The sequence below is a fragment of the Glycine max genome, chromosome 15 (genome assembly GCF_000004515.6).
Source record: "Glycine max cultivar Williams 82 chromosome 15, Glycine_max_v4.0, whole genome shotgun sequence".
Taxonomy (NCBI): Eukaryota; Viridiplantae; Streptophyta; class Magnoliopsida; order Fabales; family Fabaceae; genus Glycine; species Glycine max.
Genome location: NC_038251.2, coordinates 19,546,136 through 19,618,224, shown reverse-complemented (window position 1 = coordinate 19,618,224; position 72,089 = coordinate 19,546,136). Strand labels below are relative to the sequence as shown.

At 33.9% G+C, this 72,089-nt stretch overlaps 2 protein-coding genes across 9 annotated transcripts; both read right to left on the bottom strand.

Annotated features, from left to right (window-relative positions):
• Positions 1-798: 798 nt before the first annotated feature.
• Positions 799-7,386, bottom strand: LOC100784818 (uncharacterized). Of its 6 annotated transcripts, XM_014768121.3 has the most exons (9): positions 6,934-7,386; positions 6,143-6,247; positions 5,247-5,441; positions 3,232-4,660; positions 2,443-3,129; positions 2,269-2,352; positions 2,106-2,181; positions 1,671-1,993; positions 799-1,277 (listed from the first exon to the last, which is right to left on the bottom strand). In XM_014768121.3, exons 4-9 carry the CDS (start codon positions 4,549-4,551, stop codon positions 1,065-1,067), a joined length of 2,703 nt encoding a protein of 900 aa, XP_014623607.1. In that variant the 5' UTR covers positions 4,552-4,660; positions 5,247-5,441; positions 6,143-6,247; positions 6,934-7,386; the 3' UTR covers positions 799-1,064. The 6 variants fall into 6 exon arrangements, with proteins under 6 accessions (XP_014623607.1, XP_014623608.1, XP_006597914.1 ...); XM_014768122.3 differs by lacking the exon at positions 5,247-5,441; XM_006597851.4 differs by lacking the exon at positions 6,143-6,247.
• A 54,961-nt stretch (positions 7,387-62,347) lies between these two features.
• LOC100780524 (CBL-interacting serine/threonine-protein kinase 1) lies at positions 62,348-71,860 on the bottom strand. Of its 3 annotated transcripts, XM_041009737.1 has the most exons (13): positions 71,080-71,852; positions 69,728-70,252; positions 69,127-69,189; positions 65,231-65,302; positions 65,028-65,135; positions 64,832-64,912; positions 64,185-64,364; positions 63,880-64,089; positions 63,662-63,769; positions 63,392-63,508; positions 63,013-63,075; positions 62,823-62,897; positions 62,348-62,745 (listed from the first exon to the last, which is right to left on the bottom strand). In XM_041009737.1, exons 2-13 carry the CDS (start codon positions 69,914-69,916, stop codon positions 62,698-62,700), a joined length of 1,314 nt encoding a protein of 437 aa, XP_040865671.1. In that variant the 5' UTR covers positions 69,917-70,252; positions 71,080-71,852; the 3' UTR covers positions 62,348-62,697. The 3 variants fall into 3 exon arrangements, with proteins under 3 accessions (XP_040865671.1, XP_003547546.1, XP_014623839.1); XM_003547498.5 differs by having other exon boundaries at positions 69,728-71,855; XM_014768353.3 differs by lacking the exon at positions 64,832-64,912 and having other exon boundaries at positions 69,728-71,860.
• Positions 71,861-72,089: the final 229 nt, after the last annotated feature.

The following is a 72,089-nucleotide window of genomic DNA, read 5'->3' as shown; positions in this document are numbered from 1 at the left end:
TTGGCACTAACGTGCTTCTCCTCCATTCCTCCGGCATGCGTTTTGACCTCATAATTTCGTTAAAGAGTTCGGTGAGCCACTCAAGACCTCTATCTCCAAGAGTTTTCCACACTTCAATAGGTATGTTGTCTGGCCCCACCGCCTTACCATTACTCATTCTTTTCAACGCTTCCTTTACTTCCTGTTTCTGAATCCGACGATAGTACTTATAGTTCCGGTCCTCTTCTCTTGTGTCTAGACTGCTAGAGTCATATCCATATCCATCATTAAATAAGTTGTGGAAATACGCCTTCCACCTTTCCTTGATATCTTTTTCATGCACTAAGACTTTGCCTTCTTCATCCTTAACACACTTTACTTGATCCAAATCTCTAGTCTTCCTCTCTCTACCCTTAGCAAGCCTATATATAGATCTTTCTCCGTCCCTGGTTCCTAGAGCTTGGTATAGTCCGTCAAAAGCTTGGGCTCTTGCCTCACTCACCGCCTTTTTGGTTTCATTTCTAGCTATCTTATACTTATCCCAAGTTTCAGAATTTCTACACCTAGACCACTCCTTGAAACACTCCTTTTTTACTCTAACTTTGCTCTGAACATTTTCATTCCACCACACGAGATTCTAATTAAATAAAAAACATAAACAAACATTCGCTAAATAGGTTAGTCAGCTAAAGACCTTGTCCAATGAATATGTATCTTTGGATGACAAAATTTAGCATGGGATATTCATTTGAGATAGTAGCTTCTTTTTTTTTCCTCCAATGGCAAATATATTATAAATCTAATGACATATATGTTGTATTTCTTACATTTTATAGTATCAATTTTCCTTACAATAACATCAATGGGTATGACTACGTGCCAGCTCTTACTGAGGATCTTATATAACAGTAATAACTTCTTGAACTGGTTAGAACGATCTAAAATTATTACGATCCAAAATGATATAAATATGATTGTACGCACTAAGATAGACATCTTGATTTTTCGCTGGAAAATTACAAGTACGGGCTCACAACCAGGCGACCAAATAATTACTGTTCCGAAATGAGAACCATGTAAGTCAATTACTCGCTCAAATCATCATCAAAATAATTCAGATCAGACTCATCATCAGTGTCAGCATCAATGTTAGCATGATCTACATCTGGTGATCCTACTGCTACATCAGCCATAGTCACCAGCTCAAGGGATCCCTTTAGATGCCTTGCAGCTCCATCTTCATAATCAATTGAATCGTTTTCATATTCATCATCTAGTTCAACTCCAAATAGGAAATTCTACAAAACAAAAGCAAAACAAATATTCCATCAGTATAGCCACATCCTCCATGCATATTGCTTAAGAGCATATTTCACAACTGTATGATGGTGAAGCATCTCGAGCACTACAATAGCTAACCATACAATATTTAACATGAAAATGAAAGTCACGTGTTTTTTATAACATCAAATTTCAACTTATCATTCAAATAAGCAATCCATCAGACCTAACTGGGTTAGGCTTTTCAGCCCTTCGAAATTGGAAGGTGACAACAACTAGTACATTAAAGAATAAAAATAAGATAACTTTAAGAAAGTCAAGTCAACCATGAATTATTTATAATAAATCCAATTCACAGCAATTAATGCTTTGATTCATACAAGTTCAAAAACACAGAAAGCACTGATTACCTTATCAACATCAAAGTTTTGCACATTAGTATCTACTATCCAATCATCGAGTAAATGCTCTTGCAGAACACTGTCAACAGAGGACAACTTCGAGTCCCTGGACCTTTTTCTTAATTGGCATTCTCTAAGTCGCAAGTTGTAGTGGACATATATAATGTCATTCAATTTCTTCTGAGATAGACGATTTTGTCTTTTGCAACGTATCTGATCATATATACTCCAATCATGCTCACATGCAAAGGACGAGCATGTTTGACTTAATATGCGTACACTTATTCTTTGCAACTCTAAGCAACTTATTCCGTGCTGTTGCCACCAAGCAGCTAAAGAGATAACAAAAAGAAAGGAAATTAATTAACTCCTACTGAAGTATAAATGTGCCTCCAAAAAAGTTAATTGTCATAAGAACATTTTAACAGCAACATAGCAGTTTACCAGGTTCTAGACCTGTTCTTGTGCTAATTGCCAATTCAGTTCCAAAGTCGTCTTGTGCAGCATTATAATGAGCAATCTGGAGATGACATCACTTTAAAGCAGATAAAATAAATATCTAATAATGTTGGTGCCAGATAGCTAGCAGTTATTAAGGACACATTACCTGCATTGATGCGGATATCCGTCTCATATTATCAGGCTCCAGCCGGACAATGCATTCATTGAGTCCTCGTACTACCTCAGAATGCTTTAGTCATCAAACAATCACTTCAGGAGAGAACTTGAATAAAATTTGAAAATAAGCAACCACTAGGAAATATTGAATATTCTCACATACCGCCACAAAATCCTGACGATATCGGTATGATGGATTTAAGAAGTATGCAGCCAAGTAAAGAGGGTGACAGAACAGAGAATTCCAATGACTGTCTATGACCTTCCAGAATGGTTCATATTTACGTGCATCGTCACCATGAACAGATTTGATTGCAAGTTTTGCCCTGTACATATCGTTATATAGATATGGCATTGACAAGCTCTCACCACTATAAAGCTTTTGAAGTACTTGCATTATGGGATCTATTGACTTCCTAACATGCTGAATCTTCTTCCAAAATGTGACATTCAAAACTATTTTTTCCACCTCTTTCCCCTCATTTGAGCTGGAAAATCTGGATGAAATCCATTTGTTGGAAAGAAACATTCTTCTGAGAGCAACTCGATGATCCAGCAAGCTCAGTAGTGTAGCAAAGCTAGAGGCAAACTGGGTGGCAGCTGGTTTTAGAAGCTCCTGGCCCCGGGTAAATTCACTTTTCATAAGATTTAACAACCATATTTGATTGTATATTAGTTTGGTAATTTTCTGGCCCTTTTCCATGCACTCTTCCACACATCTTATTTTCATAAAATCTTCAAGCATACAATTAATACAATAAGTGGCACTAGGGGTCCAGAATAAATTCCTTCTCTTCTCTTCAAGCATTTTTCCAGCAGCCTTATAATTGGGAGTATTTTCAGTGATTACCTACATCAAACGGGAGGAATAGGAGAAACAATTATTAGTAACAGCTTCAAGGTGATATTTAGGATGAATGAGGATGCCACAACATTAGAATGAACATTTTACCTGCACTACATTTTCCTCACCTACTTCTTCCACTATTTTGTCCAGAAGCTTGAATAAATTTGGTGCATCTTCCACTACATTAGTGGCATCAACCGAAGAAACAAAGTATACACCATGAGGACAAGAAACAAGAAAGTTAATAATTGTCCTACCCTGTGTATCTATCCAACTATCTGCCATTATAGAGCAACCAGTGATTGCCCAGGAAGCCTTATATTCAACAAGGTAATTTTTAATAGAATTGATTTCCTCCTGCAAAAAGCGACCAGACATAAGTTGGCTTGCTGGGCACACCAGTCCTTGTCCATATTGACCAACCACTTCCAGCATTTTATGAAAATATAGGGAGTCTGCAGCCTGTATAGGAATCCCTGCATGGTAAAAGAACTTGCAAATTGAAGAAATAACTTCCTTGCGTAATTTCTTAGTGGGCCCTGTCTTAACTTTTACTTGTTTGTAAGCTTGAGGAGTCTGATTCTTGGGTAGTTTCAGGTAAACATTATCCAATCTTGATCTTCTCAATACTGGTTCAGGACCAGTACTATGTGACACTCCCTTGTAGGTCTTCATTATATCTTTAGAGAATCTCTTATCAACATCCATCAAAGTTTCCTTGTTCATATGATGCAAATCTTCTACTAGCTCACACTCATCATCATCATTATCGGACTTTGCATAGAAAGGCATCAATTCCTTAATCTCAGGCCTCCTAAGTCTCCTCCCAGTACGATGCCATTTCATGTTCTCTTTTATTTTCAGATAAACATCTTCTGGAGCACTTTTACAAGGTGCTACCTCTCCAGGAATTCTAGCCAAATGTTGTTTAAACCGATTAATACCTCCACTGACAATTTTCTCACAGTAATTGCATTTGACTTTCTTCTTTCTCTCGTCCTGAGCAACACCATGCTCCCACCCTGGGTCAACATATCCTAAGGAGCGAAGAGGAGTCAAATTTACAGATACATTTCGATCATCCATCAATTGCTTCCCTTTGCTTCTACACCCAACTTGCTCTTCTTCATCTTCATCATCATTAGAGTGAAAATTCATATATGCTTGTGTGTCAACTTGTTTTTGTTTCTTATGGGAACGGCAGCCTTCAAGATTTTCTTTCATTTTCAGGTAGACTTCATCAGGAGCCTTTTCACAGTATGTTACTTCACCAGAAACTCGGGCTAAATGCTGCTTTAATCTGTATATCCCACCACTAACTATTTTCCCACAGTAATTGCATCTAACCTTCTTTTTCCGCTCATCTTGAGCAATGCCATGATCCCAACCAGGATCAACAAATCCAGTGGAGCGTATTGGAGCCATTACATCCAAAGCAGAGCCATTATAATTCCACTCATATATGCATTGATGCTGAATACAAGGCACATAAAACTTCAAAACTACAACATGTCAAGTAATCTGAGAGACTTCCCTGTTTCAGCAATAATAATGTATAAGTAACAGTGTAAGGTACCCTGATCTTGAGGCTTTAAAGCAATATCGTATAAAAATAAAAAATAAAAGCATAAATATGATGGGCAGGGAAGATTAAAAATCAAATATCAAATAAAAATGAGGGCAAAAGTGGAAACCAATGTAGGTCCTAAATCATTTAGAAAATTTAACTTGAAATTTTTAGATAATATTATATATGGGAGATGTTTTAAAACAGGCCATACCATAAAAAATAGAAAGGGAAAATCTACATAATAATCATGACGACTTGCTATGTAAAGATGGCTATTCCACCATCCAAACACCTCCCCCCCTTCCAAACACACCATCACTGCCCCATATAGTCTGGTGGTTCGTTTCTCATGGTCTTTGTTGTTGCTTCTTAACCACATGTGTGAGGTACAAGCATCTTCAAAGATGCCATCCAACAGGGATTACTGACATTTAACAGATAGAGGGTTGTGTAAAGTCCAACACCTCAAGATGACTTATCTCCTTACGTCTCGATATACTATGGGGCTAAATCAAATTAATCTTTCCAAAACATGATTTAGTTGGATTACCTATAAGATTAAACTGAATCAAAACTTCGTGAGTAAATGTTGAATTAAGAGAAAGCCAGAAAGTTATACTGAGACTAAGAAATAAGACATGCAGCTTGATGTCTTCCCTTCTCATACTAAGAAGATTTGGAACTTCTGTCTACACTCCATGTCAGAAGAACTCTGCTACATGCTAACTACCTTCTCACAAAGAACCTACAAAATGTTGAAGGTATGGGTTGAGAAGAGTGAACCATGGGACTCTTATCAAGTGTAATGACTAGAAGTAACTGAATATAGATGAGAAAAAGTATCTGATGCAATAGATATCAGATACTCATACAGCAACCATTTTGAAGTATTGGTGCTTCCTAATTTACTACATGCTAGTCAGAAATTATTATCCATGGTTGTCAAGTAACAGATGATGTTTGAATATTGGAGCAAAGATAGCATGCCAACATGCATCCATATAAGCAAGGAGAAAAAAAACACAGAAAAAACGATAAAGCCAAGGTGATAAGGGTAATTCAAAAGAAACATCAATAACTTTTTCTGCATTGAATAAAATCAACAATGAGCTACACTTTCAAATAAGCATGGAGGCAGTCTTTCAACGAAAGCCAAGGGGCAAATATTGGATACCATGAACACCATCAACTTCATCAGTTACAATACATCCTACACAATCATAAAACACATTGTAGAAACTAGAAACAGATGAACATTGTACAGCATTCAAGAGGATATTAAGAATCAGCAACAAATATACAATTAGACAATAAATCAATAATCTTTAAAAGAGCGCTAGACTGAAATGTTCTGCAGATGCAGAGATGGGACTAGCATTGAGGGATATTTCACTGCATCAACATTATATGAACAATCCAAAGCCTCCATTTGGGCTTACCGCTTACCAGAACCTAGGAAATTCAATCTTTATGCACCTATGAGCTCTAGAAAACACCCGATACAAAGGCCATTCCAGCTTGAAGAGATTCTACAGTCTTCTTTCTCTGTCTCTAATTTTATTCTCCAATTAAAAAAAAAAAAAAACAAGACTCATTTTGAAATTGCATGCAATATTAAACAAATAAAAGAACTAACTCACTGCAACCTAACATAGTACATGATTCACTTCCTAATTCCTGTTCGAGTGTTTGACTGTTTGTTAACATGTGTAAATTTTTAAAAATAATTAAATGACCAACAATGTATGAGAATTTAGTTAGCTTGGCTTACAACAGTTGCAGGCAAAACCCATTTGAATGAATAACTGTGTTTACCACAAAAGGCACATTGGGGCACATTTACCAACACTCAAAGATATCACCTCCCCCTTATATATCCCCATTTATGATACACTACACTGCCACATTCACTCTCTTTTATTCATTTACAAAGCATAATTTAACAATAGTCCTTCTTGCAATGCTATCTCTTTAACCACATTCTCATCCTTCAAATTCAAACCAAAACACAATCACTAAGCTAATTTAAAAGATTTCGCATAACTTCCAAGCAGAAAGAGAGAAAACTTAATCTGAAGAAATATAGCAAACACTTGAGCACTTAGGGTTTCCATAAAACTCAAAACCACAATTTCCTTTTACCTTTTTTTGAAAAATCGGCGATGCCACGAAACCCTAGGTGGAAGACAAAGGTGAAAGAGCTGAATCGAATAAAGAAGATAAAGAAATAAATAAACCTTAACGAAAGGAAGAGGACCAAGATCGAAGTTGAACCACCGGCGGAGAAATCCCTAGCCGGCGGCGGAATCGTTGGGCGTTCGGCGGCAAAGGAAAATCGCTTCGGAATCGCGAGTCGCTAGTGAATGGCTGGGTGAGACTCTCAACTCGACCCGGCCGCGTTATGCCGATTTTTTATTTTTTACTTTTTATTTTTTGCTTTAGTTGTAAATTCTCATGCATATTATTTTCTTTACAGTATACTATGAATAATAATTACTAGTATAATAATTGGAAATAAAAGAATCAAATATGTTTTATTGTAATTGTGTATTTTATTTTTTATTTTTTCTGTCGTGGATGAGAATGTTACGAGTTGGCTAACATTTTATGGAATCGTGGAATTTAGTGAGTTGACTCAGCGAGTCTTTACACTCGGGAAAAGAAAATTAAAAATTCACTCTTTTTCCTTTTGTCCCTCTTCGGACTTCGGAGCAAGATTGGATAAGTGCATATGTTTTATTTATTTATTACCGAATTTGATTTAATTAGTTGATAAAAAATATAAATTAGTAACATATAAAATTGGCATAAACCGCAACAAACGAGAACGCTTTGAGATGACTTTTTTTTAACCTGACTGGGGTAATTTGTTAAGAAATTTACATAAATGTATAAGTTTTTAAAATTTTAGATAAATAGATTTTGCAAAATATCACTTTGAATTTAAAAGTCGTGTCATAATATATAACTATTTTTCATTAAAAAAAATGTTAAAATCATGCATTAAAGCATGACTTCATAAAAATATAAGAAGAAATTCACTAATTAGCAATGGAATATTTCATCGCTAAACCCCTGGTCTAGTTAAAAAATAATATAATGAGGGAAGTCAAAGTCTCACTAAAGTCGTCATACAAATAATGAACACAATTTATACTTTGCGAGAGTATAATTCTCACACTATTTGTGCACTGAGTTGCGAAGGAAATATTTATTACAAATCTAGAAAAGAGGGTTTAACATAGTGAGGGAATATTCCCATGCAAATCCCTTGTTACGTTGCAAAGGATATTGTCCCTCGCAAATATAAAAATAGATTTTTAAATTTTGAGATGCATTTTGTCCTTTGCTAATTCCTCACCATTTCGCCGCAACTATTTAATCTTGTGAAAATATAAATATTTAGTAATTACATCATATCATAATTTAGAAATCCAAATAAAATTATGAAATAAATAAAAGATATAAAAAATGTACTCATGTGTAAAAATATTTAAAGTATTATTATTTGATACTTAATTAACAATATTATGAATTTTTTTAGAAATAAAAATTAATTTAGAAACAGAATATAATCTATAAAAAATATTTCTAATTTGATAAAGGAAGTCTATGTACACGTTTACCTATTATTGATTTGAATATTTAAAAGCAAAGTGTTTTCTTAAAAATAATTGTTGATTAATTAGTTGATTATTGTTTAAAATTTATTTATTTATTTTCTTTTCCTTTCCATTTTATTTTCTTATTTACCCACCTTTATAACACATTAAACCAAATCTCAATTCATCTACCATTGCTTGACCTTAAGACACTTGAAACATGATGAACGTTAAGATAGAGAGAAGAGAGATAAAGGAAAATTTAGCTTGCTTACTAAAATTTGTTTCATTTAAGGGTGGCATCTTTCCCATTGTAAATCAGGACATATTTTATGGCATAAGTTAATTTGAGGTAGAGAGATCCATTGGATTATAATTTATTTGAATTGAAAGTTGTAGTAGACATTTTAATTAAAAGTTGTTTATAATAGAATTTAAAAGTTGTAGTGAACCTTTATGGTTCATAGTATTTCTATCATACTCAAACGGGATTGCATCCAAAGAACCTATAGTATTAAAAAAACTTATACTAGTGGGCTTTTATAATAGTTTTTTCATTTACACATAAAAATAGCTTTTATCACAATAATAAAAGAAAAAATTTATTTCATGATAGCTTTTATCAATATTGAAAAAGAACAGCATATCACAATATTGATTATTTATTACAAATTTAAAATATATTTTATACGTTAAAAAAATATGTATTTTTTATAAATTTAATTGTAATATATATTTTATATTTAAAAATATTTTTTTATTATATATGTTATTCATATAAAATAAACATTTATTCTATGTAAACATGCCTATAATAACAATAATAATAATAATGATAATAAGCATATTATTATTATTATTATTATTATTATTTGATTTGGTTTTTTAAGATAATGGCACACGCTTGTTAATTTAAATTTTATATCAAACATAATTTACATTAAATTAATTTAAAAATATAAAATATTATTTGATATTTATTTTATAAAATAATTTTAAAATATATTATAGATAAAAGTATATAAATTTATATATGTGATTTGATCCAAATTATCTACATGTTTTGATCCAAATTAAATATAAAAATATATGCTCATTCATAACAATGATGTTAATTCTTACATGATTAAACACCTTCATGGGATGACTTATTTTATTAAAGTTCTTTGTCAAGATGAATTTGTGTATGTTGAAGTGTTTCTTGTTTCTATAAACTAGTCCATTTAACATAAATGTTAAGGTTTCAATAGCGTTTAACATTAATGATTATTGGGAAATGATGGACAATGATTGGGGATTCTTTTGGAAGATTTAAATTAATAGACTCTTTTCAGGTAATGAATGTGTAAATGTAGTAGTAAAGACTTGTTTGGGTTTCAAGCATAGTTATATATGTTAGTGAGAAATTTACTATGCACATTCTATTGAATATATTATCTCTAGCATGCACAAAGGAACATGATTTCTGCTCTGATTATATTATAAGATATAAGAAAATCTTTGGTATAATTTTGGGCATATTGGGTGGGCTGATTTTGTTGTTTTGCTGCTTCCATATAACCTATTTAGAGTTTACTACATTTGTATTTTCCATTTTTAATTTGCAGTAATGCATGTAGTTTTGTTCCCAAATTAATCGCCTTGTACTTTGTCACTTCTACATGTTCTCAATTGACTATTTTTTTCCTTTTAATCTTGAAATTCAAGTTTCATTAATTCATCAGTGCACTAATTTTGTGAGTCATTCTTATGAGTTGTTGATTCCTCAATTGCCAACTTTTTTGTGCTTTGTGTAGTTTCTTTCTCTATTGGGTAATGCGTTCTTTAGTAGATAGTAAAATAAGCAAACAACTTGAAATGCATCACACTCAATAAAATGTGCACAATTCAAAAAATTTCATTTTAATGTTATTATAATGTTATCACATGAGGCAGAACACAAGAGACCTACTTCTTCTAATGAATTGTACTCCAAAGAAAAAAAGACGATGAATTTGTCTCTATTTGGGCAAAAAACTTCATTGCAAGTATTTTTAAATGTATTTAAACTTTTTGTTAATTATTGTGGTACCGAAATATTATTGATTTGTTGTATGAAACATATGAAATTGGTTTAGTAGAAAAATATGGAGAGGACACATCAAAGCATCCCAGAGTTGACTATGAAGTTTAATTACATACAAATAGTGAAAATAGCAAAGGTTGAGTGTCCACCGCACCGGTCATAGCTTAAAAATTGTCATTAGTGACTCCCCACATGGTTCATCTACAACAATTGTAGGTTTTTCCAATGATACACCTTCCATAGACATTGCTACTATTGTTACACAAATGTCTCAAATGAAAAAGCATTTGTCTTAAATGAGGGAATGGATGCAAAAACAGTTGCAAATACAATCACAATCACAAATGCAACACCTGCAAACCCAATTGCAAACACAAATAGAGGTGTAGATGGAGGTGCAAATGAAGGTTCAAGAAGAGATGAAGACAACATTTAAGACGAAAATTAGGGCAGACTTGAAGGAAGAGATGTAGGCACCAATGTAGATGTAGATGGACTTCTTTCGGGCAAAAATATTGCTTTCCTTACAACAACAAAAAAATTGATTGATCATTTGTTTTTTTATCTTCTGTTTGGTTGCACTTTGGGTTATAAATCAAATGTTTCTTATTATCCTTTGTAAGACTTATGAATGTTGTCATATATTTACTTTTTGTTTGGATGTTGCACTTTGGGTTACATTTGTTTTTTAAGATTATCTTTGTTAGAATTTATGATTAATTCAATTATATAACGTGTTAAGACTTAAAAGATATTAGATTACATTACACTTTTTAATTATTTATGGGTTAATCCTTTTCTTATTTTTCCTTCAATTATGTTGTGTTAATTTCAAATATATAGTAAACTGTAATAAATAAAATATTTCTTTTAATTATGTATAAATTTGGATACAAGTGCAAAATTGATAAGTAGTAGTTATGAAGTGTTGGACCTTGTGGCCTCAATAACTTAAGAGGGATAGGCTTAAAATGAAAAAGATTTACTCCCCCTTTGATTTGCAATGTTTGCTTATATGAGACATTTGAAGATTTCATAGATTTCATATATAAAAAGCTGTCTCATAAAGATTTTATATATCTTTTATCTATCTCTTTCCCTTTGTCAACATAAAAAACAAATCATGAATAGAGAGGAGAAAAAATGTTACCACTTGTTGCAATGTATGAGAATCAAGTGATACCAAAAGACATTAAAACAATCATTCAATATTAATCAAGCAAAAACAAGTACAATAACACATCAATCAAACACAATCAATCAAATACACAATAAAAAACAAAACACAATAAAAAAACAATTATCAAAGACAATTAATCAAATATAAAATATAATCAATCAATCAAAGTAACAAACATTGAACATCAATCAAGCAAAAACAAACACATCAATAATAATAATAATAAAAAAATCAATCAATCATCAAGGACAATCTAAACTCAAGTAGAAAACAAGCATCAAAAGTAATCAATCAAAGACAAGTGACATGTTGGTATCATTTGATATCACTTGTTGCGCATGTTGATCAAGTGGCCTTTGCTTGTTGTCTCCATAGATCACATATTCACTATCTTAGGGAGAAATATGAATAAACTTTGATGAATGTCATGTGTTTGGAGAAATTGCTATCAACGTATCAACTTTGCTCTTCTCCGTTTTCATAGTCTTTCAACATGATACCCAGACTTATGATTTTATTCTCTGAATCACTTAAAGAATTTATGACATTATCTTCCCAAGTGTTGTATCATTTATTTTCTTTCTTCTCTTTGAAATTCCTCTTGTTGGATTTTTCCATTCTTCTTTTAAACACAAGACAATTGAATCTCATGTGCCCTAAGTTGATCGCATTCAACATTTTGGGGCTAAGGAGGAATCTTTTTCTTTCTTCTTTCACCATCATTCCATTCTTCTCTAGGGTTTTTTTTTATAGTTGCATTTTTATCTACCATTGTAGGAATAAAGGGATCAAATTCAATGGCTTCCCATATCTTTAAATCTATGGCTTCTATAAAGATCTGCATTCGGGTTTTCCGATAATGATAGCCCTTACCATTGAACATAAGAGGCCTATTTATAGAATTTCCCTCAGGAAATAGAAAGTTAGATGAGGCCATATCTATTCTTGAAGTTTTTAAACTTTATACAAGAAGCCTGCTCTGATACCACTTGTTGGACCTTGTGGCCTCAATAACTTAAGAGGGATAGGCTGAGAATGTAGAAGAAGCAACAATCAATTTAATAATGTTCTTTAAACATGCAAGACACAATTGATTGCAACAAAATAAATAAGATAAGGGAAGAGAGAATGCAAACACAGTTTTATACTGGTTCGGCAAATTCCGTGCCTACGTCCAGTACTCAAGCAACCCACTTGAGATTTTCCACTCCCTTTGTAAAAACCCTTTACAAAGTCTGAACCACACAGGGACAACCCTTCCTTTGTGTTCAACATTCCTTACAACTTAAGAGACCCTCGATCCCTTAAACAATCTCTTTGAATGAGAAGAAAGAAAGAATAATTCTCTCTTGAAGAGAAGGATATTACAATTGATGTCCATGGATGAACTCTTAATGGATTTGCAGGTGTTTGCCCAAGAGTTTCTTTTGAGAGAGCATTTGACAATGAAGTTCTCTTGGAATCTCTCTCATTTTCTTTTGAGAGGATAAGACATTCTGGACCAACAAAACTCTCTCTGCCAATTTCGTCCCAAGTCACACACATATATAGGCCTTTAATGACCATTCAAAATCCAAATGATAAGATGTGACTGTTGGCGATATTCCTTGAAAATCCTCTCTGGTAATCGATTACAGCATTAGTGTATTCGATTACACATTTATTTTTCTTGAATAGTTGTGACTCTTTATTTAAAATTTGAATTCCCAATGTTCAGAGTCTCTGGTAATCGATTACATATGATGTTTAATTGATTACACACTTTCAAACCATTGGTAATCGATTACATGTGCTTTGGTAATCAATTACATGTATTGGTAATCGATTACATGTGCCTTAGATGACTTGAAACCTTTCGTTTTGAGGCAAGGCTTGATCTTGAAGAAATCTTGAATCAAGGCTTTGTTTGTTGAAACAATCTAGTATTAATCTTGAAGCAAATGAGCCTTGTTTGATTATTCTTTTAACATTATCAAAATCATGTATACATACATTCACATTCTCCCTTTTTTTGATGATGACAAACATGTGATTTCTTCTCGACACCATCAAAGCTTGCATGATTTACATGAAATATGTTGATTTTTTTGTGGGAACGACTAAGGGGTAGCATGGAATAACGACATGTGTGATTTCAAGAGGCACCATATCTCGCTTGACTAGCCTCTAACATTGACCACAATGAAATCAAATTCCAACTTTTGAGTGAGTTTCCATAAGCAAAAACAAAGAACAATGATTAACCATATCCCACCTACTGCCAAATTTACAGTTAGTTATAACATTTTTTTCTTATTTAATTCCACTCAGGTGCATCACGCCTCATTTTCTGGCCTTATACCTGCACTCTCTGCTTTCCTCTCCTTTCACAAATGATGGTGAGCTTGGCCTCAGGTTTGTATCACATTATTTTCAAAACATTATCAAAACATATTAATCAATTACATTATACACGAGAACATGAAAGTTATTCTAATACAGATAATAGAAACAACACAATATTTGTTTAATGTAGTGGCAATTAGCAAGTCGAAAATATTAAAATAGAGGTTCTTCACGATGTAAAAAACTCAGTTGAATCTGGAAAGAAAGGAGTTAATATATACTTGGAAATACAAAAAGAGAAATTGCAACCTTGACACGTTACCCTTTTACTTGCTGAGATGTTACTTGGTCCTTAATCTCTCGATGATCGACATTGGAGGTGAGTTTCATATTATTAAATAGCTAAAACTAAGTCACAATACTAAACCCACAAAAAAACCAATAACTAAAAACTATATGCTTCTTCAGCAGAAAACTCTGGAAAGTGCATCATGCTTAATACAGTTTTTGGGTCAATTGTTTTCTTTTGAATTTACCTTAACATATAAACATCTCCATATGTTGCTCTTGCTTCTTTATTTGATTTAAACTTTATGTCCTCGAGGAAAGGTTGATTTTGCTAAGAAATTGCCTTGGAATGGTGTTTGTGAATGAATTAATTAATTTCTATATGGTGTCCACTATTGCATAAAAGGATCTATCATCCAATGAATATAAGCACACACCTACAAAACATTCAACATATGAACGCTCACTTATGCATTTATTATTATTATTATTATTATTATTATTATTATTATTATTATTATTATGTAAAATGCAAAGTTTCTATATAAGAACATTGTAACACTTTGCTAAGTCAGCTCTTGAATGGCTGGCTTAATGATTGTTTTTTAAAGCCCATAATAAACCCTTATACTTCAAGACTCTTGGTATCATTCTCATTTAACCTTTGAAACACTTCATCTTCTTCTTTGAGAACAAAATCCTATTTCTGAACCATAAAACTCTCAACAATGACCACCTCTAACACCTCTGATGTTGAGATTACTCCAATAATAGAGATAACCACCATACACACTGAAAATGGGACTTCAATACATGTTGAACATTTCTTTGACATACAAGAACTCGAGAATGATGGTCTCAAGCTCAACAAGACACTTCTTTTCTGTAGAGCGAGGCATTTTCTCAATGAACCTCAGACAATCTACCAAGAACTCATCAGAATGTTCTGGTGGAATGTTGAGTTTGCTAATGAAAAAGCAGTGACATTTTTGTAAATAAACTGATTTTGTTAACATAAGTTTTTTTTTAAAAAATGATGTTAATGTCGTGATGTTAACATCGGTTATTAAAAAATCGATGTTAACATGACGATGTTAACATCAATTATTAAAAAACCGATGTTGAGTTTTAATATTGTGTTTTAATTTTCCTTTTATTTACTACTATACATCGGTTATTTAGGGCTTTCAACATTAGTTATTAACCGATGTTGAAAGTACCGACATTGAAAGTATTAACGTTAACATCGGTTTCCGAAAACCAATGTTAACATAAAAATGATAACATCGGTTATTTAAATAACCGATGTTATATAGTAAAAATTACACAAAAAAGTATCAATGTTAACGAACAAAGTTAACATCGGTTTTTCCAAAAACCGATGTTAACTATCAACGTTAACATCGATGTTTAGTTAACATCGGTTTTTGTTGAAAACCTATGTTAATGTTTGGGAAGTTAACATCGGTGTTTATTGAAAACCGATGTTAACGTTAATAGTTAACATCGATTTTTGTAGAAAACCGATGTTAATGTGTTGAAAGTTAACATCGGTTTTTGTTGAAAATCACTGTTAACGTTGATAGTTAACATCGATTTTTGGAAAAACCAATGTTGTTTGTGTAGGTTAACATCGATTTTTTACCGATGTTGTTATTAGGAATTTTTTTAATACACTGTCTGTTTTTTCAATAAACCCAAAAATTAACCTACAAATTTGAAATCAGACCACACATCACAACATATATCATTTGCATTCTGTTTTGAAATAGATTTTAGCAGAAAGCTAGCTAGTAAACTATCAATTGTAAAAAATAAATTGATAACTGTATATCAATAAAGAATTTATTAATAACTATGAATAAAGAATATTCAATTAATGTTAAAAGGTTACATTAATTGTAAAAAATGTAAAGTAAGGTAGTAAACTAATGAATTAAACTAAAATTACAAAGTTTCCTAACATCCTAACTAAAATTACAAGCTAGTAAACTAAGTTTCATTTCTAACTTTGAGATAATAGTTTGCCCACTAGATGCGAAGCGCCTTCAATGTGTCTGATTCCAATGGTCTAACATCATTAAAATTCTATATGATAAAATAAAACTTAAGTTAATAATATAATACCAATGATAAGAAAATCAAATTTGTTTGAAATAAACAATTACCATTTCCCAATTATTCCTAAAACTTCCTAAAATTATAGTTGACATCCAGTGCATCACGTAATAGACACACTCAGTACTTCCTTTTTGGTTATTACACTAAATACATAATGAAATTTAGATATTTAACGTTAACTACAGATTAGTGTACACAAACATAATATATATAAGTAAAAGCATTGTTTAAATTACTTACTTTAACAACAATCCACCTAGCACCTACAGCCTTGGATTTGGGTTATGGAGTATCGCCAAGTCCTTTTAAAGCACTGTTGAATACAAGGAACAATAAAATATTGATGTTGCTAACTAATGCTAATGCAAATGTATTTAAAAACAACACTGACCTGTTAATTATTCCTTTCAGATAGTTGTCTGTCCTATTATGCAAGGAACAAAACCAGACAACAAGATTTTCCTTAGGCAAAATGACGACCATTTGCCAGTGTGCACTGTAGTGGAGACCAATATAGGTTATTGTAGTATTATACATTATTTAAATTCATTTGTTAAGTTTTACTTACCCATTCAGGTAGGCTCCCAGGTAGACATCCCATTTTGAACTCTGCATCCAGTTCTTCATGTAACTTTTGGATTCAAACTGTGATTGCCCAAATCTCTGGATGGACTGTGGCTCGAGGAATCCATACACATCAAAATTCCATAATCGCATACTTGTCTTAGTCAGATGCCTACTGTTGTTAACACAAAGTAAATTATGTATGAATTTAAAACAATAACTTAGGTAATTTACAATAATCTAAATTGACTTACAGAATCCACAATTGTATAACAAAGATGCTGAGACATTGACCACCGTGTGCTATTTTAGACAGATCTTCATGCTTTATGTACAAGGGGAAGTCTGAATTAAACAGCTTGAACAGGGAAGCATTCCACATAACCTCCAATAGCTTCAAAAAAAGCTAGGAGATGGTCAATGTCATCAGATATAGGGGATCATCGACCTCAGGATGCGACCTATCTGTAGGTTTTGCTGGAGACACATTTCCCTGTTTATTCAACATAGTTAATTAACATAATTTAATTACAGTGAACAATTCAATTGAAAAAAACATATAATGAGAGTAAGAATACCTGTTCTGATAAACGCTTGACGAGATGTGTCGGCCAAGCAAGAAAGGTGTTAAGTGCCTGCCCCACTAAAATAACCTTGTCAGTGGGTACAAGGAGCATCTGCATCTTTAACCTCCTCAACACCAACCTTCCCTTGATCATGCAACAAAGGGATGTTGTGAATGGTTGTGGATCCCTCATAAACTCTTCCCAGGGCAACCAGGCGGGGAGGATTTTCTTCGATGTACAACCCACATTAGTCTGAGTTACCGTCTGGATCGGTCGTTGAGGGATCAACACAACTCCCCTTTGTGCTGACATGAGCAGCTGAGGGACCAACCTCAAGCTCCGGAGGCTGTGCAAGTCCATGTGATTGCATCTGTGACTGGAACTGAGATTGCATCTGGCTGAAGGATAACATTAGCTATCGAGTCACTTTTTCTATGATCGACTCCTCCAGCTGGTCCCTGATTTGTTGAGTCAGTTGCTCTAGTTCTTCGGGAGCGATGGAGGAAGAAGTGTGAGAGGTCCGTTGAGCCGGTCCAAAGTATTGCTTAATGGTCACACTGGCTCTAGTAGCATGCACACGACCAGGGTGTTCTGGTCGCCCAATGGCAGCAGTCAGGACATCCTGACATCCATGGGGGATGAACGAACCCTGTGACGCTTGCTCCTCCAACGAATCCTGTACAGAACATATTTGCATGCCAAAGATTATGACAAAATAAACATAACTAATTACGATTATTAATTAAAATTGACTTACAATCTTCTCAGCAATTTCCTTTGCTGCCTTAGACATCATCTGACCAATTTTTTTGGTGCGGGCCATCTTCTACTTCACGTGTCGTCTGATGGGAGATGAAGGATCAATCACGGCCTCAGTGCTTCCGGATTGAGTAGCTTCCTTCTATTTTTTCTTTCTCTTCTCATCCATTAGCTTCTTTTCTAAATATTCATAACCCCCACGAGACAACACGTGGGGGGTAGTGTTTTGCTTCTGGATGGCCTGTGCCTTTTTCTGCACATCCTGCAAAATTTAAACATTAATGAAATTCATGATTACAATGTATTATAAGAAGTGAATTTAAACTTGAAAACAATGAAAATCACAATGTACATACCTATCACGAGGGGTCTCTATGGCTTTGACAAAAGTGGGCTCATTTCTCCTTGCTAATGTTGTATTTTTCGCATACAATGTCATCGACACTGTCCTTGTCGGCTGCAAGTGCCCATTTTGACATCAAGTCAGACTTAAACTGTCTCCACCGCTCCCCCACAGTCTGAAGTATTTTCTTCTTTGTCCCAATGTCAGATGTTTCAGGGATATCAAATTCAGTCTGACAAACAATAAATTAGGTTTTATTGTTAATAAATGAATTTTTTTGGCTAATAAACAATATGCAAAAGGAAAACTAACATTATCAAAAAACTGTAATCGGTTATGTAAATGAATGGACTCAAATCATTGCACGCATAATAAGAAAATTACATTAGATGTTGTTAATTAATTCTCCTTCATCATGATTATTGCGATTAGCATGAACGTCATCAGCTTCTTCTTCTCCGACGACGTTAGACGACATTTGTGTGGACAAAAGACTAAAATAAGTATCAATGTATGAATCATCATCTTCTACATTAACACCAATTGTTTTCCCGTGTAGAACCAGTGACCACCTTTCATCACAAGGGTCTTGAACATAAAATACCTGTTTTGCTTGTTCTGCCATAATGAAAGGGTCATTCTGGTAAGCTAGTTTCTTTAGATCTACCAACATAAATCCCACATCATCGATCCGTACACCGGCGTTGCTGTCAACCCATTTACATTTGAAAACACAAACAATAAATTTGACATAGTTAAGCTCCCACATTTCTTCAATGAACCCAGAGTAAGGGATGGAAGCTACACAGGGATTGTCATCATGTACACTGGCAAAGTGTTGAGATTCAGCCCTTAGGGTGACCCCACTGTTTTGCATTGTACTTTTCTCGTCTTGTGCTTTTGTATAAAAGGAATACTTGTTTATTTCGTATCCTTGCCAAGTTATAACATTTCTTTTAGGCCCATCTGCTAGCTTTCTTAACGTTTCAGAAACATTTTCATAAGCAAAAATTGTATCTTTAAACCAATTAAGGAAAGTCTTGTTATGCTTTTTCAAGACCCAGTTCTTCGACATTTTTGGATTACTTTCTTTGACTAAACCTTCATGCTGAAGTATGTATGGCAATACTTCATTACTGTTATTCAACACATACAAGTGAGCTTGTAACAAATCTTCTATACTTGGAGTGATAACATGCAGTCCTCTTGAACCTTTACCGCCCACTTTGTTGTCATGCCAAGACTCAGGAAGCCCAACAGGTTTAGCCTTTTCAATGTACTCTGAACAAAATTCAATGACTTCTTCTACAATGTACCTTTCAACAATAGATGCTTCCGGACGATGTAAATTTTTCATATACTCTTTTAAGATCTTCATGTATCGCTCAACCGAGTACATCCACTGAAAAAAATAGGACCACAACATTTGATTTCTTGGACCAGATGAACAATTAAGTGAACCATGATGTCAGAAAGCAGGAGGAAAATACATCTCCAACTAGCACAGTATAATAGTAGCCTTGTTTTCCAGCTCGTCTAACTTCACAGGATCAATGACCTTGCTACATATGGCGTTGAAGAAAAAGCAAAGGTGAGTTATGGCTAACCTAAATTTGTTAGGCAAAATGTCTCATATGGTCATGGCTAACAATTGTTGGATCAAGACATGACAATCATGAGACTTTAACCCTACCAACTTAAGATCCTTTAACTGCACAAAGCTCTTAATATTTGAAGAGTATCCTTGTGGGACTTTCACCCGGCACAGACACTGACAAAAACTAATCTTCTCCTTTTTGGACAAAGTATGACAAATATTTTTTTTTACCATCAGACATTGGATGCAAATGCGATCGTATACCCATCTCAGCTAGATCTTGATGGGTATTCAAACTATCTTTCGTCTTGCCTTGAATGTTAAGGAGCGTTCCAATGACACTATCACATACATTTTTCTCCACATGCATTACATCAATACAATGTCTAACATCTAGATCAAACCAGTAAGGAAGATCAAAGAAAATCGACCTCTTCTTCCATATGCAAGTCTTACTTTTTTTCCTTCTTTTGGGTCTTTCCAAATATAGTATTCAGGTATTCAACCCGCTGCAAGACCTGCTCACCAGTCAATGGTATCAGCGCAATTTCATGCTCTTGACTTCCATTAAATGCTTTTTTAAATCGCCTGTAAGGGTGATGAGGTTTTAGAAAACGCCGATGCCTAGTGTAGACTGTTTTTCTACCATGTTTCAGTTGTATGTAGCTTGTGTCTTCTTCACAGATGGGGTATGCATGATGACCCTTAACACTATAACCGCTCAAATTTTGATATGCTGGAAAGTCATTAATGGTACAAAAAAGCATTGCACGCATTTGAAAAGTCTCATTCCGAAACCCATCAAACACTAAAACCCCTTCGTCCCACAACTTTGTCGGGTCTTCAATCAACAAACTTAGATAAACATGAATGTTATTTCCTGGCTATCTTGGGCCTGATATCATCATGGACAACATCATGTATTTTCGCTTCATGCACAACTAAGGAGGCAAATTGTAAATTACTAGTAGAACTGGTCATGAACTGTGTTGAGTGCTTAAATTGCCATATGGATTCATTCCATCACTGGCTAGTCCAAGCCTAAGATTTCTTGCCTCTTTGTCGAAATTCAGAAACAAACGATCTATCTTCTTCCACTAGGAGCAATCAGTTGGATGACGGACCATTCCATCACAGTTTCTGCCATTTGCATGCCATGTAAGGTCTTTATCATTGTCTCCATTAGCAAAAAGATGCTTAAACCTTGGAACGATCGGCAGATACCACAACACCTTCGCTGGGGGGCCCTTCTTTGAGTTTTCATCAATACTACACTCCTCATCATCCTTGACTTTGTACCGTGATACCCCACACCTAGGGCATTTGGAAATTTCTTCAAATTCATGTCTGTACAATATGCAATCATTCGGGCAAACATGAATCTTTTGATACTCCATACCCATCGGACACAGTATCTTCTTTGCCTGATAGTAACTTTTAGGCAACGTGTTTTCCTCTGGAAGCATATCGTGCACTACTTGAAGTAGTGAACTAAAGCTTTTGTCACTCCACCCATATCTAGCCTTCACATTAACCAACTTAACACCGCCGACAACAACATCAAGGAATTCTTGCACCCTGAATACAAAGGCTTCTTTGAATCACTTTGCAATGTATCATACATTGGGGCATGTGCTTGCTGAAAAGACTTTTGTCCAAGGTCACAAATTGTATCCTCTAAGCGATCTCCTATTTCTACATCAAACGGTTCAAATTGGGACCCACTCTGCATGTCTGTCAATTCACCATGCCATATCCACTTGGTGTAATTCTTCTTCATCCCATCACATAATAGATGCTCCTGTATGTCGTCTTCCATTCAAACAATTGATGCAAGGACAATAATATTTTCTATTCTCATCCGGTCGACTTCTTTCGGAGGCAAATTGCATGAACTCTTTGATGCCTTCCTCATATGCAGGGCTCATGTGACTTTCATTCAACCAACTTTGATCCATCTAAATAATAACTCCGTGATACTCACCAAGTTATTCGATGCATGAAAATTTCACTTTTTTATTATAGGTGTGGCCCTATCCCATTCAGGAAGACCTTTTTTAATGGTAGCTTCATACGTCAAGGTTAATTCTATTTTGTTAAATTTCACAAAATTTCGGCAGCATTTCGCATTAGTCTCCAAGTACACAACATGAAATCGGTGAAGTTAATTTCTCGATAATCAAGTATGCACTCAGAGAACAACTAGAAATGCATTGTACCGAAATTTCATCAAATCAAACAAAATAATCTTAACCTTAATGCTTGAATCTACCATAAAAATATCAGTCTCCCCAAACTGTCCAAACAGACAATTCAAGATTGAATACAATGATTAATGCAAACTGCCTGCAAGAATCATTGCATTCAGTTTCAAACGGGAATCTAAGGTTCACTCATCATGAACACAATTTGTATAGGATATATCAGTTTTCATTAATGGCAGTGAACAAGTAATAAAAATGTTAATTGGTAACAAACATTTGTATGTACCTGTGATGATGAGCAGCACGGTCCAATATGAAAGCAATAATCCAATACTTAACTCAATGACCACTTACATCAATCATCATTCCGAAAAACAGATATCAATATGTGACAATGAGTAGGCTTAAAGTATCACAGGACTATTAATTAATTCAAGGAGGTATATTGTAGTGCATGCTAGTTGCACTATTTTGAATTTATCAATTCACGCCATCAATGTCTCAAAAATCATAACTCTAACTACCATACACAATAGTGAGGACATTCATACAATCTCAATAAGTCAAACAGTTTCAAATTTTACTTTTGTAAGTAGTTCTTCAACATAGTCTTCAAATAATCCTTTACCATTTAATTCACTATAGACAATATTTTTTGCCACGCAATCACTTTCTAGCACAGTGCTAAAGTTGCAAACTTTGTATTAATGGCATGATTGCATCTTTTTCTGATTATGATCTATATATCTCAGACTAGTTATTAAGGGTTCAGATTTGTAGCAATTAACCACTTACTTCATCCTCTCCTCTGTTGTCTAGAATATTTAGACAAAGGGATTCTAGTTTGGTCTCTGATGAATCAAAGGGATTCTAGTTTATGCAGACTATTTTCAAAACCAGTATGGATTGTTGAGACATATCCTATTGGTGAAATGGGTGATTTTGGTCTAACAAGCTGCACACAACACTCTCCATGTCCATGTTATTGGAATTACTAACTTTTAGAAAGGAAAACATAACACACATACTAGGGGAGAAGGTTGTTATATCATAGGCATCTAAGCATAAGATTATGTAATATGAAGCCTCATTTAATAAACATAGTGGTGTTTGTTGGGTAGCTTTGAACTTTCAAAGAAACTAAGGTAGCATTTCATGGACAACTTAAAATGGGTGAGTGCAGATTTCAAGTGATGTGAGTGCAGATTTCAAGTGAGCACAAAACAGCGCAACATACATAAACTACAGTCACTACTAGCTATGAATTACGATTAAAAACTACAACCACTACTAAGGTGTTTTGACCCATCGGGTCCCTTGTTTTTGTTTAAATAAAACTACTGTTTATTGTCACTAATGGCACGCTTATTATTTGATAACATTGAGAACAAGGATGTTGTTTCTCGGAGCAGTATGATTAGAACCTATGATAGGAGTGGGTTGCTTCATGAAGCATTGGACTTTTTGAGAGATACACATCTTATGAGAGTTAAGCCTAGTGAAATTAGAATGATAAGCATCACACATGTCTTGGCAGAACTTGCTGATTTGAAATTGGGGAAAGCCATGCTTGCTTATGTAATGAGAAATGGGAAGTGTGGAAAATCAGGAGTTCCTCTATGTACTGCTTTGATTGATAAGTATGTTAAATGCGAAAATTTAGCTTATGCGAGAAGGGTTTTTGATGGCTTGTCTAAGGCTAGTATCATTTGTTGGACTGCTATGATTGTAGCCTATATTCATTGTAATAATTTGAATGAAGGTATGTTTCCAAATGAAATTATGATGCTTAGTTTGGTCAAAGAATATGGCACAACATGAGCTTTAGAATTAGGCAAGTTGTTACATGCTTTCGCATATTGCAGGTCTATCTATGCTATTAACTGAATCCTACTAAGAAAAAAAAATAAAAACTTTGTCCTTTGTAATATGACTCAGAATTTTAGGTACATGACAACAATTAAACTCATTGTAGCCATAGGCACCAACAATTGAACACAAGGATGTTGTAACTGCAAGTTTCCCTCTTCACCAAAGCATACATATATATAGAAGATGCCAAGACTTCACCACAATATTTTGAAAAAAGTGTGCTCTAATATAATTTATATCAATTCCTGATTTGGGTGACCTGAGCTGCTACATGAGGAGTTTTGTTTGTTTTTTCTATACAAAGATTGAGTTTTTCATATGGGGGGTCATTGTTCAGACTCAGTGAAAGGTGACAAGGTGTTTGCTAAATCAGATGGACATTCTAATAACCATAAATCTAATGGTAAGAACCACAACTCCACCAATATGCCTAGTGATTTGACAAGTGCAAGGGATCATGGACTGGACAACAAAAAACAAGAAGTTGTTGTTGCTGTAGGGAATGGTTCTGATAATTTCTATGATGGACTTGGGTGCTGTCATGTTCAGGGTTATTACAAATTAAACTCAAACAGATTAACCACTAGTCCACTAGATACACAAAAAGACCATTCTTGCATCTTTACAGCCTGCTCCATTATTATTAGAACATTTATCTATTTCAGCCACATAAACATCACTATTAAGAGAAACAATATAAGCAACGAAAAGAATGAAGCCTAGTATTATCAATCCAAACATCATAACTTAGTAGAAGCTGAGAAAATCAGTTATCCCAACATGATAAACTATAAGCAAATCAGTTATCAATCCAAACATCATAAACTGGGACCGCAAATAAGTTAAACAATTAAGTTTGTAGATAATAGTTACCTCTCCTGTATTGGCAATGTAGATAACAGCTACTGCAAGCAAAGGATTTTCACCTGAATAGGAGTAAGGCAAAACATATGCATTACTATTTTACCAAGAAAGAACAAAGAAGAGAACAATGACTTGGAAATAAAAATTGAACATGTCATACCATAGGAACTTAAATGCCAAATTGTCTAAATAGATAATCAAATTATTGTTTGTCAGCAATTTTTTTTTATTAGCCAAATAAAAAACTCATTAAAGGGTTACTGCACACATGAACAACAATATGCTAGTGTGATAACAACCATGCTTACACTATGCAAACAACCCTGCTTCCGGTGTATGTTTGTGATAACACTACGCTACCCATTATTCAATCTCCTCGTGTCGTGCCCCCAATGAACAACACTACGCTACCTCAATCAAAATGAGACAAAGTACAATGGTCACAAGTATTTGGAACACTACGCTACCTCAATCAAAATCAACAACACTACACTACACTACCCATTAAGTCAAGTACAGGTTGCGACCAAGTAAGGGGAGTTAAAAACTCAGTTTAAGGGAAGTTATAACTAAGGGAAGTTAACAGAAAGACAAGCACAACCAAAACATACCTTGAGATTGCGAGTACAATAACGAGCAAAGACTGCTTTCGTGCCAATGGAATGCTTGCAAGGAAACCAACGAAGCTTGTTCAAAGACAATGGCAATGACCTGAGGGAGGGGTGAGCAACAGAGGTCGTTTAAGGAAAACAAAAAAAACTTACCAAAACACGAGGGTGGGGTGAGCATCACAACGATGATGGCGGGCTGAGGGTGGCTATGCGAGACTTAGTGTTGGGGGTCAGGAACAATGGCTGTGACAACGACGGCCTAAGGGTGCCTTTGCGAGAGTGAACGTGGGGGGTCAGGGAGAAGCAAGAGTTTGTGAGAGACTGATGGGCGCGAGAAGAGACAAAGCTTTTTAGTTTGTAATATAAGTAAAAACACAACATTGTTTTTTTTTAAAAATCGATATTAACATAGAATCGTTAACATCGGTTTTCTTAAAAATTGATGTTAATAAACTGGTTTTATTTACAAGTATGCCACCACGTTTGTGTTAACATCAATTTTGTACAAAACTGATGTTAACCTAGCGATGTTAAATGTATATTTTTTAGTAGTGATTCTGGCTCTCTCGTTCTCAACAACAACGACTCTTTTTGACCCCTTCAAGCTCTCCCCCTTCAAAACCAGCAAGCTCATCGAGCACTTCATCCCTGACCACCTTCTCGACATCCTTTAGGATGCAATGGTGGGCAACCTCGATGTCCTTGCCATCGTGCATGCGATCGTGAATGACGACGTCTCCCAGCGCAAGCATTTCATCCGCGGCCTTGGCAGGGATACCACCATCGATGGCCTCCGCCTGCTCTTCTCCACCTTCGGCAACCTTGAGGAGGCCTTTGTCATCCTCGAAGATGCACTTCTTGCCCTCCATGAGCCCAGCAAGCGTATCGATGTATGGGTGACGGTTATGCAGCTCGTTGCAACCGGGAACTCTGTTTCGAACGCCATCCTCACTTATGTGGCACTCCATAAGAACTACATTGACAATGTGCCATCGGACCTCCCTGCGGATAAGCTTCTTGTGCACTTCTTCGTGTACGGTGAAATCAAAGAAGGGTTGTTAGGGTTTGATAAACAGACAGGAAAGTTGAAAGGGTTTGCTTTGTTCAACCCTCTACTTCTCTTCCAATCTCTTTTTGCAGTAAACTCTCTCTCTATGATAACTCTTTCATTTAACAGAAAGAAACAATCTCAGGTTTAATTTCTAACTCTCAGAGTTGAATTATGTTGTAGATGCTCATGTTTTCCCTACGACAAAATTCTCTCCCACCACGCACTTTCCTCATCGGAATTTGGTTCCAACTCGAGCATCATGCATCACTTGTTCTCCATTGCTTAAGACTTGTAGTTTCTGCGTTGTGGTTACTCCTTATCATATTTGAAAATTTCATTCCATTATGCCAGTGTCACTTAATTTCATTTACAATAATTACTACTTTTAACTTCAAAATTGAATGCTAGGATAATTTAGCGATCTTGGGTTCTTCATAAGTTCTCTAATTTGTTAATTAAAAGAAAAAGAAAAAAATCGCATGTTAGTTAGGATTCGAAATAAAGTATAAGTCACGAACTTGAACTTTTTGTAGAGTATACTATCTTAGAATTTTGCAGTTGGAGATTACTAGGCCATAACTTCCTTTGCTAATGTTTAGTACATCTTTCAAATCCTAGACTTAATTTTATCCCATTAGAAGACCTTGTCGTCGGAACAACCCTTTTATATATCTGGAAGTATACAGGTAACCCCAATTTCTTTCATTTTCAGTGAAACTCTTTTATAAAAATGTTTAAGGAAATGGTTACTTAAAGTAGATCCAATTAAACTCAATACAAAAATTTTTTTAAGGATAAGTAAGGACAGACTGCTCGATAGGAAATGCACTTGGGTGTTATGTTCTTTAGCTACTCTTTCATCGGCATGAATACAAAATGGGCTATACTTGTCTTAAAGAACCAACATAATTTACAAGTTCAAATTAGTACAATTTCACAAAATCTACTGTCAATGTTGGAGTATTAACTATAATATTGTATTTTGAATTTATAAATTTCCAATCTAAATTATTTACATTAATCATCCAGTATATATATTGCTTATAAATATTCATTAAATTATAATGCAATATTACATCTTCATGTAAGCCTTTTGCCACTACATATCTACATATAGTTTCTGAAGTAATTCTTAAGCAAGTAGCCTCCCAAAATATGCACACACAAAAACTATGGAGTATGGATAACATATCCTTACTCCTATTTGCATGTTAGTGTTTTTGAGTAGTGAAATCTGGATCAATTGGCTTTGGAGGTAACAAAGGTAGTAGTCTTTATTGCATTATATTGTGTTTGCTATTTTTTCTCAATTTTCCTAGTGCATTGGCAGCAAACCTTGATGCATATATAGTTGCACCAAGGCTTACACTAGATCCATCCTTATTTGCCAAAGCATCTTGCATCTTGTCTTCTGTTAGGTGCTGTGAGCATGTTGTTACTACTATTAGTAGTTACTAATTTTTGATGGGCTGTTGTGAATTAGTTTTTGTTTATCGCTTAACCTCTAGCTATTTGGTTGGACTACACTTCCTTATGGTTTTGAAGCTATTAATTAGCTTGGTGTCAATTTTCAAAATAATAATAAAAATATACTTATTGTTTTATTTTAAAGTTGTCATAAAATACATTTTTAAAATGATGAATCAAGTCTCGAATACTCATGTCTAATATAGAATTGAGCTCAAATTTTATATTTTAGAAACATCTAATTAGTTACAACTGACGTAGTGATACCTGTTTAATTTTTAGCCTATACACAATCGATCAACCTCTCTTTCCAATTCCATTGATCTCTAGTTGTAGTGTTGTATACGTATATATGTCAAGGATATGGATTCTTCATTAGGAGATTAATTGCTTCTAGTTAATTTTATACTCTTAATCTCTCAAATATTTATGCATATAGATTGCTTCTATTTTGTTGAAAAAACAAACCAGAAAAGGTCTAATTAAGTTTTAACTCTAATAATTATTCTTCTTCGGTAGGTAGTCTAAGTCTCGTGTATAAGGAAGACAAGACATGCATGCACCTGCTGGCTACTGCACTCAAAGTCAAGATCTTTTTGGAAAGCTCTAGTTACCTAATGTTCACAGGTTAAGTTAAAGTTGTGGTAGCCACTCATTCATTTTCTTCTTTCTCTTCTTATAAGGATTTTGTATATATGGCCATATATATATTAGACAAAATATGAACTTATAATTATACACACACACACACACACACACACACACATATAGCTAGTGAATAATTCATGACCTGCATGAATTTAACATATTATGGAAACCTAAGATCTTCAAGAAGTGCAGGCTTAAATGTATTTATGAAATTCCATAGGTTTGTTCTAATATATAATTGAAGTAATTTCATGTACAAATAATTATTTAAGTTTGGCAACTTTAAGGTCCTTATAGCCCTTTTTTTAATATATTAATGCTTCTATAGTTAAACACCCATTCTGAAAAAGAAGATGGATAAAGCTTCAAGAAATAGAAACTTGAAAGATATCAAGCTTAGCTTTGTTGGCCCTTTTAGTGGGAATCTAATTATCAGGACAGCCTTAACAGGTATCTAAGCACAAAATATTTAAGGATAACTACTATTCACAAAAAATTAAACTAGGGAAAGTAATGTGCTTATTTTTATTTTTTAAATAATTCTAGAGAGCATCATGGAGCCATATCTAAGATATTGAAGAAGCTCAAGGGCACACAATGCATTCACCAACTTAGCTTTACAGATGACCTAGATCTGTAGGATACTTTCATTAACAATCTTTCCAAGGTATTGAATGCATATTATTTTGCTCTTAATTATAAGTTGTCTTATCCCAAAACCCTTATCCAGGTCTCTTTTTCTGTAGTCATGAAAATAATGGAGGGTTTGGGCCTTGAAAATACAGGTAACTTATCGATGTCAGATGCCCATCTACTAAACGCCAAGAGTTAGTTCTAGTAAGTTTTATTGTTATTACTATTAATATGTTATTAATAGAAATTATGTTTTTAACGGCCAATGCCTTGGTTAGTGTTAATTTGGAATGAAAATCTTATTACAATGTTAGTGAGTGAATTGGGATTTCTATTTGAGATTGTGGGGAAATTGAATAGATTGGATTTGGATCTAAATTTAATAAATGTTACCAAAAAATAATAGTATTATTATTGTTAATTAAATTTTGAAATGTGTAGATTCAAATGAATTTTATTTTTTAAAAAAACATTGGTTTTGGCCAAAACCGATCTCGTAAGCACATTCAACATTGGTTTTGTAAAAGCACTTTCTATATCAGTTTTTTCAGAACCAATGTAGAAAGATCTTCAAAATATACAATTCAACATCAATTTTTTGAGAATCGATGTTGTTATGCATCTTACAACATTGGTTTTGATCAAAACCGATGTTTTTGTTGTTGTAGTTTTGCTTTATTTCTTACTATACGACATCGGTTTTTGTAAAAACCGATGTCGTGTAGAGTATGTTAACATCATTTTTTGAAAACTGATGTTAACATTGATAATGTTAACGTTAGTGGTTTCAACATCGACTAAAAACCGATGTTCAAAGTGAAAAACAACCGATGTTAAAAGCCTATTTTTCAGTAATAAGGATTTCAAGGTTATAATAATCTTAGAATGTGCCACATTCAAAGACGGTTTCGGGGTCATAACCATCTTTGAATGTGCCCCTTCTTAGAATTTCTTTTTAAGCGAAAAAGAACCAATTGTATGTTGAACTACAATTGCAAATTAATCCAAAAGAATAATATAGTATAATTTTTCTTTAAATTAAAATACAATCTATTAATCAAATCTGTGAAATAAAACCAATCCTACTTTAAACTTATCATCCTCATTTATAACAACAAATCACAACGAGAGGTACAACAACAACATAATAACGTACTGACAGAATGAATAATGGGGAGATAGATTTAGTTATATCACTTCAATCTACATTTAACTTGTTTTATTTTGCAATATCCTAACATACCTACTATACAAACTTTATTTTTACCTTTGACATACTGATTGAATGAATAATGAGAAGATATATGAGGATGTTGATGGTTGGAGATCAAGTTCCCAATATAGATATACACAACAGATCCCTACAACCTACAACATCAACATTTTTGTAGTTTTAGGATGCTTTATCTGATGGTGCAAGGTCATTGTTATTAGAATTATGATTGATATTGGACTACGATTCGTCAGTTGATGCTACCTCATCCTGTGATTATCATTTTTCTTTGAATTAAAAAACTGACCTCCACATCCTCTTGCTCTTCTTAGTGCATGCAAATGTTGACATCCATGCAAGTATGGCTGAAACATTTGTATAAAACTCAAGTAATCCAATAGAGGATGCATGGTAACTTGTGAGTCAAATAAATCCATGTAGGCACAAAAAAAATGAAGATCAAGACAAAAAGTTAGCAGCTAACAACATAACATCCAAGAACATTCTTCCCTTCATTTTCCTTTTCCAATAATTACTTTTGTTAATAAAGTTTTGACACCATTAAAGAGGAATGTGAAAACAAAATATACCTTTTGATTTGTTGCAGCTTTTTTTTTTCAGATTCAGCTTTCGCATGGGATTGCCTACGTCTTAATATACCACGATACTATCTTGCAATGATAAACACAACTTCCTCAGCTGTATTTGATGGAAAAGGAACACCTGCTTGTTGAATTCCCATTAACTGAAGGTGGACCTGGCACAGGATATGATTCAACAATGAGGATCATAACAAAATTGGTGAATGAACCATTGGTTTTCCACGAACATAACAACTACCACCAATACTTGCTCAGACAATCATTCATAACTTTCAATTGTCAGCTGAAAGAAACTCTAGTTTTTTCAAGAAAATAAGTTCATTATCAAACATAACCTATAACGAAACTAATTTACACATCAAAGCTTCAGACCAAACTTCATTAATGCAAAACAACTTACAAGTCTTTATTTAACCCATCCCAGTCTAAACTAAGTGCACAAGCAATTTCTAAAACTTTAAATCAAAGTGTTTGATGAAATTCATTAGCATTTTTTGAATTAATTAAATGTTAAGAATCATACATACTGGCTCCAATGTGAACACTAAGGATGCAAACCATTGAAGAAACTATGGAAGCAATGCCTTCCAAGATTATTTTGATGATGCCAAAGAATCAAGAGTTAAGCAAATTCCAAAGATTCAAGAATCAAGTTTCAAGAATCAAGATTCAAGGATAATCAAGATCAAGATTCAAGACTCAAGATTCAAGAATCAAGAGAAGACTCAATCAAGATAAGTACTAAAAAAGTTTTTCAAAACATTGAGTAGAACAAGAAGTTTTCACAAAATCATCACCAAAGAGTTTTACTCTCTGGTAATTGATTACCAGAAGGTAGTAATCGATTACCAGTAGCCAACATTGTTTTCAAAACTGATTTACAAAGCTGTAATCGATTACCATGAGTATGTAATCGATTACCAATGTTTTAAAACGTTAGATTTCAAATTTCAAGAGTCACAACTTGTGTTTAAACATTTTCAAATCATTTTAAACTTGTGTAATCGATTACACAATACTTGTAATCGATTACCAGTGTTTCTAAACATTTTGATTTTCAAAATTTAAAAATGAAGAGTCACATCTATTGATGTGTAATCGATTATACCTTGATGGTAATCGTTTACCAGTGACTGATTTTGAAAAATAAATTTCCACAAGTCACAATTCTTAAAGTGACTTGTTTATGAAGAATTTTTTAAAAGTCACAACTTTCTAAGTGACTAGTTTTAAAAAGAGTCACAATTTTTAAAAGGTGACTAGTTTTAAAGAAATTGCGAAGAGTCACAAACTTTAACTTGAGTCATCAATAGATTATAAATATGTGACCATGGCATGAATTTGATAACAATCTTTCAACAAGTTTTTTACAGATCTTTCTGATTCATTTCTCTTCATCTTTCTAAAAGTTTTTGTTCAATCCTTTCTCTTTCAAGAAAAGTTCTTTGATAAAAAACTTGTGTTATTCTTCTTCATTCACTTCTCCCTTGTGCTCTTTCAAGACTTTAACTTGACTCTCCAACTTACACATGAAGGCACCACTGATGTGAAAAGATCTAGAGCCAATACCCTTACACATGAATATGAATTATTTAGGATGAACCCTAATGAGAACATTCAAAGTATGCAGAAAAGATTCACACACATAGTCAATCATCTTGCCTCCTTAGGAAAAATCTTCCCTGATGAAGATTTAATTAATAAAGTTTTAAGATGTTTAAGTAGGGAATGGCAGCCCAAGGTAACTGCCATTTCTGAAAGTAAAGATCTTTCCTCTATGTCTCTTGCCACTTTGTTTGGCAAATTGCAGGAACATGAAATGGAACTTCAACGTCTCAACCAAAATGAAGAGACCGACAAAAGGAAAAGAAGCATAGCACTCAAAGCCTCCTCCTCAATACAAGGTGAAGAAGAAGAAGAAGGATCTGATGATGAATAAGACTTCTCACTCTTTGTGAAGAAGTTTCATAAATTCATTAAAAATAGAAGAATGGAGAGAAGTCATAACTTCAACAATGGGAAGAGATCCCAAGAAGTTTCTCCTACACTTAAATGCTATAAGTGTAATCAACCCGGTCACATAAAGGCAAACTGCCCCTCAAATGAGTCATGGCTCGGGAAGAATGAGAAGAAAAGCTATAAAGAAAAAAGATCCAAGAAGGCGTATATTGCTTGGGATGACAATGACTCATCCAATGGTTTGGAGAAGTAGATCAACCTTCTATCCAAGGACTATGAAAGTGATGAGAACATCTCTCAAGAAGATTAAGCAAAAATAAAAAGTCTGACTTCCATCTTTGAAGATCTAGGCACTTAATTCATGAAAAAGGTAACATCAAAACCATTCTCTTTTAAATTAAGATTGGTTGAAACTTTCCTTTCAATTAACTTGTTTATATGATGACTAACAAAATTTTTATTTGTTTGTCTTGGTTAATTGCTATTGTGACTTTATGCTTATATGTTTGATTGAGTTATTTTCTTTCTCGAAGCATGAAGTTTATTATTAAAACAAATAGTTGATAGTACCTATGATTCTTGCATGATTTTTAGTATGATATGTGAATTACTTGCTTAAAAGATATTCATAATGTTTTTTTTTTAAAAAATCTATTATTTTATATATATTTATTTTCATATAAGAGTTTTTAGAAATAAAATATTTTGACCCCTTTTCAAATCCTTTCACTCTAAGAATTCATTCAGCACGTAGTTTTTCTAAGAAGCTCTTTGGTAATCGATTACAACTAGTCAGGAAGAGTGTAATCGATTACCAAATGTTGTAATCGATTACAACGCGTCCCTGCTCCTCTAAATTCAGATTTCAAAATCAGAAATCTGAAACCTCTCATTCCTCTTGCGAACCCTTGTCCCCAATTCGTATTTCTGTCATAGCTTACTCATTTCTTATCCAAATCACGTTCCACAAAGCCCAAAATTCATCTTTTTTCCTCCTCTTTCATTTCAACCAATTGAAATTTTGAATAAGTCTCTCAAATGGCGGAACCATCAAAGAAGCGCAAGGGTTCTTCGAGTAGAAGCCAACGACACTCCGAGGCTCAGGATACTCCAATTCCTTCCTCCATTTCCTCATCCTCATTGTTCTCATCAGAAAAAGAACGAATACAGTACACAAACCTCTTCTCCTCTCGTTCTATCATTGACTCTAAGTTCATAGATATGGATTTCTTTTCTGATGAGAGTTTCGAATGCATTCAAGCATTTCAAAACTCAAATCTCATTCCCTTTATGTCTCTAAAATTGCATGTGTATTCTGAATTGGTAAAATCTTTTTATTCTAATCTTGAAATTCAAGAAAGTTGATTTCAAAGGTCTATGGGACAAAGATGGTCATTGACCAATCCCTCTTCTATGATTTGACTCAATTATCTAGCGAAGGTGTACCATTTGAAGGTACACTGGATGATGATTGGAAATTTGATTTTTCTATGCATGATGCCCACCGGTTGGTTTGCACCAACCAAACGGATATGATAGGAAGATTGCTTTCCGATTCATTGGCTCTTGAAAGCCACATCCTTAACTATCTTATTGTTCGAATCTTTCTCCTAAGGTCTTTAAACCTTGCACAGGTTTTTGAAGAAGATCTTATAGTCATGTGGGCCTTTCATACCGGCTGACAAATTGATTGGGCATATTTAGTCCGATATCGCATGCATAAGGCATTGCGATTAAATACCATATCCACATTTAGTCACTCTTTTCCTCCAACATTTCAACATCCCTCTTGATTCTGAACCATATATTCCAATCAAGAGATCTTTCTTGATCGGTGCTGCTGTGGTTGCGTCCTTTGGTTACCGCAAAGAGCGTGATGACTCTTGGGTAAAAAAGGGTGCTCAACCAAATGATGATGAAGGACAATTACCAGTTGAAGGGGACTCTTCTCTCCTTTAGAGTATTTTGGACAGGTTCGATGGACTCCAAACCTATGTTGGTGAAAGGTTTGATGCTTTGGAACGACAAGTGGACATGCGATTCGATACAATGGACTCAAGGATCACAAAGGTTGAAGAAGATGTCACCATCATTCGCGACTGCCTTGATTTACCTCCACCACCACCATCAGTTTAAACATTATTATTATTATTATATTTTGTTTCTAAAGCCTTGTATTTGGCTATATGCTTATGACATTTGAACACTTAATATTTTTAATATTTGCTTAGTATGACTGAATATTTATGGGTTGTGATATAAGGCTATGTGGTTTGCACTTCAATTTGGTTTTATTCATGTCTTGCTTCATGTATGATTTAGAATCTTTTATGATTGTTTTACACAGTATGCTTTGTGTATGTTTTAAATTATGTATGTTTTACACACTTTGGCCTTTTTGATGTTGCCAAAGGGGGAGAGAAAAATGGGTATTTTAGAAATCAAGATATTATATTTTCAAAACTTTAAAATTAAGCATAAATTCAAAAAGAAAGGGGGAGAAAGGGATGAGAGAACCGTAGAACAAAACTTGTATGCATTCTCTTGATTTCAAGATTATCATCATCAAAAAGGGGGAGATTGTGGAAGCAATGCCTTCCAAGATTATTTTGATGATGCCAAAGAATCAAGAGTTAAGAAAATTCCAAAGAATCAAGAGTTAAGAAAATTCCAAAGATTCAAGAATCAAGTTTCAAGAATCAAGATTCGAGATTCAAGAATCAAGATTCAAGGATAATCAAGATCAAAATTCAAGAATCAAGAGAAGACTCAATCAAGATAAGTACTATTTTTTTTTTCAAAACATTGAGTAGCACAAGAAGTTTTCACAAAATCATTACCAAAGAGTTTTACTCTCTAGTAATCGATTACCAGAAGGTAGTAATCGATTACCAGTAGCCATCATTATTTTCAAAACTGATTTACAAAGCTATAATCGATTACCATGAGTATGTAATCGATTACCAATGTTTTAAAACGTTAGATTTCAAATTTCAAGAGTCACAACTTGTGTTTAAACATTTTCAAATCATTTTAAACTTGTGTAATTGATTACACAATACTTGTAATCGATTACCAGTGTCTCTAAACGTTTTGATTTTCAAAATTTAAAAATGAAGAGTTACATCTATTGATGTGTAATCGATTACACCTTGATGGTAATCGATTACCAGTGACTGATTTCGAAAAATAAATTTCCAAAAGTCACAATTCTTAAAGTGACTTATTTTTGAAGAATTTTTTAAAAGTCACAAGTTTCTAAGTGGCTAGTTTTCAAAAGAGTCACAATTTTTAAAAGGTGACTAGTTTTAAAGAAATTGCGAAGAGTCACAAACTTTAACTTGAGTCATCAAGAGATTATAAATATGTGACCATGGCATGAATTTGATAACAATCTTTGAACAAGTTTCATAACAAGTTTTTTACAGATCTTTCTGATTCATTTCTCTTCATCTTTCTTAAAGTTTTTCTTCAATCCTTTCTCTTTCAAGAAAAGTTCTTTGATAAAAAACTTGTGCTATTCTTCTATATTCACTTCTCCCTTTGCCAAAAGAATAGAAGGACTAACCGCCTGAATTCTTTTGTGTCTCTCTTCTCTCTTCCAAAAGATTCAAAGGACTAACCGCCTGAGAATTCTTTTGATTCTTTCCTTTCCCTTAAGCAAAAGATTTCAAAGGACTAACCGCCTAAGATATCTTTTGTTTCCCCTTTACAAAGATTCAAAGGACTAACCGCCTGAGAATCCTTTGTCCCAACACATTGGAGGGTGCATCCTTTGTGGTACAAGTAGATGATACATATACTTGGGGGTAGTTATACTAAGAACAAGAGAGGGTACATCTCTTGTGGATCAGTTCAAGTGGAGGATACATCCAGTTGGTTTTTCAAAGAGAACAAGGGAGGGTACATCCTTTGTGGATCTTTGGCTTGTAAAGGATTTTACATGGTTGAAAGAAATCTCAAGAACCATTGGTTGCTTGGGGATTGAATGTAGGCACGGGTTGTTGTCGAACTAGTATAAATCTTGTGCTTGTCTTCTTCTTCCCTACACTCCTTAATTTCCATTATGTACTTTTAATTGCCGCTTTTACTTTTGGTTAAGTCATTGTTTCTGTTCTTTACTTTCTTAACTTAGTAGTAAAAGCCTAGTTAAATCTAGTAACATTAAGAAGGATAAATTTTTTAATTAGTCAAGACACATTAATAATTAATTCAACCCCCTCTTCTTAATTATTCCGAGGCCACTTGATCCAACAGAAACATATATTGTTTACTAAGACAATGACAAAATGACCCATTAAATGTATCTGGGTGAAGAAACTGGGCACTTTAAAACTCCAAATACTCAGGAATCAATTCCTCATTGCTCCAAGAATGCTTTCCAACTCTTCCACCTTGCTTCCATCATATACCAATCTTTTAATCTACAAAGTTTGCACGAGAAAGAGTTGGATAAACCTTCAAAGATAAACCTTCAAATTATAAACAAAACATTTAAATATATTTTAACTACCAAATAACTCAAAATTAAGGAAAGTTTCTAAGAAAAGTTCTTGAAATCACAAAATAAGTGTCAACATTCAAATCATATATTAACTAAAATATGACACTAATAAAAAATGGTTGCTTGCGCGATATGGTATACTCAAGCAAAACGAAGTTACATATATATCCTAAGGGATTGTTATAGTGTTAGACAAATTTGGAAAGCTACATTAGTAGACCTTCTCGGCCTCAATTTTTTCACCATGGACTTGTTTAGATGGGTTGTGTTGAATTTGAAAGCCGACTGTAACTCTATTGATGGATTTGAATGGGCAACTTGGTTTGTCGAGTCTGTCTATTTAATTTGGCAAGCAAGGAACCAAGAAGTGTTTTCTGATATCCACTTGTCTACTGGAGTCTTGGGCACTCCCCATATTATGATCAATTGTGATTCAAAGGTTGTTTTAGAGCTAGTCCCCCAAGAGGTGTTTGCCTAATCATCCCTATAGTTCCTTGGTGCATCTGATTCAATAACTTCGTGGAAGAAATTTTTAAGTTAGTATAAACAATGTGTGTAGAGAAAGTAACATTGTAGCTGATTCTTTAGCAGCTTTAGCTCAATCTAGGACTATTGGTTTGTATATCTTGTAGTCCCTTCCTCCTAATTGCTCCCTCCTTATTTTAAGGGATTTGGTTGCTAGATTTGAATTTTGGGCTTGGCCCACTTTTGAATCAAAAACAAATTCTTAAAATTATTAAATTTATTTTATATGATATTTTACATTGTCAATATTTTCATTATTATTTTGAGTAACTTAATTTTTGATTTAATTTAATAATTCTAAAGAAACCATAATAAATCACATAAGCATGTGACATTTTGAAGGTTTATACAATTAAAAAATGAGATAAGAACACACACCCACACCCACACATGTAAATAATTACAAACATACAACTGATTGTATGTTATAATAATTAGAATTAATTAGCGGGTGTCTTGCTGAAGTAATTATTGAGTAGATAAGAACACATGAGGCCATAAGTAGAGTTAGATGAGAATTTTAAAAGATTAAATATATTTTCATCCTTGTAAATATATATAATTTTGATTTTAGTTTCTATAAAACTTTTTATTCATTTTTCGTCCTCACAAAATTATAATGTATCATTTTTTGATCAAGAGTTAGATTTGGTTATGTCCAAACTTACGTGACGTTTTTATTTTATTTTAAAATTTTAATACAATTTATGGGATTAAAAACCACCACAAATTGCATGGAAAAAAAAGCAAGAATCTAATTCAAAAACCAATCTCCCTAAATCACCAACACCAACATACTGAGATTAATCACAATTCAAGTATAGTATTTACATTGCTTCTAATATAACAATTAGTAAAACCCAATAAGGCTTAGTAATAGAAAAGAGAAACACAAATATGTACAAACAACCTATTCTAATAATCTACTGACGAATTGGCCAACCAAGTTTGACCATATTAGAATCAAACAAATTGTGATGGAGGCTCTTTTTTCATCAAATCACAAATAGTACTTGAGTGAAACAATTATTTATCTTAGTGAATCCTTGAGTGAAACAAACAAGGGTTCAGTGAGTGAAACAATTCTTTATCTTAGTGAATCCTTGAGAAACCCCAATTTCGTTTCTGTTTGGGGTTATGTGTAAAAATTGGAATCGAAATCTTGTTTAAAATTGGACTCTGAATCTTGTTTAATGTTTGTCTCGTTTGGTAATGGAAGGGGTTCTTGGGCTTTCAGATACACCAGTAATGACACCACATTGATATTCAGTTTTGGGCTTTTGGATACACCAACAAGGACACCGCATTGGAGCTTAGTTTTGTTTAGTGTTGGCTGTTGGATCAAGTGGCCTCGGGATAATTAAGAAGGGGGGGTTGAATTAATTATTAATGTGTCTTGACTAATTAAAAATTTATCCTTCTTAATATTACTAGATTCAATTAGGCTCTACTACTAAGTTATGAGAAAGTAAAGAACAAAAACACTAACTTAGACAAAAAGTAAAGCGGAAATAAAAAGTACACAACGAAAATTAAAGAGTGTAGGGAAGAAGAAGACAAACACAAGATTTATACTGGTTTGGCAACAACACGTGCCTACATCCAGTCCCCAAGCAACCATCGGTTCTTGAGATTTCCAATAACCTTGTAAAATCCTTTACAAGCAAAGATCCATAAGGGATGTAACAACCAAGTGGATGTACGCCCCACTTGAACTGATCCACAAGAGATGTATCCTCTCTTGTTCTCAGTATCACAACCCAAGTAGATGTAAGCTTTACTTGTACCACAAAGGATGTACGCTCCAATGTGTTAAGACAAAGAATTCTTAGACGGTTAGTCCCTTGAATCTTTGTAAAGGGAAACAAAAGATATCTCACTCAGGCGGTTAGTCCTTTGAAATATTTTGTTTAAGGGAAAGGGAAGAATCAAAAGAATTCTCAGGCGGTTAGTCCTTTGAATCTTATGGCAAGAGGGAGAAGGGATGAAAAGATAGCACACTTTTGTTTTCTGCAGAATTTCCACTTGCAGAAAAACAAAGTTTTAAAACAAAGTTTAGAAAGCTTTTTGGCAAAGAAAAAGCAATGGGCAATGGTTAGAGAAAGATTGTGAAAAAGAATTGTTTAGAAGAATATCATATATATTTGTATTGAATGTGTGCCAAAGTCATGCTTTTATAGACTCTTCATGTCTGGTCAAAGAAACCATTGGAAAAGTAATGAATTTTGAGAAAACCATGTTAAGAGTTATAACTCTTAACTTTTTCTTCAAAACTGTTCACTGGTAATCGATTACCACAAAGATGTAATCGATTACACAATTCATTTTATGAAAAGTTGTGACTCTTCACAATTGGATTTGAATTCCAACATTCAGATTCACTTGTAATCGATCACTAATATAGTGTAATCGATTACACTATTTGAAAATCATTTTGGAATGTTGCAAACCATTTGAAAACATTTTGAAAACCAAACTGGTCACTGGTAATCGACTACTGCCAACTGGTAATCAATTACCATAGAGTAATCACTCTGGTAACTTAGAAAATTTGAGAAAATTCTTTTGTAAAACAAAACTGTGCTATTTGGTTTTTGAAAAAATCTTTTAATACTTATCCTATATGAAGTCTTGACTTGTTGCTTCTTGATTTCTTCTTTTGAATCTTGAATCTTGGATTGGATTCTTGATGCTTGATCTTGAATTCTTGAATCAATCTTGAATCAATTACTTAGTCTTTTGGCATCATCAAAATTGCTTGGTTCATCATCATGAAGCTTGCTTCTACATTGGCGAAAACATGGCCACCATGTTGAGGGTGGGGAGCATGTAGATGGGAGGGGGAGATAGCACTGTCAGAAGAGCTTTAGAATCTCAGTGCGTCTGTTGTCGAGGGAGGAGAGGAGAGGATGCAGGCAACGATGGAACTCCACAAATTTTACCCCACCATCATACGGTTTGATCTAGGTGCAACAATAATGAGTTTGGCTGAGGGGTGTTGTTCTCTTTGGTTATGATGATTGAATTTTTGAATAAGATGAAGAAGATTAGGGAAGAAGGGTTTGAAAATTTGTGACAGTTTTTTCCCCCGCAATTTGTGGGGGATTTAACCCCCATAAATCACAAGAATAATAGTCAACAATTGGGCCAATGAAGGAGTGATAAGTAAGCAAGAAAATGACACATAGGTATGAAAATTAACAGACCTTAAATCTAGGCAAAAAATAGTATATTTCAATTTTGTGAAGATGGAAAAACAAACAAAAAATTTTGTAGGAACAAAATTCATACTTTGGTAATTTTGCACAGATCAAAAAATATATTTTAGTCAATTCTAAAACATCCTTAACAAAGAGGGGAACCTATTGGAGACTCTCTGAAATTGGGGAAAATAAAAAGGAAAAAGTAGAATTAGAGAAGAAGATGGAGATAACAACACCACAATCTTGGAAGATTGATAAGTTGAGGATGATTCGCCACAAAGAATAGAATTCTTTGATAAGAACCTAAGGTTTCACACAAGAACCAAGAAAGACACTCTCTTAACTATGTCTAATATGAAATTTCATAAAAACTCCAACAAAGTGTTTTAAGGAGTCTATTTATAACTCCTACTAATAATACTAAATTAGACCCAAGGCCCAATAACTAATCTAATAATTAAAAGACTTAAAAAATAACAATAAAAAAGATAGCAACCCATTACAAGTCCAAAAATAGGCCCAAAAATATAATTAAAAATGAAAAATAAATCTTATTGTAAAAGTTTGCTACCATAAATGAACTTCTTCTCTTTCCTCCATGAAAGAATTTAGTCTCTTGCCAAGCTCTTCTTGAATTCTCTTACTCCTTGCTCAAGTGATTGGTCCATCTATGTTGAGCCCACCTAAGCCAAACTTTTTCTCCTTAGATAGTCCTCTATCATACTCTCCTTCTTGGGAAGAATTCGTGATGCAATCCTCCCTAGGAAGGGACCTGTCACCAAAGCCATGAGCAAGAGGCTCCAAGAGGTTTGGGCTAGAGCTGTTAAAGAAGGCCCTAGGGTTTTCATGAACCACAGGGTAGATTTCTGAGCCCATGGGCCAAGGTTGGGTCCACTTTTCTTTGTAAATATTAGAATAGGTTTTCATTCTTTTGGGCCTTTTATTTTGGCCATTTTAGGTTTGTAGGGTACCCTAGTAGTATAAGATTTTAGCCTTGTATTTCAGGGCATTTTAAGTAGTCTTTGTAGTATGGACTTTTTTGTTTTTTCATGTATTTTGGCATGGGGTGAGCTTAGCTACTGGAGGGTGTGAGTAGCCCCCCTCTAGCTTCTCAAGGAAGCTTTCTTCCTTGCTTCCCAGGGAAGCTACCTTACTTGCTTCTCAAGGAAGCTTCCCATTGTATTTACATGTATTTTGGCATGGAGTGAGATTAGCTATTGGAGGGGTGTGAGTAACCTGCCTCTAGCTTTTCAAGGAAACTTTCTTCCTCTAGCTTCCCAAAGAAGCTACCTTCCTTGCTTCTCAAGGAAGCTTCCCGTGTGCTAGGCTATAAATATAAACATGTGTAACTCTTGTCATAACTTTGATGAATGACAAACTTATGAGACACACTTCAAAGTTCAACTTCTCTCCCTAATCTCCTTCAATTCCTACGGCCCCCTCTCTCTCATTCTCTTTCTCCATTGAAGTTTCCTCTACAAGCTTCTTATCCAAGGCACTCTTTTGGTGGTGAAGCTTCTCCTTCCATGGCTTATTCTTTAGTGGATGGTGCCTCCTCTCACCTCTTCTCCTTTATCTTCCGCTACAACTCCATGCCTTAAAATCACTATTGAAGGACCTTAATGAAGCTTAAAGATCCAGCCTTAATAATAGCTTCTCAAGCAAGCTTCCATCAATTTGCCATCGAATTGATGCCAAAAGGACCTACATCACAAAGAGTCAAGTCAGTAACATTAAAAGTGTTGCTCACACCAGTCAAGTGGTAAAGCAATTTTATATGCATTATAGTTTATGCGCTTTAAAACTTGAAAAGGACCATTTTCCCTTTTTCGAAGTTTAGATTTCCTTTTGGAAGTAAACTTATTCTTCCGCAAGTGAATCCAAACCCAATCACCTGGTTTGATAAGCATTTTCTTTCTCCCCTTATTGGAATATCCAGCATATTGTTCAATCTTTTTCTCAATTTGTACTTTCACCTTCTCATGCAAACTCTTAACAAAATTGGCTTTAGAAAGCCCATCCCTACTCATCGTAGTAGAATTATTAGGCAAAGGTAACAAATTAAGAGGGGACAATGGACTAGACCCATAAACTATCTCAAAAGGAAAAATAAGTAGTAGAGCTTACTACCCTATTATAAGAAAATTCAGCATGTAATGGGCATTCTTCCCAAGCTTTCAAATTCTTACCTATCATGCACCTTAGAAGTTGAGATAGAGTTTGATTTATCAGGATGATGGGGATAGCACATGGACTCAAGATTTCTCTCACCCATCCCTTTTTCATCAAGCTCTCTACTTGCTTTTCGATCTCATTTGTCTCTTCCAAATTGCTTCTATATGCTGGCTTATCTAGTAAGGAAGCTCCTGGAATGAGATCAATTTGGTGCTTTATCCCTCTCAAAGGAGGTAACCCATGAGGGGTGTCTTTGGGAAAGACATCCCCAAACTCCTTCAATAATTCTTTCACACCTATCGGCAAAGAACTAGCAATAGAAGACAAACAATAATCATGAGGTATTAGTAAATACATAGGTTTCCTAGCTAGCATCACTCTCTTGACCTCTTTTTCTCTCATGAATAAGCTCTGTATTTTTCTCTCTTGATTTTCGTCCTTTTTTTTCAGTTTCACTCTATTTTTTTATCTCCACTCTTTTCTTTCTTTTCTCTCCTTTCTTGTTTCTATTTCTTTTCATCAATTTTGTTTTTCTCTTCTTTTCTCTCTTGCTCTCTTTTTACTCTCATTTTATCTGGTCCTCACAAACCTCACTTGGAGACAAAGGTTTAAGGATAACCTTTTGCCCTTTATGTACAAATGAAAATTTTGTTTGTGATACCATTGTGGACAACATCCCTATCATACTGTCAAGGCCTTTCAAGTAAGAGATGGCTAGCCTCCATAGGGACTACATCAAATAGTATCTCATCAACATATTTTCCAATGAAGAAGCATATCAAAACTTGTCTATCTGCAACTAGCTCCCCATTCTCACTCAACCATTGTAGTTTGTAAGGCCTAGGGTGAGGGGAAGTTTTCAAAGCAAGCTTTTCAATCATTCTTTGGCTAACTACATTAGTGCAACTACCCCCATCAATAATCAAAGAACATATTTTCCCCATGACCATGCACCTAGTATGAAAAATATTTTCCCTTTGAGTTTCATCTCTATACTTACACACACTCCCTATTAACCTACTAACCATCAAAAGATCACCTTCCAAGGGTTGTACATCACATTCACTTTCACTCTCACTAGAAGAGATAGAAGAAGATGCACTAGTGATATCCCCATTACCCAACATAACCATAGTTCATTTGTTAGGACATTGGGAGGCAATATGACCCTTTCCCAAACACTTAAAACATTTAATAGAACTCACCTTTGAAGAAGTGGGAGTAGGTTTAGAATTATTTTTACCAAGGGCAGCACCTTTTTCATGAGATTTGAATGAAGATCCTTCCTCCTTCTTGAATGTCTCCTTATCTTTCCAAGTTGAAGAGCCATAGGGGGACTTCTTGTATGTTTGCTTCCTCTTTAATTGTTGATCCACCTTGATAGCTTGATGAATGAGATCCTCCAAAGAGGCATAGTGGTGCAACTCTACCATGTCTTGGATCTCCCTGTTGAGACCATGCAAAAACCTTGCCATGGTGGTCTCTTGAGACTCGTCAATTTGAGCCCTAATCAAGAAAATATCCATCTCTTTGCAATAATAATCCATACTCCTATTTCTTTGAATTAGTCTTTGGAGCTTGTTGTGAAGGTCTCTCCCATAATAGGACAACACAAATCTCTCTTTCAAAGCTGTCTTCATGTCTTGCCAAGTTTTAATCAAAGGCCTTCTCATTCTCTCAACATCACTCCTCACTTGATTCCACCACACTAAGGCATATCCCTCAAACTCCAGGGAGGCCAATTTGACCTTTTTCTTCTTCATTGTAGTTGTAGCAAGCAAAGACTTGCTCAACCTTCATCTCCTACTCAAGATATGCTTCTGGATCATAAGTCCCTTTAAAAGTAGTGATCTTCACCTTCACTCTCTCAATCCCTTTCTCTCTTTGTTTACCTCCATATCCTCTATAATTTGTTCTCTCTCTCTATACCTCTCGTTCCTCCTTCCTCCTTCATCCTCTTCATACCCGTCGTCTTCTCCATTAGAAGACTTAGGTGATCTGTCCTATCTTCTTCGCTCTATATTTTCAATCCTCACACTTAAAGCTTGACTACTCCTGTGTATTCTTCTCAAACTCTCCTCATTCTCCTTTTTCATTCTCTCCATCCTTTCTTCATATTCATAACTCATTCTTCTCATTTGCTCACCAAGTTTAATCATCTCCGCAATGAGCCTTGTAGTTTTTGGAGATGGTGGAGTAGCATCTCCACTTGTAGAAGCCATACCGACAAGAAAAGTTAGTGCACAAGTAAAAAATAGAATAGGACCTCACCACTCAACTTAGTGTTTCACTCAAGTTCACTCGTGTATCACTCTTTCAAGGCTTTTTCTTTTATGATATGCACTCTTGCCTTTTACCACTCTTGCTTCTTTTCAGTTCTTATGAAGAACCTTTAAGCTCAAAATCAAGAAGTATTCAATGTGAAATATGTCACAAATCAAAACTCAACTCAAGAACCCAAGAAAAGAAATACTTTAAGACAAAACTATGGAATTTTAAAGACAAGAAAAAATAATGAAAAGAATACTCAAAAGAAATGTCAAGGATGACAAACTAAAAGACTCCAGAATGAAGAAAAGGATTGTCCAAAAATTACTATACTAGATGTAAATAACCAACAAGACACAATTTTTTTTTTGAAATAAAAGTATGTAAAAACAAGAAAGACTTTAAATGCAGATTTTGTTTTCTTTTTTTTTTTCCTTTTTTTTGCTTTTGTTTTTTATCTCTCCACTTTTTTTGGCACACAATTCAAACTTGAATGCAAATATGTGATTGGGAAAATTCAAATCTAGACTGTAACAGAATTTTGCCTCCAAAACTAAAAATTGGATTTCTTTCTTTTTTTTAACTTCTTTCTTTCCTTTTTTGCAGGAATTTTAATGCCATGTTTATAAAAAAAAAAGAAAGAAGATAAAAAGATATTGATACTAGATATAGTTCAGAAAAGAAAGATAGAATCAAAGAAATAAAATAAAGGCATATAAAATAATAATATAGAGTTAAACCAAAAAAATTGATAGAACAAACAAAGGAGGAAACACACATGAAACAAAAAAAAACACAAAGGATAGATAACACCTGATTTCAAGAACCAAAACTCTAGTACCAATTGATGGAACCCTGATTTGCGGATCCAATTTTTAACATTAACAAACTGGGGAACCTATTGGAGACTCTCTAAAATTGCGGATAATAAAAAGGAAAAAACAGAATTAGAGAAGGAGATGGAAACAACAATGTCACAATCTTGGGAGATTGATAAGTTGAGGATGATTCGCCACAAAGAATATAATTCATTGATAAGAACCTAAGATTTCACACAAGAACCAAGAGAGGCACTCTAATATGAAATTTCATAAAAATTCCAACAAAGTGTTTTAAAGAGTCTATTTATAACTCCTACTCATAATCCTAAATTAGGCCCAAGTCCCAATAAATAATCTAATAATTAAAAGAATTAAAAATAACAATAGAAAAGATAGTAGCCCATTACAAGTCCAAAAATAGGCCCAAAAATATAATTAAAAATGAAAATAAATCTTATTGTAAAAGTTTGCTAAAATAAATGAACTTCGCTTCTTCTTTTCTTTCCTTCATGAGAGAATTTAGTCTCTTGCCAAGCTCTTCTTGAATTCTCTTACTCCTTGCTCAAGTGATTGTTCCATCCATGTTGAGTCCACCTAAGTCAAACTCTTTCTCCTTAGCTAGTCCTCTATCAGAGCCTCCTAGGATCATGGGCATCAATCACTGGTAAGCAAAATCTACAAAAATTGATTTTAAAAGAAAACTATGCTAAGTTTCCTTCTCAAATTATTGTGAAAATTCAGTCATGCCTAATGAAGTTAATTACCATGACAACATTGAACTTGCTATTCCAATAAACGACCCCTTTGCCAACACCATTCATAAAGCAAGAGGATTAAATTGTTGTTACATTTTAGGTGTCTTAAACAATCAAATTAACAAAGGCAAAAAGTTAAGGAAATCATTACAAAGAAACAAAAAATTCAGAACTACAGTATTGTTATAACTCAGAACATGAAACCTTGACCATTTGAACAGTTAGACAATTTTGTCTAAGGAAAGAAATTCATGGCTTTTTCCTCATTTTCAGATGTGAAAACAAGAAACTGTTACCATTTGAATGGTATATTATTACGATACTAATAATGCGTGAATCCCTTAATGTCAAAGTTGTTATTACTGATAATGTGTAAATTTTTCTTTCGGTGCGACTCGACCCTCTTTGCCACTCACAATAGCAACAACTCACCTCACCTAATTACTATGCTACTGATAATGTGTGAATCACAAAGTAAATAACTAACACTCTGTTTAATGTATGAGTGAGTTAGAGAGGCAGAGAGTTTTAACTCTATTGAATAATCAGATTCTCAATTTAAGATGCTTGGGTAAATGACTTTTTCTTTTGTTTTCTTTTTCTGTCTTTAATAGTGTTTGAAACTAAAAGATTCATTATTTTTTTGTCAATAACCCGAGGATTGTTCCATTTGCTAGGGAGAAATTCGACTTCTTCGATGAACTTCGAACTAAGATCATTCTTTCTAAGATGCTTTGTGGTATTTAGATTAGCCATAAGCATATTGCCCACAGGTATGAACCCTGTTTTTTATTCTTTCTCCCTTTTTTCATTCATAGTATTATAGAATTTATAGAAATTGTGTGGCAGAGAACACACACAAGAAGGATTTATCTATAACCAGATAATGAAGTAATTAAGGATACAAATAAAATGAAAATCAAATCCCTATAAATCTGCTATACTGATTATAAATCAAATCTGATCTTTAACAAAATCTGAGATAGCATTTTTAATCCTAAGTTCAGTTTAGTTTAATTTTTAGTTTGGTTTATTGTTGTAGTTGTACCTTTAATTAGGGGAAGAAAAAGAAAAGGTTATAAATTCAAATTGAATGTGAATTTGAGTTAAAGAAACATGTTGTTGTGTGCCAGCTAGCATGTTGTGAACATGGTTTGTGAGACCTCAAATTGTTTAATTTTGAAGACAACCACTGAGTTTGCTTTATTAATTCTTTTATAATTACTTGATTTGTGTTAAGCCTCTTATATTTTTGTTTGCATATTTTTCGATAAGCTGACAGAAAAACAAAGAAGAAAAAAGAGGAGAACAAAGCTTATTCTATTGATCTAAAAAGTTAGTTAGAGGTAGTTACAATCCAGGTGTTTATAGACCTTTAAACAATAGAACTAACTATAACTAACTCTAACAAAAAGCTAACTAAGTCCAATAGAAGGCCAACTAATTGATTCTATTGAGGTGCAGTTAGAAAAGTCGTTGTACTCCCTGAATTAGTACCTAACACGAAATGGGTGTTGTTAGCAAAAACTAATAGCCCTTACAAACAAAATACAAAATTGTTTTCATAGTTATAGATTGACATATATTAATCCCCCACCCCCCCTCAAACTCAAGAGGGAGAATTTTCATTGGAAACACTCTTCACATTGAGTTTTCCTCTCAGAGCCCCAAATCTTGGTGTAGACAAGGGTTTAGTTAGAATATCAGCCCACTGATCCAAAGTTGGAATATGAACAATTGAGAGCTATTGGGCCAAAATCTTCTCTCTCACAAAAAAAACACATCAATCTCCAAGTGTTTTGTTCGACTGTGAAAACTAGATTGTGAGCAATAGAAACAACACTCTGATTATCACAAAATATTACTGAAGTAGTGAAAGAAATTTGTAACTTTATCAGTAGAGTATAAATTCAAGTTAATTCAGTGGAAGTTTGAGCAATGTTGTGATATTCACCTTCAGTACTAGAACTGGCAGTAACCTTTTGTTTTTGAGACCACCAAGAGACTAAGTTTGGACCAAGAAAAATGGCAGTCCTTGAGGTGGAGTGTCTGTCATCCACATCAGACGTCCAATCAACATCACAAAATGCTTGAATAGCCAAGGGATTTTTAACTAAAGCATGCTACAAGAGCAAACCATGAAATAGAGTACCTTTAAGATATCTTAGAATCCTTTTTACCATTGTCTAGTGAGAATCCAAAGGAGCAGCCATAAATTGGCAAATCTTATTGACAATAAAACTAATTTCAGGTCTAGTGAGAGTAGCATATTGTAATGCACCAATTACAGACTTATAGAGAGAAGGATCATGAAAAACATCAGCACCTTGTTTAGACAACTTACAGTTAGAAACCATAGGAGAAGAGATTGAATGAGCTTCAGCCATGTGAGTTTTGTGAAGCAAATCATGAATGTATTTACTCTGGGTCATTAAGATAGCATTGTTGGACAAATATTTGATTTCCAGACCCAAGAAATAATCCAGATGACCAAGTTGTTTAAGAGAAAAAATAGTATTTAATCTATTTGCGAGCTGTTGAATCAGAGTGACCGAGCTACCTATGAGAATTATATCATCCACATATACCAACAGATAAACAACATCCACTTGATATCAATAGATAAATAAGGAAGAATCACTCTTGCTGCCAACAAACCCAAATTGTAACAAAGTAGACTTGAGTTTATCAAACCATTGTCTTGGACCCTATTTTAACCCATAGATAGCTTTATTTAGCCTATAGACCAGTGACTTGTTTGCAACTTCAAAACTAGGAGGTTGTATGTTAAAAATAGTTCTTCAAGAGTACCATTTAAAAAGACATTATTCACATCAAGTTGGAACAGTTTTCATCCATATGACAGAGCAAGAGTAAGAATAATTCAAATAGTTACAGGCTTGATCACATACTAAGTCCCAAGTATGATTTTTTAGCAAGGCATTATACTCATGTTGCATACTAGTGAGCCAATCTTTGTTTGCTAGAGCTTGTTTAATAGTTTTAGGCTCAGAATGAGTGAGAAAAAGTGAACAATGTAGTTTAGGATTGTGAATACCAGATTTAGGCCTTGTTTGCATATGGTAGATATTGACTAGGACAGAGTTAGGTATAGACACAGACTAAGCAGATGAAGTAGGGTTAGTAGACTCAGAATTTTGAGGCTGAACAAAGATGGATGCAAAAGAAATAAAGGGACAAGGTACAAAAACAATAGTGATGGGGGAATAAGCAGGTAAGGGTGAAAAACCTGGAGGAACGGGAGGCGCAAAGCTTGAATTAACAGGTGATGCTTGAGATGTTTGAGGAATAGAGGCAATAAAAGATGGAGAAAGGTTAGGACTTATGCTAAAATAAGAATCAAGATTTTTTGTGGAATTAGAGGAAGAAGGAAAAAGATTAGCATAGGGAAATCTCAACTCATTAAAAAGAACATCCTTAGATATGTAAATTCTACCAAAAGATGACAAGCACTTGTAACCCTTGTGAGATAAGGAATAACCTATAAACAAACATTCTTGAGACCGAAAATTGAGCTTATGTGTATGATATGGCCTTAGTAAAGGAAAATAGGCACACCCAAAAATTCTAAGATAATGATAATCAAGCTCTTTATTAAACAAAGTATCAAAAGGAACAACAAACTTGAGAGAAGCAGTGGCAAGCCTGCTAATTAGATAAACAACTGTAGTAAAGGCATAATCCTAAAATTGCAAGGGTAAAGAAGCATGATGTAGCAAGGTTAAACCCAAATCAACTATGTGTCTATGTTTTCTCTCAACCACACCATTTTGGTGATGAGTGTGGGGACAAATAAGTCTATGAGAAATACCAAAAAAGGCTAGAAGACTAGAGAAAGGTTTGTATTCACCTCCATAATCCGATTGAATACTCTTGATTTTGGTGTTTAAGTTGTAACTCAACCATGGACTATAAGTTTTGAAAAATAGAAATGGTTTCAGCCTTGGACTTTATAGGAAATATCCATGTATACCTAGAGAAAGCAACAATGAAGGAAACATAATATGTATAGCCAACATAAAAGGTAACATGGGAGGGTCCCCATATGTCAGTGAAAATGAGTTCTAAAGGTGAATAAACAAAAGTTGAGCTGTGAGACGGTAACCTATGAGCTTTACCCATACAACAAGAGGAACAAAACTCTATGATGTTTTTATTCAGTTGAGAAATATTACACTATTTGAGAACGATTTTCATTACATGATCATTAGGAAGTCCTAACCTAGCATGCCAAACATTAGCACTACTGGAAGAGGTAACATCAGAATTTGAAACAATATTGGAGCTATTATTGACAGTAGCAGCTGAAGTAGGAAACTCAACATTTGGAATAGATGCAGAAGTGAACATCAACAGAGAAAGGTTTCCTTGAAGCTTGAGGTTGTGAAAAGAATAAAGTCCATAAGCACAAACCTCTCCTTGTGTCACGACCCACTCTTGGACCATGACTGATGCACAAACTATAATTTCCTTAGTCTGGCTAGCCTAAGAATCCTCACTCAACATCACAATTAAAAAATATCCAAAAGGGGTTACCGAAATTCAACAAAATTTCCTCTAAAAATAGGTCAAACCTCATATTGAATAACCTGTAAAAAAATATCATGCATACAAATAAATCTATATATAAATATATATCCCTATCCAACAATTAGATATCAAGGCAACAAATCACAACATAGACCTTGACATACTGTCCAAAATATCAACTAATAGTGACGTTGGCCATAAATACTAATCATCAAAGTACCTCAAAACATCCTAATTATGTCATCAACATATCCATAAGAGAGGATCATTTAAATTTCAAAATAAAGGGATTCTCTTTATATCTTTTACTACCCTTATCCCTATAGTTGTATTATACTAGAGTCACAAAAAAAAAAAAAACACTCTCCATCAAAAGCAATGGAGGCCTACCAAAAGATAATCAAATTCCTGTGTAAGTCAACAAATCCCAGGAAGTCAACTACTCCACTATTTGTGTTATCCGAGGAAATAAAATAAAATAAGGGAGTAAGTCACAAAGACTTAGTGAAAGCATAAAATACAAACCAAATAGGAAGGAGAGCACAACATAACATGAGTCTTTACATCCAAAAAGAATTTAAATGACATTAAATAAAAGTGAAATAAATACAACTTACTTTTAGAAACTATTGTACGCTACCTTGAAAACTTTTAGAACTGCATATAAAATTATATTCAAGAATAATAACTTTATAAACAAACTTTAATTCTACTATGTGCATATAGACCACATTATCTCTTCATTGTGGCGAACGGTAATCATACAACTATGGCATTTAGCTCGTACGCTGCATTATCTCTTCGTTGCAATGAACGGATCTTTATGAACCATGGATATTCAAACCATAGGATGCATCATCTCTTCAGCAAACGGAAAATATAAATATATTATGGGTAATTGACTCATAGGCTACATTATCTCTTCGTTGTAGTGAACGACAAATATAAACTCATAGGTTACATTATCTCTTCGTTGTAACGAACGAAAATCATGCATGAACTCACAATAAATAAAATAAATTATAATTCAATATTCATTCTTAAATACGTTATCTAAAATCTCAAAATAAATTCCAATCAAGCGAAAATAAATATTTTCCTTTATTCTCAAGTACTCCTAAAATTTCAAAGATCACAAAAGAATATATATTTTAAGTTTACTTGCTTCTCCTAAAAGATTTTTAAAAAAAAATGTCGCTAAGTAGATTAGATATTCACACAAAAGAATGCAATCAACGTCTTCCAATGTCATTGGGAGGATCAACCACCGTATTTTCACAGGATCTAAGCATTTAAAATAAAAGAACAAGAGATTACGCAAAATTCTCAAATTTAGCAAACCTAGGGTTTTGAGGAAACCACAATAATCCCTAATACTTAGTTTTCTAACCCTTTTCACACAACCTATAACTAAACTATGCTTTAAAATACTCATCTAACTCAATGAGTTATAAATTTTTACCTTAAAGAGATCAAATAGAAAATTTAAGGAAATGAGTGGTGTTCCCTTTTACTCCAATCACATTCTCGTGCTTGGGAATGACACAAGGATGCAATAAGCTTGATAAATTTTAAAAAAAATGGAAGAACATGAGTAAAAGGTTGAGAGATGAAAAATTGGGAAGAAGAGGGAGGGTTTGAGAGATGGGGGTGGGTTATTTAAAAGAAAAGGGAATTTAGAGAGGGGGAGAGGGAGGGTCTCGGGTTTTTATAAAACTGAAGGGGTTTTTTTTGTTATTATTAATTGAAACAGTTTGTTTCACCTTGTAGGAGAATTTTATTGGTCTCCTGAGATTTTACTAGACACAAATGAAGGTGAAACTCAAAGAAAACAGAGTTGTCTTTAGCAAATTGACTCACACTTAACAAATTTTTCAAAATTGGAGGAACATGTAACAACTTATGAAGCTTAAAGGTTATGGCAGTATCATTAGGAGAAATAAGAATTAAGGAACCAATGTTGGAGATACTTAAACCTTCACCTTTACCTATGAAAATCTGCTCAGGTCCATCAAAATGAGTAAATTGTTTAATATTTTGAGAATCACTAATAACATGAAAACTGGCTCCAGAATCTGGTATCAAAGTGGAGCTAAATGCACCATTACCATGAGAGGAGGAGTTTGTGAGCATGGCCCTGGGCTGATTGGGACTTGGAACGGTGGACTTAGCATTGGGATTAACCCAAGTATTGGAGGAACTGATTGAACCAATAGAATAAGGGATAGGTTACAGCATGGTGGGATCAAAAAAGGTTAGGGACTCATGTGGCTGAAAACCAATATCAGTTTTGAAAGGACATACATTAGCAGTGTGTCCATAATTAAGACAAATTTGGCACTGAAAATTGGCAAACCGGCCACCTCCACGACCTCTGTTGGAACCACTGCTACCACATCTAGAATTTTGATCAGAAAAGGTGCCATGACAACCCCCATGACCATACGAGCCTCAAGAGCCACCAGAATCACTATTTTTGTAAGTGTTTGGCTACGTGTAACCCTGGGTGTAACTCAATGACGTAGAACTGATCAATTGAGCATCTCAATTGTATCGTGTGAGCCTGGTTTCGTGACCATAAAGAAAAGCTTCGATTTCTGCAATTGGCAGAGTGTGGTTCTTACTCTCAATGATAGAAATTACTGGTGCATAATGATGCAATCCTACCCCCCAAGGATATTGGATAGAAGACTCCAAGAGGATTGGGCTAGATCTACTGAAGAAGGCCCTAGGGTTTTCATGAACCTCGAGGTAGATTTCTGAGTCCATGGGCCAAGGTTGGGTCCATTTTTCTTTGTAAATATTAGAATAGGTTTTCTTTCTTTTAGGTCTTGTATTTTGGCCATATTAGGTTTGTAGGATACCCTACAAATTAAGGGCACCCTACCCTACAAGTTAAGGGTATCCTAGTAGGATAGGATTTTAGCCTTGTATTTCATGACATTTTAAGCAGTTTTTGTAGTAGGGACTTTTTTTGTATTTTCATGAATTTAGGGGGGGGGGGGGGGTGAGTGTAGCTATTGGAAGAGTGTGTGTTCCATGAGGGTGAGCTTAGCTATTGGAAGGTTGTAACACTTGCTTCCCAAGGAAGCTTCTCAAGGAAGCTACCTAGGCTATAAATAGAAACATGTGTAACACTTGTGGTAACTTTGATGAATGAGAGTCTTATGAGACCCACTTCAAAGTTCAACTTCTCTCTCTATCTTTCCTTCATTCCCATGCCCCTTTCTCTCTCATTCTCTTCCTTCATTGAAGTTTCCTCTCTAAGCTTCTTATCCAATGCACTCTCTTGGTGGTGAAGCTTCTTCTTCCATGGCTTATTCCCTAGTGGATGACACATCCTCTCACCTCTTCTCCTTTATCTTCTACTACAACTCCATGGATGAAAATCACCATTAAAGGACCTCATTGAAGCTCAAAGATCCAGCCTCCATAGAAACTTCTCAAGCAAGCTTCCATCACATAATCATATGTTAATCCTTCGAGGAGCGCATCAACATACTCCTCATGATGAACAGGAACACCTACACTAGCCAGTTCATCTACGTATCCTTTGATCTTGCACAAATATTCATCAATCGATTTCCCATTAAGAGTGACTGCACACATCACAATGCAGAGTTGACGTACACGGGGTTTAGTGTGGAGACTAAAATATTCATGGATTTTGTCCCAAAGCTGGTAGGAATGGTTGGAACCTAAAACTCTTGACAACATAAACTTCGAAAGCGTAGATTGCAACCAAACAAGAAGCGATTGGTCTTGAACTTCCAAGGTTTCATACTTTGGATTGATGCGATCAACAATGCAATCATACTCGGTGAGATAACGAGGCGAAACAACCGAATTAACGACAAATTGCTGCAGCTTGTGCAATTTGATCACTGGTTCGACGTGATGTCACCAGTGGAGATAATTCAAATCATCAAGCTTATTTGTAATAGAGTTAGAGAATGACTGAGAAATGAGATTTGACAGAGTAGAAGCCACGAAAGCACAAAATAGGACCTTGAAGAAATACAGTGATTACGAAAAATGGATCTAGATATGATTTTTGATAAACTGAGAGAAAAATAGAGAAGAAAAAGGAGGAGAATAAAGCTGATTCTATTGATCTGAAAAGTTCGTTATAGGTAGTTACAATCCAGGTATTTATAGACCTCTATCCTGGATTACTAACTAACATGAAATGGGTGCTGTTAGCAAAAGCTAACAACCCTTACAGACATAATAAAAAACTGTTTTTATAGTTATACATTGACATATACTAATACACATCATCCACCAAATCATCACTTAATTATGTTCTGTAATTTGTAGGATTTGAGGAATCACTGTCTTAGTGCTAACAGTTTTTTGTTTTCTCATCTGAAAAATGAGGAAAAATAACTTGTTATGTTTTGTTGGTTCTTCAGTTTTTTTTTAGTATGCATATGCTGAAAAAGGGTTTTGCTCTGCTCCTTCAGAATCAAAATCAAAGCCTCTTTATTGGAAAGTCGATAGCCCGCACTCTCTCCTATCCATCTTCAAGGTTAGTCAACTATTTTTGTAATTGTAATGTTTTTTTATATCTTAAAAAATGATTTTTATTATAATGTTGACGTAAATTGTTTAATGGAGCAGGAAGAAAACAAAGACTGCTGGTGGTTATGTTGGTTAATTTGAAAAATCGAGATGATACTGGATAAATCTGAAGTCGTGTATAACACTTTCAGATTGAATCAAATTTCGGGGTTCAACCAAAATTGTTCAATCAGATAAAATCAGAAGATTATAATTCAAGAGTTTTGTTTTTGGTCTTGTATGTTTTGTCACCCGTTATGCTTTCTGAACCAGAATGATTATTTATAATCAAAGAACAGGTGACTTTTGGCGGTTAATGGAAGTTATTTCTTTTTTAAAAACTGTCGTTGATGGAAGTTTTAGTAACTTCCATGTAACTTCCAACCGTTGATGGAAGTTTTAGTAACTTCCATGTAACTTCCAAAATTTGCCTAAACCGAACATCTCGTTATTACATTAAAACAAGCGTGCACTCTTATTTTAACATAATAAAGAGATCAATTACACTAAAATGTCCAACAAACCTCCCCCATTTTAGTGTAATTACCGATCAAATCACCAAAGTCATAACATACAACAAACTACTGCATAGATGAAATATCGTGACGATTGAATTTCATCTTAGCAAATTATACGTTTCAAATATTCGAATATCAGGGTGTCACTAAGGATTGAACCCTTTCTATTCATAATGAATACATGAAGATAATCTGCACAATAGTTTATAACATTACTCTTGCTCGATACTAGTTTACTAGCCTGTGTCCCTATCCTTCATAAGCATATCAAAGCCAAGTCCCAGCTTCTTGAAGCGGCTAAACTTCATGCTTATATAGCTGGTCCTTTTCTTTCTTGCACCTGCAAATGCAATTTTTCAAAAGAACCGTTGAGAAGTTATACTTCAACCTCCTTAACTTACAGAACCGAACACATTCTTTTTGGGATACTTTCGATGATGTGTTCCAATCTCTACATGTTAAGCTTTCCACATTGAATTCAGCACCTAATGTCATATTAGATGGGAATTGGGTATCTTAACATAAGAGATTTCAGATGGACTTTAATCCTAATCCCACAGCCGACCTTTTCACGAGATCTCTACTTAACCCTTTGGTTAAATGATCGGCCAAATTATGCTGAGTTCTCACAAACTCCACTGATATCACACCATGCATGATTAACTCCCGAACCATGTTGTGTCTAACACCCAAGTGTCTAGACTTCCTATTATACACTTGACTATATGCCTTAGCCAAAGTTCATATGGGGTAACCTTATTCCTTTTGTTAGGAATTCGGTTCAACAAGTAACAGGCTGTCAACATAGCCTCACCCCAAAATCCTTCACTTAAACCCGAATAGGATAACATGGAATTCACCATTTCTTTCAAGGTTCTATTCTTCCTTTCGGCTACACCATTCTGTTGTGGTGTATAGGGAGCTGTAGTTTGATGTATTATTCCAGTAGATTGAAAATAAATCGGATCATAATACTCACCTCCCCTATCCGTACGAAGAGTTTTGATTAGCCCATTTTGATGAAGTTCTACCTCTTTCTTATAAATTTTAAATTTATCAAGAACTTCATCTTTTGTATTTAATAAATATACATAACAATACCTTGATGCATCATCAATAAAAGTAACAAGATATTTTTTATGACCTAATGATGGAGTAGCATGCAAATCACACAAATCACTATGAATAAGGTCTAAGACTCTAGTCTCACTTTTAACATCCTTAAAAGGTTTCCTAGTGATCTTGGTCAACATGCAAGTTTTGCATTTTTCAATGTTCATATCAAAAGGAGGAATCATACTTGTTTTTGACATATCTTTTAATCTTTTGTAATGAACATGTCCTAATCTAGCATGCCAAATTTCTGATTTTGTCATATTAGTTATAGAACTACACGAGGCCATACAAACAGATTCATGAACAAAAGGAACATCAATGTTTAATTTAAACATTCCATTACAACGATAACCAAATCCAACAAACGAACCATGTCTTGACAAGATGTACTTGTCACTTTCAAGTACTTGCTTGAAACCACAATTATTTAAAACCATACCAGACAATAAGTTCTTACGAATACCAGGTACAAATAAGACATTATCCAAATACAAACTTTTTCCGGAAGTAAAAACTAAATTCACACAACCTAATCCTAGGATTGGTTCAGTTGCAACATTGCCCATCTTCACAATAGAGCCATCATTGATTGGTCTAAATTCCTTGAACCAACGACGACCTTTGCACACATGGCTTGTTGCTCCCGAATCAAACCACCAAGCAACGTCATCATCCTGCACATAGAATGCATCAGATATTAGTGATACATAATTTGAATTCGTATTCGAATTAAAATTATTCACTACAATCTGACCTTGTTGCTTTTCAGGATCATTAGACCCACTTGGACCAGCCTTGTTCTTTCCTTTGAACACCCGACAATCCCTCTTTAAATGACCAGGTTTCCCACACTTCCAACATGACAATTTTGTCTGTTTGTTTGGACCTTTGTTCTTATTTCCTTGAAATTTTCGTTTGTTACCTTTAGCATTGTAATTTTGCTTAACTGTTCCACTTTCCTCTACCATATTAACGAAAGAGGAACCTGCTACGTTTTTATCATTGACTTTGTCAATTTCCTGAGCCCTCAGCGACTCCTCAACCAGAGTCAACTCTTCCTTCTTATGTTTCATGGTATACTTGAAGTCTTTCCAAGAAGAAGGCAGTTTATCAATTATAGATGAAACTGCAATGGATTCATCCATTTTCAAATCATGTTGAGTAAACTGACCCAAAATCCGCAGCAGTTCATTATATTGTTCCATAACAGGCCTCGAATCAATCATTTTGTAATTAAAGAAATTACTAAGAATTTGTTACTTGAGGCATCTTCTGCCATATACTTGGATTCAAGAGAGTCCCATAATTCCTTAGCAGACTCAACATTTTGATAAATATCAAAGAGAGAGTCAGACATACCGTTCAGAATGTGTCCACGACAAATATAATCGTCGTTCTCCCATTTCGAACGCTTCCTTGTTTGATCCAGAGTTTCGTCTTCCATAAACACCGGCATCGGTGTACTCAGCACATACACCACCTTCAATGTTGTCAAGAGAAAGTGCATCTTCTTCTGCCATCTTCTGAAATCCTGCCCTTCAAACTTGTCCAACTTCGCAAACATAGCTAAATTTATTTCAAATTTGTTATGTTTACTAAGTTGCCTGAGTATATTCTCGTCGGATGAGATATAGTTGCTTCAGCATACTAGAATCAATTCTTCTAGTCATATAGACTACATGCTCATATACAATGATGCATTTGAATGTTTTTTCCTTCCTTCCTTGAATATTTGAAGTATATGTAAAGACATTGAAAAAGGAATTACTTTGAAAAGGTGATTGCATTTCAGAAAATCTAGTTTCATCCCTCACAAGGATTCTTCTCTCTCCAAAGTGTGTTTCTCTGGTCCAATGCTTCATGTCACACATGTTCAAGAACAAATTTCACGTACCACAACTCTAAAAAGTTCTGGAATGGCAGCTTGAAAGTTGTAACTGCATCCTAACAAAATATTTTTCTTTCATAATTCTGTGTCATTATGTCTGGTTCCATGTTTGTTCACTGTCCTGGAAACAACCTCCACACTATATATCATTTGTCTTTTGTTTTAGCCTAATTTTTAGTGTTTGACAATATCTTAATTGCTTCTATTTTTAGGGATCAAAATAATACTGGATTGCAAATTCCATCATATCCTCCAAGTCTACCTTTACACTTTCCCTTCACTCAGACATAGGATTTCATTTGTGACGTTTGATATTTTATGTATGGTACGTGCAATTCATAGTCTGCCATGAAATTGAATTTTTCTGGTACACTTGTGAGATATGCTTGGCCTCTTTTCCAAAAAATTCAAAATCGGACTATCCCTACCTTCTAAACTTGTTATTTGACTTATTTAAGTTTTTGCATTCTACCCCTCCCCAATTTCTTTTCCATGACACTCCGAACCATTTGACAATTTCTTGCTCTAAATGCATTTTTGATACATTTACAAGATTCTTATGTGTAGATGTATCTTTGTGCTCCAAGGTGTTGTCACCCTCACTAATGCTGCTGGTGTTAGCCAACTACTGAAGGTAAGTTTACGGTTATTATGTAAATAAAGTTGTTCTGTCAGTATGATCACCAATTTTAAGTACATGAATTATTTTTATTAATTATTGTTTTTTTTAATAAATGATTATATGCAAAAATTATTCTTTTTCCTAACAGAGAACGAATTCAATAAGAGTTGCTTTCAATATTATCTGTCATGCATGTGATCCAGAACGGAAGAAGGCATGGAATGCAATGTTATCTAGTCACCTTTTTTCCTGTTAAGTGATAATGTTAATACAGTTTCTTTTCTTTCGATGTTGCACGACAATCTGAGTGTGTGCAAGCCAATTTTAGTCATGGCTTTTTGAAGTAAGCTCACACAAGATTCAAGAATAAATTCTTTGATGAAATGAGAGAAATATGTTTGAAGATCATTTGTTTCTTGAACGGTTCTTTAAAAAAAAAAATCTATCGGATTTTTGAGTCATAGGAGATTTTATGATTTGATTTAGAGGAATTTTAAGAATAGAAAAGAATAACTAAATTGAGTTCATTGATTTGTCCTAGATATCAATAGACCCATAAATAATTTTTTATTCCAAATCAAATAAAATTTAAAAAAAAAAAGTGAAAGTGTACTAGAAAATTATTTCTCTCTACCGGCCGTCCCATTTCTAAATGAGGCGTTGGAAAATTGTTGAAGTAGTTGAATAGGAGGATCCTATTTAATTAGGAAGGACAATGCGTATCTTATTAAGGCCGACAATTATTTTTATATATTGTCATTCCTTTCATAATTATTAATTACATTTGTATAAAATAATCTCAATCATTAAGTATGAAGAATATGTAGAACAATCGATTTTACTTGACATGTTCGTTTTATAAAAAGTAAAATATAAAATATTGATTATAAAAAATAAAGATAATTTATAAATAAATAAATATTAGAGATTAAAAAATTTTGATAAAATGATTCAAATTAAAAAAAATACTGTTTGGTTATTTTGTGGGTTTTTAAAACTGTCAGAAAATGAAATTTTTTTCCAAAAAAATACAAAAATGAACTTTGTGGCAGTTTATGAAACCGCCAGAAAATAAAAAAAAGCAAAAAATGTTTTTTAACTGTCACGAATCACTGTTTTTTTTAGGGTAGCAATACTGAACAAGACCATCATATGTAAGAACTTTCTAGGAGTGGTGTTATGTGCATAGGTTTTGGTTTAAATCACAGTCTAGACTTGGTAATTTATGTAGTGTCACATTTAAAATTGCATGACTAAATATGTTGATTTTTTTTTTTGGTAGACTACATATGTTGAATGTTGCATGAATCCCATTTAAAGTTTGTGAGCTTATTTCTTTACCTAGGGATTTATGTCTTGTTTTTCGCTAGACTTCTAGTTGAAATTTTGTTGTGTCATCACCTACATTTCTCTATCTTAATTATTCTCTAAAATGAGACTCCATCATTACATTCTATTCTATATAGCATTAAAAAATAAGAGATAAATTGAGTAATATAGCAGATCTATGAGAACAAAAGATGAAGAAAAGTCTTTTAACAAGTTTAGAATAGTACAAAGATGTTGACATGGAAAAAAAGTAAAACTGACATGCATGTCCAGGCTATATTTCACGCTTCAAAATTTATAAATAAATAATAAATAATGATTCAGTTCACAGACAAGGATGCTATTTTTCAGGTTGACTAGAACATCTTTTAATCTGCGTATAGAAGCTATGGTATATGGAGTTAAACTAATGACCAGATTATTGAAATAGAATCGTAGAAAATAGGTGCTCTTCTTTTATCTAATAGAGATAGGAGCACATCACTAACTTGATGGTGAAAATGGTATATACAATTGATACTTCAATACACACCTACATAACTACCCCACCTCAAAGAGAATCGCAAAATATATACATTATCTAGCTTCCAAATTATTTTCTGTCAGGCCATGACTTCTGAGCTCCCTAGCTATTCCTTTTTGTGAACACCCAAATCATTAGATAGCTTCTTGCATAGCTACATAACAAAAAAAATGTACATATAAGCCTTGAATTTTCTGGACGAGGGAGCATAGAGAGAGATAGTACTCATACCTGTCTATATACAGAAGCATCTCCACATGACTTACTTAACTCTACTACATATAGGGATGGACTTATTTCAAACACCTGGTTTTGAGAACAAGATAGTTTCATAGTGTCAGAAAACTATATATGCAAATTGCAGATATTTAAGCTGTGGACATCAGTATAAGAAGTTTAGCTAAGTCTCAACATGCATTACCTCTGCTGCCACTGAGAGGTTACCAAGACATTTCTGTGTTTTGATCTCTTGCACCACTTTCAACTGAAATCCAACATTGTAAAGACTATTTAGCAAAACTAATAATAGAATAGTTTAATAGTCATACACTAACAGTGTAAAACAGTTTTGTATTGTTGTTCAATCACAGATCACCGTTGATATGATTTTTAAGTAATTATTATATTGTGAATGTCAGCAAAGTTACCGTACACGATGATTTGTGATTGAATGATAATATAAAATTATTTTACACCATTAGGGCATAGTCTTTCTTCTCAACTACTAATACTTCAATTTATTAGCATGTGTGCTGGGTATAACACAATAAGCCTTAACAAAAATAATCAATGGTACTGACCATCCCATTTTTCTTCTGGACTCTGAATCCCATTTCAGTTACAATGTCTTCAAGCCTCTCAACTAAATCTTTTGGTGAATGGATGGATGTAAATCTTATTTTCCTCTCAGAAACATCCTGGAATATTAAGTACAATGTGTGCTAAATTGAGTGAACTTCTTAGGAAGTGGTAAATATCTTAGAAGTTAAAACATAGGGAAATAAGGTCAAAACATAATAAATATATGTCCTTCCAAGCGACAATAAACTTCCATGATCCCATATCCTCACCTCTTGCTCAAAAAGACCAGAGAGGTCTAGACTTGAAGACATTGATATCAACTGAAATGCATTGATTAGTGTTGGTGATCTTGGACTCCCTTGATCTGCTTCAAGTGACTGTTACGAAAATAATTGTTCAGATTACAGGCGAAAACATAAAGGAAAAACAAAATAAAAAAAGTGATACCAATTATTAATGATAGACAACTAAATGTTACAAAGTATACCACATCATGGATGGAAAAGTCTTCATCAATATACACACTCTCTTCCTCATCTTCTGGATTTGCAGGACTATAACCCTCCTTGAACCATTCATCTTCTTTGATCATAGCCATTGTTATCCGGGTTTTAAGATTGACATCAAGCATTCTCTTTATAATGTTTTGAGAACCAGGTGATAGCCATCTTGGTATCTGAACTTCTCCTTTAAGAATCTGTGATCCTCGTGGCAAAGAAAACGATATTTAGCTTATAAAAGTACTAAAATAAACTATGTAAAAATGATCATAGATACAACTAATGTGAATACCTTTTGATAGAGAACTGCGAGATTTCTGTCATCAAAAGGAAGGTATCCTGTTAGAATTACATACAAGATAACACCACATGACCATATATCTGATGTTGCACCATCATAGCCTTTATTGGCAAGAATCTCAGGGGCAACATAGTTGGGACTTCCACATGTTGTATGTAGCAACCCATCTGCCTGAAATTTTCACAGTTATCGCATGAGTCAATTACCAAAAGGATGAAAGGGTAAAGAGGAGTAACATCTATCCATAAGCATTAATCTGTATTGACCATGAATTTCAATGATCAAGAATTGAAAAAAAAAAATTGATCTCTAGGAATCAAAGACATGTACCAAGGACTTTACAATAACTCACGTATCCTACTCAACCAACGGAGCTAAATCCTCTTGGTATAGTAAGAAACAATATGATACTTTAAAATATTCCAAAATTTTCACTTAATTTCAAAATAACTAGTTAGAATGGTTTTTGTAAAAAAAAAAATATGTTTATACAGAACTAAAATAACTAGTTATAGTAGGCATATCAATGATATGGAAATGTGTTTTTTTAACATATGTTTATTAAGAACTTTCCTAAGCTTCCATAGTGAAAAATAAGAAGTTGCCTTGAGGAATGGTTCATAGAATTGGTATCTCACCCTAAAATGCTGGGGTAAAGCACTAAGGTTAAAATCGGTTATCTTTATGTTCCCTTTGGCATCCACAAGTACATTCTCCAGCTGCAAGAAATTATCATTTGTGTAAAAGTGACCCCAAAATTTGGTAACAATGGAGCATAGTTTCAGTTCTAGCTCCAAAATACTATAACAGATCTCAAGAAGACAAATGAAATACCTTGAGATCCCTGTGGAAGACACCTTTATTGTGGCAGAAGCTTACACAATCAATCAACTGTTGGAATATCTTCCTACCTACAGCTTCTTTTAGTTTACCTTTGGATGCCTGTGAAGACAAATAGTTCATTGATTGTCATTGCCAATTAGGCAATAGATCATCATGTATGTATTATGAATAATAAACAAGCAAATGCTCCTTACAATTTTGTCAAATAACTCTCCTCCATTCACATACTCAAGTACCATATAAATTTTGGTTTTGCTAGCCAAGACCTGCATAATTACAGGTACAAATCATAATCAGAACATCAAGGTTTCATAGAGTCAAGCTGCTTTGTAAATGCAATAAATCACTTTATTGTTCTACAATCTGAGGTTTGAAGCTGTTAGAGATGTGACAAATCATTCACATGTCTTACACCTATTAGTTTAAACATTTGTGTCTCAATATTCTTCTACTAAAAAGCTGAATAGTAATACAAGACAAATGTTCTTGTGCAATATTTACGTTTTAAGCCTAAACCCTTCGTGTTAAAGGGTGTAATATATAATATAAAATCATTCATGTGTTTCTACTAGGCAGATTAATCTTTTGGAATATATAAGTGTGGTCCATTTGACAGCTGCAACTTATATAAAGAAACTGCTACTTCTAAAAAAAGGAAAGAAAAAAACGAGCTGCTACTGCCTACTCGTCAATTGATGCAGATTCAAGACTTTATTCATTTAGGATAAAGTAAATGTAAGTATCTCTATAACATAATGTATTTTTTTTTGTATACATAATATTATAATGCTTATATGCATAATACATATAGGATTAGAACTTGTATAAATGTTTCTAGAGTAAAAAACTTGGTGTATAAGATTTTATATCTAGTGAGACCATATGATACTTATGCATAAGATGTGTGCTGATTAAACCTCCTGATACGTGTGTTTTTTATTTTTACGGATTAAAAAAACAAGTGTTGATGATGGTAAGTAGAGACTTATGAGGCGCCTCCAAACATTAAACACAGTGTCCTGTGATTCACTAATTTTTCCAGTAACAGACACTGAATTGTTTTATTCAATTATGATCATAATGACAAATTATGGGCGAATGCTTAATGATCGAAGATAAAAAAAGAAGATATAAAATGTAGTATTTAACAAGTAATATACGTAACTCTCATTTACAAATTTTGAATACATCGCTTTATGGAGGGACAGTGTCATCTGAAGAATATGTTATTATTTCACGCATAAAACGTATGCCTGCTCATGATGATAAGTAGAACCATATGAAGACCAACAGTGGGATACTTGAATTATGTATTCCACGGATGAGCCACTAAATATTTAATTTTACAACAACACTGACAAATTATGGGTGAATACTTCGTTGTTAAAAAAATTAAAGCATATATGTTGAATTCTATTTTATATAACAAATAATAATGTAATCCTTGTCATGTGTTGGTATAATACCATTCGTTAAAATTATACCACAGTAATGAAGTGTGCGAACGAAATAGGTGTTATATTTTTAGTATATTTTTGAATTTCATTATTACTCGTGTAGTTTTTAGTAGGTCTCTATATTTGACCATAACTTTATATTAATTAAAATAAGTAATTAATATAATCCTCTCTATATGTAAAAATTAGAATAGTTGTTTTGAATGGAAGTTAAAAAACTACTCTTCATCCAGGGCATTTGTAAGAATTTTTATTTATTTAAATTTTTTTTATCTATAGTTAAAAATAACCTTGTATCATAATTTGTATATTCAAATTCATTTTTTATTTTAAATTTTAGTTATACAAGATTAATAGTTATCTTGTAGTACAGGTTAAAATATTAATGATACTAAACAACGAAAATGATTTTATATAGAGAATAAAAAATTAAAATAAGTGTTACTTAGTACCATCCAAAAAATTATTTAAACCTAAAATTCCAAGTGTAATCCCACCGCCACCGGGGATATTGACGCACGTAGCTAGCCTACTTTGTAGCAAAGGAAAACATTAATTTATAAAATATATTCAATGAAACAATCTATTTTTTTACTCAATAATTCTTTTAGGCAGACACGATCTAATAATTAAGATTGAGAGGGAAATACTATACTATTACTAGTTTTAATGGGTCAATACCACATAAGTGCTAATGACATATATTACTAAATCAAGTAGTCCTAAATTTAATTATTATTTTCGATAGAGGTAACTTTTGAATTAAATATTGTGATAAAAAAATCAATTGACCAACTATTAATAATAAAAAGGTTCAATTGGCCAACTGCACAAAAAAGAAAAAAAATACTTGTTTCAATAATTAATTTTAACGCGAAAAGGAACCGAAGAATAATTCGAAGCATAAAGTACAAGGGTGTAGTTCAAGGTTCCAAAAAAATATACAAAAGCAAAACTAGATTCCAAACGTGTTTTGAAAGACACGTAAGCATAACTGGATTCCAATTTCCAAACGTGTTTTTGAGAGATCGTAATTAGCGGCAAAATTTAGCTTCACCACACGACTAGTATTATTTTTTTATATAATTTTATCCCTTATGAAAACTGCATATTGTTAGTGGTCCTCAATTCAACCCACTAATCAATTAAATCCCTTCAAGTGAAATGAATGCCTATGTTTTTCAATAATCCAATAACTGGGGCCATAGACTTGATTACTCTAAGATCAGATAAAGGGTGACTATGACGTCAATTAAGGCAATTGAGACACAAAATGTGCACCAATGAGGGGAGAATGTAGACATGTGAATCAATAATTGAGGTAAGTGTGGACCTTGATGCTGAGAGATTTGGGTAGTACGTGTGTGAAATAGACATTATGATCGCTCGTGAGATAAAGCGGTAAAAGTGGGTTGTACCCACGAGTTAGTACATATTTAGCTTAAAGTTTATAAACTTCAGTTTTAAGATAAATTTAAGTTTACAAACTGAATTGAATTTGTAAAAGCAATAAAATTTTATTTATATAAAATAAAATTTTTAGACAGAATTTTCATTTTCAAACGTACTTTTAAAAGTAACCAAAAGTGTCACAAAAATAAATTTACTCTTCAAAAATACCTTTAACATCTAAAAGTAATTTTTAAATAGTTAATCAAACATATCCTTAAGCTAGTCACTTCAGGGTTTGAGTAAAGTTAGGTTAGTAAAATCAACTCATCTCAATTATAAAAGAAAAGCAGGTTGATTTACTTATAGAACCTTGCTCATTTGGATCCATGAGCCAACTTTTTTTTTCATAATTTCAAGTGTTATTATCACAACTTCTCACAAATTCAGAGACAAATTTGTGGAGTAAAATGATAGTTTATTCTAAAAAAATTATATTAAGTTTTACCACTCTAATTTTTCTTTAAAATAAAAATATCTAAACATAAATCTATTACTCTAAAATCAATTTTATAAAATCAAATATTCATTCGAAATTAATTTTGAGGCTCATCCAAACACACCAAATGAATTTCACACTGTCGAACATATATGAATACCGAGTTACTCATGCGTGTTTTAAATAGATAAATCTGAATCATCCAATTTTGTTTTAATTACTCCAATTTGCTGACTATGTCAATGAGTGAAGAAACTGTAGACATTATTGATCCGATAACCACGTAAGACATGTTTCCACAAAGAAAATAAAAGCGAAGCTAACTTTTTCTGACTAAGCAGAGAAATGCCAAAACAACACATCAAAAATGGAAATACTTCTAAAATCAATGATTTTAAAGTGCATTAACTGCACTTTTACACGTATAAAAGAAAAAGAAAAAACACATGGTCAAGAAAAAAAATAAAAAAACAAAGCAAGCATTAAGGGATAAACGAAAAATAGTGCATCCACCAGTGGATCAATTCAAAAACCCAGAAAAAATTGAGGGCAAATGAAGGATAAGTGGGGACAGAAAATATAATATTTGAAAAAAAAAAAAAAAGCCAATTGTACTAACGTATATAAGAGCAACAAGTGTAACAAAAAACAACCTTAAATTTTGATATCGTTATTTAAATTATGTTTTACGTTTCTTATAGATTGCAGATAGAATATGGTGTGACTCATAGAATTAGGATGTTACCTCGTATAATCTAACAACGTTCGGATGCTTCAGCAGCTTCAAGGTGAATATTTCCCTCTTTATCTGCTATGAAAAAATGAAGATGAGAAAACTGATCTTTTGTATTAATTTGAATCATAAATTATAAGCAAAGAGAGGTAAAGAAACAAACATACATACATAAAATTTGCACAAAAATTGCAAAACAAAATGAATATAGAACCCTATTACACTGTAAAAGTGTAGGACCACCTAATTTCCAGTCTTCTTTTGTGCCAGAAGATTTTGGAACATTTGATTCATGCTTCTCATTGAACTCTTCCCATGAATTGGGACAAAACCCAAGTATGAAAACTCCCAATTTGTGAAAACACAAACTTTGCACAAAAATTGCAAAACAAAATGGATATAGAACCCAATTACATTATAGGACCACCTAATTTCAAGTTTTGTTTTGTGACAGAAGATTTAAGAGAATTTAATTCATGCTTCCCATTGAAATTTTCCCATGACTTGGGACAAAACCCAAGTTTGAAAACTCCCAATTTGTAAAACCACATACCAAAAACAGATTAAAAATGAATAAAAAGCAATAATAATTGAGGAAGTCATTGAACCAGACCTGATCAGTGTTATTGAGGTCAATGATCTTGCTCTTGTCAAGGATCTTAACAGCAAAAAGTTTGCCAGAATGAGTGTCCCTTGCCAACTTGACTTTTCCAAAATTGCCTTCTCCAAGTGTCTTTCCCAACTCGTATTTCCCAAGCCGCATTCCCTGCCCCTCATTTCTCCCAAGGTTTAAAATCACCATCACCAAAATCACCCTCTAAAACACCACGGGTACGCGTGAGATGTTATAAACTTCTGATACTTGTCTTAAATTCCTACCAAAAAAACACCCTTTTGCCAAAAACCAATTCCACTACACTGCCCTTCTCTCCCTGATGCCAAAAGCGATGAAACAAGGCCCCCCAAGATCAAACAAACCCAAAAGATTGCTTCTTTGTGTTGGTGAACCTTCTGGGTCCTTCAATGCTTGTTTGCTTTGATGAATTGCAATTGCAATTTTGGAAGATAATTAATGTGGCAACGGTTGAAACTGGAACAAGCTGAAACGGTTTGGAGAGGGCGACGCAAAACGACTTCTCTATTTATAAGGATATAACAAATGAGATTTTCGGAACAATAAAGGGTGTTGCTAGGTGCACCCAGCATTATTGCTGGTGCACCCAACACTTAACATGAAAAGACAAAAATATCCTTGCGTATTTTTAAAAATATTTTTGTCCACCCAGCTTATTTAAGTTGATCCGCATAGGTTTTATTTGATCCGAGAGTTGATTTTTAAGACTTACGGATCAAGTTGATCCATAAGTTGATTTTTAAGAAGTGTTTCATGGATCAAGTTGATCCGTATGCTTCAAACGGTTGTAACTTTTGATAGAAATGTCCGTTTGAGGTCCATAATATGTCAAAACGCTCGAAATTGAAGGAGGAATCCCCTTAAAATTTCTTGAAGGGGATTTGATCAACTCATTTTTCCAAAAAAACGCCTCTAAGTAGCTCAAAAATAGGATTTAAGATTAAGAAAATAGGATTTGGTCAACTTGATCCGCAAACTTCTTTAAAATGTTTGGTGGTGGTGTTGTTGTGCTGCTCTGCTCTACTTCTTCCTCGTGCATTCTCCTCGACTGGCGTTTGGTGACGTGGTGGTGGTGCTTTACGGATCAATTTGATCTGCATGTACATTTTAAAGTTGCGGATCAACTTGATCCGCAGAAGAATTACGGATCAAGTTAATCCACAATTTGTAGATCAACTTGATCCGTAATTCTTTTGCGGATCAACTTGATCCATAACAATCAACTTGATCTGCAGCTTTAAAATCTACATGCAGATCAAGTTGATCCGTAAAGATTTTACGGATCAAGTTGATCCACTACACCTGAACGCACAAACAACAAAAATGCATACCTCGTATGCCGCTGCCGATCACCGCTACCTTCACCGAACCTAACCGTTGCCAAGGAATCGAAGATAGTACGGCACCAAAGAGAGAAAAGCGAGAAGAAGAGTGCGTAACAATGACTGCTCTGATTTAAAAAAAAAAAAAAAAAACACAGCTTTTTAAAGGAGAAAGAAGACAGGAGCAGTTTTGTCATTTTAAAAGAATGATGGTGCACCAGCAATGTTGCTGGGTGCACCTAGCAATTCCCAACAATAAAACAAGAACGTGTTGTTGGTATTAGGATAAGAAGTGGATTGCGATTTGGAAAATTCAACTTGAACCCTGCTTCCTCTGCTTTCGGTTTGATTCACACAGGAAAGGGGAATAAATGCCTTGGAACACGCCCTTTCCTGTTTTGAAACGATCGTCAATAAATACTTCCAACTCCTTTGTTGAATATGGGGGGAAGTGTTATACTAATATTTTTATTTATTTAAAGTTTGTGTTTATATATATGGGGAAAAAAAAAATGTACTCATAAATAGACTATTCGTAATTTTGATTGGTTCAAATCGTTCAACTTCGACAACTGATTCCCCACACGTATCCTCGGATCACTTTTACGTTACAACATTGGTGGATGGTTCACGCTTGGTGTTCGGTGTTTTCCATCAAAGGAGGCTGGAGCTTTCTTAATAATAAATATTAAATTAATTAAATAAATATAATAATACCACTAGAGTTTAACTCGGTTGAATGAATTCGTTCTTATCAAGTCCTTTACTCCATCGACCAGTTGGATAATAAAGTAAGTGAGAGTTTGAGATGCTTATATGATGAGATCAAATGAGACTTCAATTCTCTGTTGGTGTCTACCTTATAATATTACAGAATTTTTGAAGATCCTAGGTACACAAAGGAAAAAAAAATATCTATATTTGTCTTAGATTCTTACAAATAAAAAAATAAATATAATAATTAAATATATTACATTGTTTATTATATTATGGAAGTCATTGTTTTAAATCATAAAATT

Bases quoted from the DNA above. Each gene is read 5' to 3' on its own strand.
- LOC100784818 (XM_014768121.3), bottom strand. From the start codon at position 4,551: ATGGCTCCAATACGCTCCACTGGATTTGTTGATCCTGGTTGGGATCAT. The intron at 3,130-3,231 runs GTAAAATGTTCA...CGTTTGATGTAG, and splicing joins GTGAGGAAAATGTAGTGCAG to GTAATCACTGAAAATACTCC. The intron at 1,994-2,105 runs GTAAACTGCTAT...TTATCTCTTTAG, and splicing joins AAGAACAGGTCTAGAACCTG to CTGCTTGGTGGCAACAGCAC.
- LOC100780524 (XM_003547498.5), bottom strand. From the start codon at position 69,916: ATGGTGATTTTAAACCTTGGGAGAAATGAGGGGCAGGGAATGCGGCTT. The intron at 64,365-64,831 runs GTGAGATACCAA...TGAAAATTTCAG, and splicing joins CTTTACCCCAGCATTTTAGG to GCAGATGGGTTGCTACATAC. The intron at 64,090-64,184 runs GTATTCACATTA...CGAGGATCACAG, and splicing joins TCGCAGTTCTCTATCAAAAG to ATTCTTAAAGGAGAAGTTCA.